A 55082-nucleotide genomic window follows, 5' to 3' on the forward strand; every position below is an offset into this window, starting at 1 on the left:
AAATTTGCTGATGACAGCAAGCTGAATGGTGAAGTTAGTGTGCCACAGGGACAGGACACCATCCAGAGGGCCTGGGGCAGGCTGGAGAAGTGGGCCCAGGTGGACCTTACGAGGTTCAACAAAGCCAAGTGCAGGGTCCCACACCTGGGTTGGGAGAATCCCTGTTATCCATACAAGTTAGGAGATGATGTGCTGAAAAGCAGCCCTGAGGAGAAGGACATGTGGGTTCTCATGGATGAAAAGCTGCACATGAGCCACCAATGTGCATCTGAAGCTCAGAAGGCCAATGGCATCCTGGGCTGCATCACAAGTGTGGCCAGCAGATCAAGAGGGGTCATTCTGCCCCTCTGCTCTGCTCTGGTGAGACCCCACTTGGGATACTGTGTCCAGCTTTGGAGCCCTCAACACATGTTGGAGCGTGTCCAGAGGAGGGCCACAAAAATGATCCAAGGGCTGGAGCCCCTCTCCTATGAAGACAGGCTGAGAGAGCTGGGCTTGTTCAGTTGGAGAAGAGAAGACTTTGGGGGGACCTTATAGTGGCCTTCCAGTACCTGAAAGGTGCCAATAAGAAGGCTGGGAAAGAACTGTTCATGTGGGCATGTAGCAGTAGGAGGAGGGGAAATGGTTTTAAACTTGAAATGGGGAGATATAGGTTGGATATTAGGAAAAAGTTCTTCAGTATGAAGGTGGTAGATCACTGGCAGAGGTTGCCCATAAAGGGGGTGGAGGCCCCATCTCTGGAGATATTCAAGGTCAGGCTTGATGAGCTGGGAGCAGCCTGTTCGGGTGAAGATGTTCCTGCTTACTGCAGGGGGATTGGACTAGAAGACCTTTAAAGGTCCGTTCCAACCTTACCCATTCTATGATTCTGTGTTTCCATGATTCTTACAAGATACCTCTGAGGTCTGAGGGAATGGTGGCACGGTGACACAATCTCTTCTTCCCACTCAGCAGATGTTCAGCAGGTGAGCAAAAGGCTGGGTCAGAGAGGTTGCTGGATGTGAGCAATATGCTGCGCCAGCAAACTTAGTTGGAAATGCAATCTTGTGTTGACCTATGTCCCCTACATGGCAGAGTCATATGTGCCAGTCCTGTTCCCACATATGTGCTGTTTTGGCTCTTTCTGTGCAGCACAGCTCTGTAACATCTGGGGACCCCAGATCCTTACGACAGTAAACCTCCTGGTGTTCTGGAGGTCTTTCTGTGCACTGTACACCACTGCAGTGCTGCCAAGGCACCCCAACTATCTTTGATACTATGTTGCTCAAGTGACACCCCATCCCTGCTTCATGGAAAGCCCTTAGACTCAAAATGAGAACATCACTGATGGTGTGTGGCTCATGGGGACCTCTACCCCCTGAGCAGAGATAGAGGACAAAAGGTTGCAGCAAAAGCTGGGTGTCAGGTGCTGAGGTATTCCTCTCTGCTACTGAAAGGTGTGGTTTCTCCATGTTCAGAGCAGGAGCTGGAGGCAGCAGCATTCAGACATTCTCAGTGCCTCAACCATTCTGATATGAAGATCATAGAATCATAGAATGGTCTGGGTTGGAAGGGACCCCAAGGATCATAGAGCTCCAACCCCCCTGCCATAGGTAGGGACACCAACCTCCAGCCTTGATCTACACAAGGTTGCCCAGGGCCCCATCCAAGCTGGCCTTGAACACCTCCAAGGATGGGGCATCCACCACCTCTCTGGGCAGCCTGTTCCAGCACCTCACCACTCTTTCTGTAAAAAACTTCCCCCTAATATCTATTCTAAACCTTCCTTCCTTTAGTTTTAATCCATTCCCTCTTGCCCTGCCATTGTCTACCCTTTTAAAAAGTGGATTCCCCTCCTGTTTGTATGCTCCCTTCAGGTACAGATGTCTGAACATCTCTTGAAACAGCAAGTCAGAGAACACCAACTGGAGACTGTTTGCTTGCCCTGTGAAAACATGGGCAATGACGCAGGCAGAGAGGCTCTGTGCCCTTGCACATGCCCTAGGAACTATATCACATGCACAAGTAATACTCAGTTGGTATCAGCACAGCTGTGAGTGCTCACACTCCAGAGAAAGCCAGCTCCTGTTCAGCTGAGGAAGCTGTTGATGGTCTGGCACGGAAATCACACACTCCTCAGGCACAGTGATGCATACTTCAGTAGGCTGTTGAGAATATTTATTTTTATGTAGTAATGCACCATTGTATATTGCTCCCTGGCAGAGCTGAAGACTAGCTTCTACTTAGTACAGGCTTAAAGATGCCCTGTGCTCCTAGCAGCTTTTGCTGTTCTGGTTTTTGCTACTTAGCTGTTGCTGTGACCTAAGCCCGTAGACCCTGAGCAGACAGCACATTCAGCAGACCAAAAGAAAGACCCTCTTTTTCCTTAAGGATACAATCTCTGTGTGTCCAAACAGGAACAGGACAAGGGTATCTAGTGGGTTTCCCACCCATTTACTCTATCAGGAACAGTACAGGCTTTGCTGGCTGCTTTTCAGCTTGCATACAGCAGGAAAACACCACCTGAAAATACCTGCTTTAGGACAGGCTGACTTTCTGGCATGTAGGGAAGACAGAGCCTGTGGCTTTGCTAAGAGACACCAAAACAGATCCATACACATGGCTTTAGGATCAAAAACCAGGAATCTGCTCTTTCTTCCACAGCTGGGTGTCTCACACCTTCACACAAGCAAAGGGTTCTGCAGCTGTTTCGCTCAAGTAGATTCATCCCTCTCTGTGTTCTGCATTTGAATCTGCAATGGAAAGGCAATAAAGTCATTCTCATGATGGTACTTGGCAATTCAAAGCTGCAAGCTGTCCAAAAACATTCATGTGGGCCATGGTTCCTGCTGCTACAGCATCCTGTCTCCAGCTGGGGACATAAATGGATGTCCAGCAGCAGCTTCAACAGGTGAAGCTGCATGTCCCCTGAGTCTTCTCCCAACCTCAAAACTTTTAGCTTGAGACATTCCTATAATGGAGGTGATTTCTCTCCCCTTTGTAACCACTATAGGATTTATTTCGTGGTCTTGCCCTGTGTCCCAGTATCACTGTACAGTTTCTGTTGGGTCTTTTGAGGAAATAATACAGCAGCTCAGCTACACCAGCTCCACATCAGAAGTATGACAAATTAAGGCTGCAATACTTTGCTGAGGAGTAGCTACAGTTTCCAACCCATTTTCAAGGATGCAATGCCATCAAGGAAGGTGGTGTTAGATTGATAAAGCTGTTCTTTTCTTCCATTTCCAGATACTTAAGTTCAAGTTGCTAAATACCTAATTAATGTATTTTTGTCCTTAGCCAGCTGTGATTCCAATTTATAAGCTAATTATGGCACAGCAGACATCACCCTGTTGTGCAGGCGTTGCTACTATAGCTACCTGTGGCATGCAGGGGTCTTGCACCAATGTAGTGGTGGCCTTCTCACCTCTGTGAGAGAGGAAAAAGCCCTACAGCAATCACAGTTTCGGGACTGGTCATGTCTGTGACAACCTGTGGTGAAGCATTCAGTGCTTCAGTGAGCCACCTCCCCTGCTTGGCTCTGGACCTGGTTGCCGCTGCCTTCATTGGGTAGCCTGGGGCATCTTCTTCCTAAGCTTTGCCAGAAGGAAAAATAGGAATACAAAACCTGGGCAATTTGAACAAGACCCCAGATAAACTGGAATAACTGGGGAAGAGAACTGCAGTTACCAGTTCACAAACCCCAGCCACCACATCATCCCATTCAGTACTCTGTTACCACCAGCACAGGCATACAGGTCTCCTAAAAGTGCACAGTTGTGAAGAATAGCTGTTTTCCAAAGGTTTTCTGGGGGAATTACCAAAGGAGCTACCCATTATAACAGTTATGGGTGAAACTGTCCTGTTTCAAAGGCAGTTTCAGCTGCATGGGAAGACCTGTGTGACCAGGAATCCCAAATATACACTGGGTCTTTAGGGTATTCTCTTCAAAAAAAGAATTCCTATTTTTAGCTTTACAATAAAAAGCCCATGCTATAATAATCCCATGTTTCCCAAAAGGGCTTACTAATGCTTGTAAATAAACCCACCCTTTCCACTTATCTTTTTTTTTCTTTTTTTTTTCTTCTTTTCTCTCCCTTAAAAACACAACATTGTGAAGGTTTGGGAGCAGGAGGGTGTTCTTATTGCACCGTATAACTTGGCTACTAATTTACACCAAAGCAGATGTGGCTGTGGAGGAATTTGGGGCCAGTTTCAGTAGAAGGGCATTGCCTCTAAGTTAGGGGAATTTACATCCCTAGGGATGAACTTTGCCCTGGGTACTATTTTCTTAGGATTTCATAATGAAAACCAGGCATCCACCCCATGCAAACCTTATCAGACACAGAGATGGATGACTGCAAACTCCTCACACTGTGAGCTGGAGGAGGGGAGGATTTCCCTGCAGTTCTGCTGGGCAGGGAAACTCCTGGCATTTGGGTACATATCCAGACGGGACAGCTTGTTTCCCTCCTCTCAGCTGCCCTAACCCTGATGCTTTGCTGGGTGCTCATTCAGTAACCACCAGAATTAAGGCAGAATTAAAATATGCTGATCCAGAATGAGCACCCACTGACCAGTGATAACCTGTGTGCATATAAGGACATATTGGACATCCACAAAGGCACCTCAAATATCAGCTCCCTGCGCACGTTACTGCCCTTGAGGCAGGTGACCACTATTCCTACACAAAGCACACCAAACGCCTCACTGGGAAGTGTCTGCACATGGGTGTGATTCTGCTCCTTGTTTTTTTGTTCAAATGGCAGTGCCTGCTGTGTTTCTTCTTTATCATATATACTGGTGTTTCACCTGAAAACATGGATTCACGGGAGGTCCCACACATCCTCTTCAGTGTTCATGTTAGCTGTCAGGTCCATCTGTCTGTGCTGCCCTTTGTGTTCAACTCTTTTCTTTGCTATGTTATTTGGGGAATAAGGAGGAATTATTTTTTTTCACTCATCTCTTCACCTCTCTTCTTTCATCACTGTTTCTTGCCAAACTTGTTGCAGTACTAATCAGGCAGTCACTAGATGAGAACTGTGTATGCACTTACAAGTTTGATAAATTTTCCCACTATCCTATCTGTGACAGGCATATAATTTTTTAATGTCCATATGAGCTGGTTTATACTGTTTCTCACTACAAGAAGGACACTGAGATGCTTCAGCATGTCCAGAGAAGGGCTACAAAGCTGGTGAAGATTTTAGAAGACAAATCTTATGAGGAGCAACTGAGGGAGCTAAGATTGTTTAGTCTGGAGAAAAGGAGACTGAGGGGAGACCTCATTGCTCTCTACAACTGCCTAAAAGGTGGTTGTAGTGAGGTGGGAGCCAGTCTGTTTCCCTGGTACCTAGTGACAAGACAAGGGGAAACGGTCTGAAGTTGTATCAGGGAAAGTTTAGGTTGGATATTAGGAAAAAGTTCTTTACTGGAAGGGTTGTTAGGTATTGGAACAGGCTGCCCAGGGAGGGGGTTGAGTCACCATCCCTGGAGGTGTTTAGAAGAGTAGATGTTGTACATGCTGACATAGTAGTGTTGGACCTAGTAGGGCTGCATAGATGGTTGGACTCGATGATCTTGAAGGTCTTTTCCAACCGAAGCCATTCTGTGATTCTATAAAGAATGAAGCCACCTTAAAAATACATATGCATAAAGTCTCACTTTGTTTCTACTTTTAACATGTTAAATTATACGTATTACTTCTTTCCTTCTGTTACTCAAGGCTTCTCAGGCATTGAACTACTTCCTAGTGGGAGGTCCAGATATGAAAAACTGCAAAAGAAACAGGTCTTTCTGTTTGAGTACTTTGCCCTCTGAAAAAATTTTGCCTCAGGCATGTTCCGTTCGAAAATGCAACTTGGCTGTGTTAATCACCAGGGCTGCAGTAACCTGTTTTGTTTGTAAGTCATTACAGGTGTATTTTATGGTGGAGTAGTCAAACTCCAAGCCAAACTGGAGACACCCAATTTCCTTGCATCAGCCCTAGGAAGTGACTGCACATATCACCCCTGCTCATAGAGCTCAGCTGGCAGGAAAAAAAGAGGAGAAAAGTGACATGGCTGGGGACATCTGAACCCATGCGTCACAGCCAGCTCGTTTTCACAGTCACTTGTTGCATCACCATCAAGAAATGTACTGGAGAACAAAAATGCTGATCCAAAATGTAAGGGAGACCACCCATTAAGAATTTTTTTCCCCTTGTGATCAATTCTGAGGCAGTTCCATATCAGGCTGAAGATTTGTTTTTGTCTATGTGCCCCTCTCTGCTTTCTGTGTCCCTGCGAGCAGGCTGTGGTGAGGTGACACTGGGCTGGGGACTGTGCATGCTCCCTTGGAGCTGGGAATAAGAGAGTGGGGCACAACATACAGGCGTCATTTGGTGTGAAATTATAAAAGGTACAACAGTGAGCAACCAGAACAAGCAATGAAAATCAGCCCTTGAAGCCAAGGTTGTCACTGCTGTTGGTTCAGATGTAAGTAGGATCACTGAAACTTAAAAGCTGGCACATCTGCCATGTTAGGACCAAAACCCTTTTTAGGCCTCTGTGGCAGCAAGTAGGTGTTCACATGCTGGGTATTTTCCAGTCTTACCACCCAGCCAAGCCGTGCTTCTTAAACATCAAAGCTTTTTACTAACCTCCACATTGTTCTTGTTAAGTAGGTCAGAGACCATTATATTCATTATCTCTTAATCTTTTTTTTGCCTCTCTCTTTTTTTTGATAGCAAGTAAAAGAACAAACAGACCTCTGCTTGCCATATTAATACAATTCCACTACGCAAATGCTTGTTGCTATCCCCTTTCCTCTACCCTTTTTCTCACTCATCCGTTGGGTTTCTCTTCTCCTGTGCACAAGAATATTATTCTCAAAGAGCAAAAGACGAGGCAACTTGATTTCCCCAGCTAAATCGGTCGCAGCTCCTGACAGACTTGTTTTTTCCTCGCTCAGAGTATCAGGTCCTACGGTGCATCCGATTTATGCAGGTGACACCAACACTGGGGTTCAGCAGTGAGGTGATTCCCTGGTGTGAACTGTGTGGGGAAGGTTCAGCGTTTCAGCAACGCTTCTGAAAGGAAATGGTTCACATGGCTTTAATTTTACATACATGCTGTAGATAAAACGTGCCCACTTCCCCTCTGCAAGTAACCAGGCGTCTCTTCCCAAGCCTGTACCAGACAGGGAAATGAGGGCCCAGAGGTGGTTTTGCTTCCCATTTTTGGCCACTCAGGTTTGTGTAGAACAGGTTCAGCAGCAGGTGCTCCGTGTACCTCTGCAAATGCAGCGATTGCAGAAACCGTGAGTGCTGAGCAATACTCCCTCTATTCCTACTTTTCTGAGCAAAGAAGGATTTAATGAGTCACTGAAATAAAGCTGTCAGGATGATATGCTTGCAAAAGACTGTTCTGCAATGATCTGTATGTTGGGTAATCGGGTTTTAGCAGGTTTTCATATAGGGGGTGTGGGCTGACAAGTGTTGTTTGCTCTCAAGATCTTTCAGAAAAAATTCTGTGTGCAGCTGCATTGGGTTTGCATGGCAAGGTTTTTGGGCGCAGATGGGGCACAGGGATGGCTTCTGTGAGAAGCTGCTAGGAACCTCCTGTGTCCAATAGAGAGCCAATGCCAGCCAGCTCCAAGATGGACACTCTGCTGGCCATGGCCAAGCCGGTCAGCAACAGTGGTAGCACCTCTGGAGTAGGACAGTTAGAAAGGAGTAAAAAAGACCTAGGAGCAGTTTTTGCAGTCAGAGAGAAGAGTGAGACTATGTGAGAGGAACAACTCTGCAGACATTAAGGTCAGTGCAGGAGGGGAAGATGGTGCTTCAAGCACCAGAGCAGATACCCGCCTGCACCCATGCAGGACCCCATGCTGGAGCAGGTGTTTGCAACCAGAGGAGGCCATGAGCCCCTGGGAGGCCTGAGCTGGAGCAGGCTCCTGGCTGGGCCTGTGGCTGCAGGGAGAGAGGAGCCCATGCTGGAGCAGGTTTGCTGGCAGGATGTGTGACCCTGTGGGGCCCCCACAGTGCAGCAATCTGCTTCTGAAGGTCTGCACCCCATGGAAGGGACCCAGGCTGGGGCAGTTGGTAAGGAACTGCAGACCATCAGAAGGATTCACACTGGAGAAGTTGGTGGAGGGACCCCACACTGGAGCAGGGGAAGAGTGTGAGGAGTCCTCCGCTGAGGAGGACGGAGCGGCAGCAACAACATGTGATGAAGTGACCTCAACTCCCATTTCCCACCCCCTGTGCTGCTGGGAGGAGGAAGAAGAGAAATGGGGAGTGCAGTTGAGCCTGGGAAGAAAGGAGGGGTGGAGGGAGGGTGTTTACGGTTTGGTTTTATATCTCATTACTGTACTCTGGTTTGTATGGTGATAAATTAGATAATTTTTCAAAATTGAGTCTGTTTTGCCCATGACAGTAATTGGTGGGTGATCTCTCCTTGCCCTTCTCTCAACCCACAAGCCTTCTGTCTCATTTTGTCTCCCCTGTCCAGCTGAGGAGGGAGTGATAAAGCCACTTTGGTGGCCACCAGGCTTCCAGCCAGGGTCAACCCCCTACAGCAGCAGCAGAGACCCTGTTCTGTAGACCATGCTTTCTGTCTTTTGGGGGTTTTCCTGGATTTTGAAATACACATGAACAAAAGAGCAGACGAGTAAGATCTGGGGTTGAAAAGCCTGCTGAGAAAACAGACAATCTCCTTCAGAACAAAGTAAACAGGTTTAAATCATGGACAAATAATGACCTTAAAGCAATGATCTCAAAGGTCATGCTCTGCAGACCTTCCTGCTCCGGGCACCTTCAACATACTGGCTGGGTTTCCAACAGGCAGGGTCAAAAGACAGTTTGTACTGAAAGCACCTCTGCACCAGGGACCTTCCCTGAGCCCCACTGTTGCCGATGGCTGTGTGCCATCTCCCTGGTTTTACAGAGCTTCTGTAGCTCCCACTGGTGTCTCCTGTCAAACCATGAAACTGCTGCAGACACCAGAGGACAATGTGCAGGTCCAATGGTCCAACTGTTCCTTTGGCAGTGGTGACCTCCTTTGCCACACGGGTCTCCTCCACTTCCTTCTCTGCTTCACTGGTAATTACTTAACAAGGCAAGCTCCCCTCCAAACAAACCCCTGGCTCTGTGCCATGGTAAAGACTCCTGGGCTGCTGACTCAGTTTTATTTTTTTCCCAGCAGCTACAGAAACAACGACAGAAATTCATTCAGAGTGACAATGCAGGCCTACAAATAGCTGAGTTTGGGGAACAGAGGACCAGTTTTCTGGAAGCTGTTTCTTCTGCATGGCAGGACTGTGCCCTACGCATGGCAGAGCACTGAGCACCCCCTCACCTGGGGCTTCCCAGGAGGCTACTGAGCTCAGTCTGTTTGCAGCTGGGCTTCTTCAACATCCCCTTTAGGACAGAACCTCTTGAGGTGATGCACACAAGAAAGCAATGGGAATCACAGAATTGCTAGGTTAGAAAAGACCTTGGAGATCATCGAGTCCAACTGTAAATGCCCAGTGGCTAGCAGCAGCCAGCCTCTCTTGTCCTATTCCCCAGTGCTGCAGGGGAACATTGAGCAAATGATTCCTGTTTCTGCTTTCCCCAGCCTTCCCAAATTCTTCTTGTCTCCCATCACATATGGGAGCTGGTGGTGTCTCTTGAATGGAGACTAAATGCTACTTGGTGCTAAACAGCTTGACTCTTTGCCTAGAGGCTGTAGCTATCACCACTGTGTGGTTCAACAGTGTTGTTGTGTGTTTAGTTGCTGCCCCTGCTTAAGCCCTGCAAATTATTCCCTAACCTCTAAACTCATGAGGAGAGACAAGGAGAAAGGTGTTTCCTTCAAACTGTTCAAATCCCACTGAAGATGCCAGCCATTAACCTAAGGGGGATGGCAAAAAAAATCAAAAAGGAAGAGTAAAAAAAGAAAAAAAAAAGAAAAAGGAGTTTGCAGGGACTTGTAAATGGATAAAAAGGGCACAGAAAAGGCCAATGCAATGAGTCAGTCAATATCTCATTGACCAACTTGTCTTCATATCAGCAGCACTTGGGCCACAGCCACAGCCAGCAGGATGGGAAACAAGAGAAGCAAAAATGCACGGCGTCTGGAAGAGAAACCAAATGCACCTGTAGGAACTGATCTGGGAGCATTCAGAGAGCAACACAGAAGCAGAGGGTGGAAGGAAAGCAACAGACACCAGAGGCATTAGGGTGATGCTGCTGCCAAAAGGCAGAGTGCTGTGGGATGGGTGGTACAAGGCATGCCCCAGGCAAGGAAGGCCATTGTCACTTTAGCACTGGGTAGGTCTCAGGGGCAGTGTCACACACAGGAGAGATGAGTGCTTGGAGAAAAAGCTAGCTGGAAGCAAAAAACACTGTACAGGAGAATTACATGCAGGTAACTGGGGACGGGCTGAAAGAAGTCCTCGTTTACCAGAAAGAGGGAAGATGATCACCAACTTTCAGTTAAATATGAGAACACAAATCCATTTTTCCCAGAGTCCATTAGAAGTCAGACAAGTAATCAGCATAATTTTGTGCCAGGCAACCCGTGATGGCAAGTGAAGAAATGCCTTCTGCAAAAGCATTGCAAAAAAATACTGCCTTGAGCTGCCCAGGTCACCAGCACCTCCTTCCCTGAGAGCTTCTGGGTGTGTTTAGACTGAATTCTGTCCAACGTGGTCTAGTGATACTGCATTTCTACTCAATGCCAACTTTTTACTATAGGTCCTTTCCAGCTGTGTATTCCTATGATTGCATCAGCCCTAGCTGGATGTAAGAAAGGAGGCCATTGTTATTGTCACAGTTTAGACCAGCTGGCAGCTTGTATCACTGGTCTGCTGGCTCATTCCCATCCCCAGTGGGATGGGGGAAGAGAATCAGAAGTGTCTGGGATGAGATAATGACAGTTTATAGGATAAAAACCCAAAAGGAATAATAATAATGATAATGATGATGATGATGATAATAATACAAAATAAATCATGAACAGCACCATTTCCCACCAGCTCAAGTTGATGCCATGCAAGGTCCACAGCTACCAGGCCTCTCAGTATCACCCCTACCCCACTCCCCGCCCAGTCATAGACAGAACATGACGTTGTTTGGTATGAAACACCCCTTTGGCCAGTTTGGGTCACCTGCCCTGGCTGGGTCACCTGCCCTGGCTGTGTCCCCTCCCAGCTTATTGGGTGTCCCCACCTTCTCGTTAGCAGGGCAGTAGGAGAAGCTGAGAAGTCCCAGATTGCTTGGCAACAACTAAAACATCCATATGTTATCAGCAGGGCTCTCATCCTAACTCCCAAACACAGCACTGCAACAGCTACCAGAAAGAGAATTAACTCTATTTCTGCCAAACCCAGGGCAGTAATGAAGCCTGGTCTCTTGTCACATGCTTTTTGCTTAGACAAAAATAAATGCAGGAGGAGCTTGGACAGCATGGGGGAGCATTTGAGGAAGTGTTGTCTGCACATGTTTTCCTTCCCCTTGTAGTACAGCCAGACTGTCTTCAGAGCCTGTGAGGGACAGTCCCAGGCATGCATGTGCACAGCCCCTGCATGGCAGAGCCTTCCCTGTGCAAGGGGAGGATGTCCTCACCCCTCACAATCCCTGGCTGGTTGCTCTTGGAGGGTGCAGCTGTGCTGGTCTTTTGAGAGGAAGTCTCAAAACCCGCACTCTGAAAATGACAGGGGACTGCTGAATATTGCCTTATAATAAATCAAAGCAAAAAGGAGGGCACAGATGTGTCTGGAACTAGGTGTAAACATGATCTCTGGAGACCAGCTTTGACCTACTGTGGTACTTTGCCAACAATGTTACCAGGGAAGACACCAGAAAATGCATTTTCCCCAATCTTTAATCCCACAGGGGACCATAGCCCCCAAACAGAAATATTTAGTTGAACAAACCCCTGCTTTCTCAGGGCATATGCTCTAATGAATGCTCTGCTGATCACTAGAGCGATCCCTCTAAGTGTAGAACTGGGTAAGGAGTCCCTTTCCCTGAAAGGATAGTGCAAGAAACAGTGGGCATCTTGCAGCAGACAGCAGAAAACACCCACAGCTTTGGGAGAAAAAGCACAGCCTCAGAGGGCCAAGAAGAGGCCCAGAAGAACAGAATGTCTCAAGCCCTTTTTATTTCATCAGTTTAGAGGCAGTCTTCACTCACGCTGACGTGAAGCCATGCTGCTGCTTAATCCTCATTGCCAGCATGTTAGCATGCTTAAAAGCAATCCCAGCAGAATCAGCTGAACTGCTCTGCAGGTCAGACCAGTGTAGATGACACATTGCAGGCTTTTAATAGAAGATGCTACCCTAGCTTTAATGCATCTATGTGATAGATTATGCAGTGCATTCCTTCAGTGAAGACAGTAGGTAAATCTGTTTCTGGCATGCATTGCACTGAAGGTCTCAGATGGAGCCACAACCAAACCAGGGCAGGAAACCAGAGATGGAAGATGTGACTCTACATGGGAAGGAGGGCAGAAGCTATCTCTAGTGGAGAGTGGGTGGGTGAGTAAATAAGACCACCTTGAAAGTGGGTGCAGGACTGCTTCTTTCAGTTGTGCTCCAGAAAACCTCTGCCTGTCCTGGATTTAGTGCCTAGTGCCCATCTGTGCCTATACATCCCATGACTATCTACACTTCTCTATATTTAGGTTGCCAGTTGCTGGTGAAACCCCTTTCTCTTTTCATTTGCATGTTACTATAAATGCAGGCACTGAGAACAGCAGCAGTGAATCACCACTGGACTTGAGCAAATCAGGCTCTGCATAAAGTGAAAAACAGCCAAACTAAAAATTACTTAGAGCACAGAGCTAAGGCATCAAAAAATATTTGTATATTTTCAGATTGGTGTGTTTCATATTCAAAAATCATATGTAAAGGCTACATTTTAAAAAATCCTGGTTTGCTTAACCCCTGACTGTAATTAAACATCATAAATGATGATGATGTTTCCCATTATGCTGGGCTCATTCATACTTCAGATAAGGAAATTGGTAAATACTTGCTGAGCTACCTAGACTAAGGACCTGGACTTCACCTCTTCAGCAGAAAAAGATGCACAGTTTTACCTTGAGATAGGGCTCTCCAAGATGTTCTGCCTTCTGGAGAGGAAAGGATAGAATTAGTACATGAATCAATCCAGATTTTACTTACTGTTGATAACTGTTTGGGAGATTGGTCCAGCTTCATTCTGATTGTTAATCATTTCCATGCACCTCTGCATTGCCATTTGAAACTTTATTTTTGTTAAGTCGTTGTTTCAGCTGTGAAGATCTTTCCAACATGTGCCATGAATGGTAAGGATCTACACCAGAAACTGAAAGGAGTTAATTCCTTACATTGTCAAAGGGATTCTTTAGTGTAATTTATAAAACACTTTCCTTTAGGAGAAGCCTGGCCCAATACACAACAAAAGGCTGCTGAATTGCAAACATTCTCAATAACAACAGGAAGGTCAGAATAGAAACCTTAATGCACGACCATACACAGGTACATCTTTGTGACAGTGTGCACATGTTAAACCAGTATTTTTATGCAAAAGAAATGTACAAATGCACACACAGAGTCAGGTTCCATTGTGGTTTTTCTTTTGCAAAGAAATGTGTATTGTAGCTAGGGAACTTCATGGGGTTTGGTGTCTGTGCACAATTCCATTTCAAGGGGCTGCTACCTGCAGTCGTTTCTGAGGGAAAGTTAGCTGACTAAAACTGGGGAAATAAAGTGTATTCTATGCTTCTTCCAGAAAGGTGCTCATTACTTTCTTTGCTTCTTCATTCCCTTCCTGTGTCTCAACCCACACCAAAACTCGTTCAGATGGAGGGTTTTACAAATCTCCTTGCTATGGTTTCTGGGCACCAGGAGCTGGACAGCTGCTCTGTGTGTTTGTGCTCCTTGCGTGTTTCTGCACTTGTGATCGCTGGCCTTGTGGTTTTGTGTACTTGTATGCTTGTGGTTTTGCCCACACTTCCCTGAGCTCACATTACCCTGGCAGAGCAGCAGCTCTGTAGTGACCATAATGGGGACTCTGCAGTAAGCTGTTAACCTGCCCCTTATTCTAACCAGAATTGAATCTGGCACCTGTAAATGCGAGTAAGAAACTGCTGAACACTGTTCTTGCAGCACCTTCAAACAAACAAACAAAAATTGAGGTGGCAATAGCTCTGTGGTACACAGCTTGGACATCAACCAACCACATCTGTGCCTCTTACATGTTTCGCTAGCTTATTTATCTGGCTTATATCTGATGAATAATGTGGAGTTCAGTCACAGAGTGCAAAAAAAACCTCACAGAGATCAGCTGGGGCATGGAAAACCAGTCCATGTTCAGGTCTTGAACACCATGGCTCTTCCTGCCCTTGGGAGGCAGGGAATCCCTACACAGCCTGGCTGCTTTCCACTCTAAGACCTGTAAGTGTCTCTTCTCACTGCTGGCTGCAGAGCCACTGTAGACATGGTGTAAACCCAGACTGGTTAGTCCCTGTGGTGAATGGAGCTGCAGAAAATTCATCTCTTCTGCAGTTTGGCTGGATGCATGTGGAGCCAGGAAAGCCCTGTCCACATGCTTTGTCTTTCCATTCCCAAAAGCAGAGCACAATGACCTCTCAGACCAGGTGGGTGGGTGATCATGGCTTTGTCAGGACACGTGGGCTATGGTGAGCAGGTAATCCAGGCAAACCTTGGGATGCATGAAGCACTTTCAGTCTCTTGATGTCACAACAAATCCCAGTCAAAGTCCTGTGGGTCACAGGCCATGTGCTGGTGGACAGCCCAGATGGTGTGAGTGCAGCAAACTTGAGATTCCAGTCCATATTCAGAGCAGGTAGTTACAGGCTTCTGAGAAGGGAGCAAAATGTCTCTGTGAAGCTGTGAAGCTGTGAAGCTCTCTCTCCATCCACTTGTCACAACAGCTTCCATTTCTTATTTCAAGGTAGAATCGGTGCAAAGCACTGAGAAACTGGAACAGCAAGGCCAGAGAGGCCTGATAGCAGTCATCACAGAAAGTTAAAATTCTGGTTAAAAAGAGCAGCTTTGTTTGGTCTGCCAGTTAAAGAAGAGGAAGTCATGCCTGACAGCAGCAGAGCCTCTGTGGAGTTAAATATGGAAAAGAGGAACAGCCTTCACGCCACCACAGACAAAAATGAACCGTACAAGGCCTTGCTAGTAACATCTCTGATAAGGGTGAAGTGTGAGCTGTAGTTCTCTGGCCATTGCAATTGTCCCATGGTACCTGACATCAGCTGTCATGTTCAGGCAAACCATGACCTGAATCCAGTTGATGTTGCCCCATCATTTCAGTAGAGATAAATGGCCTCAATCAGCAGATAGTCAGGGTCACAGGCAAAGAGCTTGTGCTTTCTCTGTAAATCAAAGCTTTGCCTGAGGTGTTGGACCAGTTCCCAGAAAATAGGTGAGAAAGCCAAACCTGAACACAGCTTCCTTAAAACCCCTTTTGTGTTTTAGCCCTTGCACGAGTACTTTTCTGGTGTACAAAGTGAATGCAGTGTGGATTTTACATGGCGTGTTCTAGTGGGCAGGTTTCCTTGGAAGAGGTAGATCACGGTTTCACAGGACAATTCAGTTTGGAGATCTTCATAACACAGCTATAGTGTTCCTTCTCTCTTCGTTGTGTGAGAATAAACCAATTTCATTGTGGTCCTAGCAGGCTCTTGTTCCCAGAAACACTGTAACCCAGCATCACAGAAACATTTTTTGTGTAGTCTGGACTGAAACAGAGCTGAGCTGCACACAGCCCTTGTTCACCATTTGATTCCCTGTTCTGCTGGATGCACTCATGCTACTGAGACCTGCTGACAACAGGTCAGGTCTCTTCTGTGGTGTCTTAGCAGAGCTAGGATTTTCACAGACCTGTCCTCCCTCTGACCTCACTGGATGAGTTTCACACCATAACTACAATAGTGACACAGCAAAGGGGTGGCAGGAACCAGGTCCATGCCAGGCCTGTGCTTCCTAAGCAGCAGTCACTTGCCATCAGGATGGTGAGGTCAGTTGTTGCTGTTTGCTCACTTTATCTGCAGTGGAAAATTTAGAAGCAGACAGATGAACTGTGTGGGCTTCCAGACCTGTCCATACTCTGATCCTCAGACTCTTGCAGGTGCTACTGGAAGCATGGGAAGTACAATGTGCATCTCAAAACCATCCAAAAGAAAAGCAGAGGCCTCTCCAAAGACAGCTCACTTGAGCCTGCAGAGCCCCATCCATCAAGTGGCACAGCTCTTTGCACTTGTTTGACTTGCAGATTCCACCAGGAGGGCGCTGCACAGAGCCAACCAGTTTGGGTGCCACTGCAATGCTGGGAGTGCTGGTCTGCTGTCTGCAGGAAAACTGGGCTTGCAGCCTACTTGGGTCACCTGCAGTAACTACCCCATTGCAGCTACCTGTGACTGTAGCCACATCCAGCAATGGGTTTCCCAGCTGAGCAGAGAGTACCACAGAGTGGAGACCTACTTTGCTCTGGGCTGGATGAGAAGCACTGATCTAGAGCTGAGAGGGCTTTTCCCAGTTCTCAGCCTGTTTGTTCCCCTCCAGTCCTGTAATCACTCAGCTATGAACCTCCTCCTTGCAGTACTGCCCTTTACTTTCCACCCCAGCACATCTGGATTTATTTCTAAATTTTTAACACCAGCTTAAATTCAGGAGGCTCACTTATTAGCATACTAATCCAGCTCCATCAACTCTGTTGTGCTTTGTGGGCTTCAACACCTGAAACCTTTAAGAAAAATAACTGCAGCCATAATGTCTAATGGTTTAACCACAGCTGGCGACAGAGCACCTCACAACCACTTCCTCAGTCCCCACAGGTCTGGGGAATGGGGGGGAGATCAGAAGAGTGAACGAAAGCTAACTGTCTAAAAAGACAGTTTAATAGGTAAAGTAAAAGCTGCACATCCAACCAAAACAAGACAAGGAATCCATTCCCTGCTTCCCATGGGCAGACAGGTGTTCAGCCATCCCCAGGAAAGCAGGGCCCAGTCACATGCAACCGTGACCTGGGGAGACAAACACCATCACTTCCAACATTCCTCCCACCCCCTTCTTTCTTCTCCAAGCTGTATGTGCTGAGCATGATGCCGTATGGTCTGGGATATGTCTGTCGGGTCAGATGTCCCGGCTGTGTCCCCTCTCAACTCCTTGTACACCCCGAGCCCACTCAAGGGGAGGGTGGGGTGAGGGGCAGCAAAGGCCTTGGCTATGTGAAGCAATGTTCAGCAGGAACGAAAACATCTTTCTGTCACCAACACTGCTTCCAGCACAAATCTAAAACACAGCCCCATATCAGCTACTGTGGGGAAAAGTAACTCTACCCCAGCCAAAGCCAGCACCGAGGGCAGGAATGTCCTCTGCTTGTTTGTGCTGTTTGGTCTTGCCAGTTAATAAGATGAATTGAACCAATTGATGCATTCCTGATACTTCCACAAACACTTGCTGTATTTGGCAGGTCACTGTTGCTATCCTTCATCCCAAGTTTCAAAATGATGAGCTTTCCTCATGACACTAAAAGAAGGAGCTTTTCACTAGAGCTGGAAAGAAAAACATTGCAAACCAACTCTGGGTGCTGAGCCACGTGTTTCTGCTTGCAAGTCTCTGTGAAAGAGTGCCCATGTCCCTGGGTATTGGTAGGGTGGGATGCAGCAGGGAGGATGACTCCCCATTGTGCTCACTGTATGGGAAGTCTTTGGAGAAACAAGAAAGTAGCAACAAAATAATGAAAAGAAGCAGCAAAGTGAGCAAAGTCATCAGGGAGACAAGGAAAGAAGCAAATCAGTGATCAGAAAACTGCAGCAACCACATGCTAGCGTTCAGTGTCCCCCAGTCCAGGATGCTTCTGTTGCAAATGTTTGCTTTCAGCCCCCCAAAAAGCAGTGTTTTGGCAGAGTAACTGAGAGTAAAAGTCCCAAGGCAATTCAAATCTTGTTTACCGGCATGTTTAAAAGAAAGACAGCTCATGGTAATGCCAGCTGGCTTAGGAGAGCAGTTTATGGATTCAAGATTGTGCATGTCATCAGATGTTTTGCTGAACTGAGACCAATCTTAACCTCTCTCCCTGGCCAGGGATGGCTTTTCCTGTAAATGAGATCTCTGGTACAGCAGTATCAGCAGTTCAGAGATGACCATCTTGTCCCTTTATGTGGTACACTCGTTCTGTGACTGAAGTGGGGACTTTCCTCTGCAGGGCCAGCAGCTGTAACAATCAGTGATGTGCAGATGTAGCATGCATTAGCTTCTGTAAGCCTGAAAGAGTGCTCAAAATAAATGAATACGGCTGCCTGTGTGCACCACAGGTACTCCCTATCGCTGCTCTGCTTTGCTCAGCTCAACATAATTTGGCATCAAGTACTGCAAAAGCTATGTAAGGTAACCTGCCTAGTTACACAAGTGGAGGAAAGGCAGGATCTGGAGTTCCCCTGGATTTGCATGTGTCAGATGAAAGCAGAAGGGATTCCTGATGAATCCCCATTGATTAAAAGGCTTCAGCTAGGGGAGAAAGATTAACCTTTTGTTGTCATTGCTCATCACGGATGATGGATGTTATCTCTGCTGTTTGCAGGGACAGGGTTTATCCAGGGGTTGCATAAAGTACTGCCATTTACATGCAAAATGTCCCACCACACAGGCAAATGGGGGGCTGTGTGAAAGCCCATGGGCATTTTTCACAGAACTGGTATCCACCTGGAACTGACACCAGAGTCAATGTAAAGTCCTTCCCCTTGACAGAGCTCGGTCTCAGACTGACCCCTGTGCTGCAGGAGCATGCCCCAGTAGCTTGGGGATGGAGAAAAGGGTGTGCTCAGTGAGAAAGTTGGGTGCAGAGAAGGCAGAGGAGCACTGCTGCTTTGTTGGAAGTAGGCATAGGTAGCAAGGCTGTGTGCCAGACAGGGGAAAGAGACATTTGGGTGAGCAAGCATGCCCAGGGGCTGCACTGGGTGGGTGCATGTGCTCCCACCCTGTGTATCCATGCTTGCTGAGCACTTTTTTGAGGGAGCGGCCATGGAAGGAGGTTTCTTGCTGGTTTTGTGCTTTTGTCTCTTTGATTTTAGAGTCAAGACAGGGTAATGAAGATTCATACCACATCACTGCCTGAGGGAGGGAAAGCAGCCATAGAATCATAGAATGTGTTAGGCTTGAAGGGACCCTTAACAGTCATCTAATCCAACCTCACAGAACATTAGGAGTTGGAAGGGACCTTGAAAGCCCATCTAGTCCAACCCCCGTGCAAGAGCAGGATCACCCAGACTAAATCACACAGGGAACACATGTCTTTGAATGTCTCCAGAGAAGGAGACTCCACAACCTCTCTGGGCAGTCACAGATTGATTCTCAAAAACTGGTTTTGAGGACTCCACTGGTGAAATAGCAGAACCTCCCTGCAGTAAGCAGAGATATCTGCACAAGATCAGGTTGCTCAGGGCAACCTCCATGCCGGACAAACCCCCTGTGCCAAAGAGGCGCTGGAGGGGCAGAGCAATCCACACCCGCTGTGCACTGCACACAGCCCCTGGGGTCAGGCTGGCATCATTTTCCCTCTGCCCAGCTTGCTCAGTAGGTACTGCTGTCCTGTACTGGCAGCCAGCAAATGCTTGGCAGGGATAACAGTGCTGAGCTCTGCAGCCCTACACTCGCTGTTTCACACAGAAGAACCTGGGACTGGTATCCTCAACAAGGCAAATAAAAATTTGCTGGCTATTCCATGCTCTGTGTCATGGAGGGAATCTTGCCTCACAAACAAGGAGATGTGTGTGCCCCAAGACACTGTGTCCCCACTTCCACTTCATTCGCCCGCAAAACCATCCTCTCCGTTGTCCTGACCCCAGCAGCATCGCTGAGGGTCAGGGTGGGGTGCCAGGGAGCTGCTGCCTTTCGGTGGTGACACAAGGGGACCCCAGGGAAGCCGGCATTGCTCCTGCCACCCCTTCTGACTTCCTCCTCCCCAGGTTAGCAATCACAGGCAGTGCAGCCTGCCACCCTCCTTGGACCCTGCTCCTTCCTGTCCCATCCCTCCGGGAGGAGGTGCACACAGAGGAGCAGAGGCAGGGAAGGGAGCCAGGGAGCTCCAAAAAGCACGGAATAAAAGCACATTAAATAGCTCAAGTAAATCCTGAAATCCTGAAAATTTATTTCCCGGTTTCTCCCCAGCCATTTTGTTCTTTCAGTGTCTCTCCCTCACTGGAGTAAATCAGCTGCTTTATGTTTGTATCTCTGAAGAAAAAGCTTATCTTTCCCTCCCAACCCAGTTTTCAAACACAATGTAACGAAAACAAATCTCTTGTGCACACATGTTTGTGAAAGGAGGTGTGTGTGAGACAAGAAAAGCAAATAAGCACAAAAGGGGAAAGAAGAGGAAGCAGGGAAATACATCAAGAGCTGTTTCCTTTTAGTCCTGACATAGCACCTTTCTTCTTTTTCTGTTCCTTATCGTTTGAAAAATCTCAACATAATAATGGTTTGGGACTTAGTCAAGAAAAGAGGCCATGGAAAACTTAATAAGCAGTTTTAGAAAGTTACGTCTTTCCTGTTAACATAATAATACACATTTAAACATTAACACCCATAAACTCTCAATATTTTGGGCATAAAAATCTGGGGGTTTATTGCATGTCATAAACAGGAAGGTAAAATTTGGCATATAAAAACACTGAGAAAAAAACACACAGGAAGGAAAACAGAAATATTGTAAGCAGAAAGGTTTGCTTGCCAATCCAGGGTATGGTTCAAAATGGACTTGTAAATATTTAGCACTGTCTAGGCTAGTTGTGATAAAACCTGTGTGCTTTAAAGGATGAGAAGACATGCACCAGCCGAAACATTTTCTGGTGAAACCAGAAACCTGGTGCAAGCCAACCTCTGACCAAATAACTATGGAAAATGACAGCCTCCCACGCTTTTTGTCAGCATTTGTTTCCTCTGAGTCATGCCCAGAGCGCATTGAAGTGTCTACCTGCTCATAAATAAAATTGCTCAGCAATAGAAATAAACAACCAGGAAGATTAATTCCGATTGCAGCAAGGCCACCAGCACTGGCACAGAAAATGGTCTGGTCCCTGAAGGGTGAGGCAGCAGGGTGCTTTAAAATCCCTGTGGAGACAGCGATGCTCTTTGACCCCGTAGAAAGAAATCCCTGCTCATTTATTTGCTCGTGCCTGCCAAACACTGTGCACAAGGGCAAGGTGGGGATGGGGTGTGCAGCAGGCTGGCACACACCGCAGGCTGGAGTGGGTGCACCCGGCCCAGCTCACCAGGGACTTGCCACTCACTGTCTTTGAACTCCAGAATATCCCCCCTTTCTCCTCCTCTGGCTTTCGCAGCTCCATCCACGGTCCCTCCTCAGCTTAACAGACAGGCTGCGTCACGTCAGAAGACCTTGTGGGGACATGGCACTGCCCCTTCACATGTGTGAAATGGCCATCTTGCTCTTCAGCGCTGGCAGGGGCTGCTTGATAACCTCCCTGCACAAGTCTGACCTCTTGGGATCTACGTGCAGGGGAACAGGGTTAACTGGCTGAAGCTGCCCCAGGCAGTGTTTACATACCACGCCAGAATGATTTAAGCAAGCCTCCTAGTGTGTTTGAAAGTCAAATAATTTCATTTCATAACATTTGTCATTTTATATACATAGAACTGATTACCAGCTATTAATGCCTATTTTTTACCCACTCTTTGGATGCTTTTCAACAAAGGCACGGACAACTTGGGGCCTCTCAAACAACCTAGCTGGCTGATGGACAGTGCTAGAAACAAATTTTCCTCAGCAACCTGGTAGATAAAACTTTGGGAGACTGATGCACACAGTGTAGGCACCCTAGAAAGCCAGTGCCTGGAAATGGTGAATGTCACCAATGATGTGCTTGGCATGCACTGAAAATCTGGGGTGCTGGGGCCCAAGGCTGTATTCCTTGGCATGGAGCATGAAGTCCGCAGGTTTCTGGCAGCATTAGGGATGGACCAGAGGCAGCATACCATGTTGCAGAGCCATGCTTATGTGTCTCTGTAAACAACCTCACACAACCTCTTGCTGCCACCATCAAGCCAGGCTGGTGGCTTCATTGTGCTCCTTGAGGGACACCTCCTTTCTCCCCCTCAACCAGTTGTACTCTGCCTCTCAGATGGCCTTGACCCAGCTGGAGAGGCTTATCCTTACTCTCTCCCCTTGAAAGGTTTCATCCTGTCAGGTCACTGCCCTCAGCACTTATGCCTTGATGCCTTATCAAGCTTTCCCTCCAGAGATCTGCTCATATATCTCAGGCATGCCACCTCGAGCCAGGCAGCCAACAGCAGTGCTGGAGCTGCTCTGGTGGGAAGGTGCTTGGTGCTTGCTTAGTCTGCATCAGCTGCTCAGATTTGCATTTCTTTTCCATAATTCTGAATACATAGTCACTGAAATCCTTGCTGGGAAACAAAACAAAACAACCCAAAACAAACAAACAAACAAAAACCCAAACAAAAAATAACAACAAGAAGCACAAAAAGCCCCAAAATCTGCATAACATTCATCATGTGAACTTCAGTGTTTCCCAATAGCTACTATGAAATATTTGCCTAAAGAAAGGACTAGTGAGGCCTTTAGGATTGATTTAGGGAGCATACTGACGTCTTCAGACAGGCCCCATACCTGGATCTGCCATACTTTTTTGTAATAACTGCCTGGAAGACACAAGCCCAGGATGCTGTGCTTGTGCAAGTGAGAGGTTTCCCTGCCAGCACAGGCACCAAAGCTCAAGCTTAAATTTTTGCCTGAGGCAGGAAGCCCTGCAGTGAGACCAAAGAAAGTGGGCAGGTGAGATTCCCAGGAGATTTTGGGACTAAGGACAGGCATGGAGATATCATGTTTTCATGCCATTCCCTCAGATTCTATTGCTGGTCACCAAAGAGAGGAGATTGACGCCTGCTCCTATGCTCCCCCTTGTCCGGAAGCCACAGACCATGATGAGGTCTCCCCTCAGTCTCCTTTTCTCCTGGCTGAACAAACTCGGGACTTCATCCACTCCTTGTAAGACTTCCTTCCCCTCCAGACCCTTCACCATCCTCATTACCCTCCTCTGGACACTCTGCAATAGTTCTGTGTCCCTCTTGTACTGTGGCACCCAAATCTGCACACAGAGGGGCAGGTGTCAATTTCCTCTCTTTGGTGTCCAGTGATAAAACCCAAGGGAATGACATGAAGCTGTGACAGGAGGTTTAGGTTGGATGTTAGGAAGAGATTCTTTACTGAGAGGGTGGTCAGGCACTGGAACAGGCTTCCCAGGGGAGGGATCACAGCACCCAGCTTGGCTGAGTTCAGGAAGCACCTGGACAATGTGCTCAGTCCCGTGCTCTGGCTTGGCTGGTCCTGTGTGGAGCCAGGAAGATCATCAAGTCTCCTCGATGGGTCCCTTCCAGCTCAGGAGATTCTGATTCTATGATTCTACTCAAAGTGAGGCCACACCAGTGCAGTGTAGAGCGGGACAATCCCCTCCCTGGCCCAGCTGGCCATGCCATGCTTGATGCACCCCAGGATAAGGTTGCCCCTCTTGGGTGCCTGGGCACACTGCTAGCTCATGTTTAACTTGCTGTCGACCAAGACCCCCAGATCCCTCTCAGCATGGCTGGCCTCCAGCATCTGATCCCCCAGTCTGGATGTGCAGCCAGGGCTGCCCCTTCCCAGGTGCAGAATCCGGCACTTGCCCTTGTTAAACTTCACGCTGATGGTGACTGCCCAGCTCTCCAATCTGCCCAGGTCTCTCTGTAAGGCTTCTCCACCCTTACAGAGTCAACAGCTCCTCCCAATTTGGTGTCATCTGCAAATTTACTCTAGTCCTGTGTCCAGGTTGTTTATGAAAATATTAAAAAGAACTGAGCCTAAAATGGGGCCCTGGGGAACCCCACCAGTGACTGGTTGGTAGCCAGATGACATTCACAATCATCCTCTGGGCCCAACCCTTCAGCCAGTTTCCCACCCAGAACATTATGACTTTGTTTAGTTCTCTACTGGACATTTTGTCCAGCAAGATACTGTGAGACAGGGTATTGAAAGCCTTATTGAAATTAAAAAAAAATAAATGTAAGCTGGAAACTTGCTCTGGTTACTGCTTTTCAAACAGTTGGTGTATTGGTAAGGATGGGAAAGGATGCATGGGAAAGGATGAGTTGGGTGTTGTCCCCCCAGCAGCAGTGCTGTTTTCAGTCACTGGTTGGTGCTGTGAAGGGGCTGCAGTATGGGCATGGGAGGCTGCTGAGAGCCAGCATGCACACACACACACCCCCCGCCCCCCCACTGCTGCAGTCAGCTATGCCCCCCACAAACAGCCAAAACCCTCTGTATCCTTTGCTTTTCTTCCTGACCATTCTGCTTCCCTGCCTCAGCATCACTGCGGTGACATGAGCTTCCCACGTGTGGAAAGCACGTCAGTTGGGCAAACTTGTTGATGCATAGTGCCCAAAACCCAAACCCAAGCACCATGAACATGGTTGCTGGCATCCAGGGTCAGGAAGGAAAGCACTGATGCATTGTACAGCTGAGCACTGTATGCCCTCAAAGCATAGCACAGATGTTTCCTGTTGCTTAGCCTTCTGCAGGACAGTAACCCAAGGAGATCATCTGAGCATTAGCGGTCTTCTTCAAGAGTTGAAATGAAGGCAACCTGGGATCTCAGCATTACTGTTGTGTGTTGCAGATTGGTGATGCTGTATGAGGTGTACCACCCATAACACTCCTGATTCACAGGTTCACAGACTCATACGGGTTGGAAGGAACCTCTGGAGATCCTCTAGTCCAACCCCACTGCTAGAGCAGGATCACCTAGAGCATGTGGCACAGTATTGTATCCAGATGGGTCTTGAATATCTCCAGAGGAGACTCCACAGCCTCTCTGGGCAGTGTGTTTCAGTGCTGGGTCACCTTCACAGTAAAGAAGTTTCTCTCCTATGGAAATGTAACTCCTTGTGTTCTAGCTTGTCCCCATCGCCACTTCTCCTGCCACTGAGCACCACTGAGAAAAGTCTGCTCCCTTCCTCTAGACACCCACCTTCCAGGTGCTAAAAGAGATTCTGCTGACTTCCACTCTCCCTCATCCATTCAAGACACCAAGTTCCACCTGGATATACGCACAAAATCATGTCTGTCTCAGGAGATATCAAAGGCTTAATTTTTCCTGCTCTTCTGGAGAAATCTTCAAATTCTCAGTATTTCTTTGGTAACCTAGTGCTTGGAGCTGAAAACAATATTTCTTGAGCTGGAGACACGCCAAGGACTGCAAGCTAGTTGTAACACCCTTCTTGCTTTTTCCAAGGCTGCATCATCCCACCCCTGTAGTACTGAGCCGTGGCATTGAGCCACACCAGAGGTGTTAAGCCACTGCAGAGGTTGTAACACCAGTAATCTGTTTTTATGAGAGGGGTGTCCAGAGGCACGTACGAAGTGCTGATGCTGAAAAAAAATAAGGGGAGGAGGGAAAGATAATGTTGAATTGCAGCAACTCCCATTTCCATTGAGTCAACTAGCCTGAGTCAGTAAATCCTTTTTCGAGGTGGGGCTTTCCTGCAGTGTGCCAAGAAATAATTGCACATCTTCTGGGTTACATCAGTTCAAGAAATGGGGACATCAGTGTCCACAAAGGGTGCTAGGAAAGTAATGGAAAGGAAAGGCGTGGCTACCAGGAACTGTAAGCAAACCCATTATCCATGATGGGAAGTTAGGCGATGTTATCTGGAGAGCAGAAATATGGGCTTCATGCCTCTTTTCAGGCTGTTTTAAAAACGTTTTGCCTGCTTAAAGCAATACTGAATTTGCTGTTTTCTGCACTCTGGCATGTGCTGTCACAGGTCCTTGTATGTGGACTTGGCATCACCTGTTTTTGCATTAATGGCACATTTTTTGTTCGCAGCCAAGTAAGATGTTGAGAGCTGCTGTTGTGGGAATGAGAAAGAGCAAACCTGTGTTTTTCCAGATTTCCTATTTCATAGCATATTGGAGGGACTGTTACAGAGAGGCAGCCCACTCAAAAAAAAAACAAACCCCCACCTATTTTTCACCTCACTGCCCATCTCCTGCAACACACTCCCAGGCACTTTGGAATGACGTCTGACTGTGATCACATGCAGAACAAATGTCTGCATGGAGGCAGGAGCATGGTGATCCCCAGACACTGATCCCAGAGGCCACAGCACAGTGTACCAACAAAAGGGTGGGAATGGGACTCACCAGCAGCCAGGAGAGCTCAGGCACAGGTCCACGTATCACAGCCCTGCCATGCAAAGGCCCTGGCATCACAGCAAGCACAGGTGAGGATCTTAGGAGCTCCTGAGAGCACCAGGGAGAAGCAGGTGGCCAGAGCACCAGCCCAGTTGTTGCCTCCCATGCCAGTGAACACTGAGGTACCAGGCAGGTTGGTGGGTGTCCTGCAGTGCCATGGGGGAGCCCCACTGTGCCAGACACTGCGGAGACAGAAGCAGCCTGTATCCCTCCCCTGACAGGCCCAGAACAGGGAAGGTCATTCCAGATATCACCCTTTTCAGGCTCCAGTAGTTCTTTTGTGCAGGGCTCTGTGTAAAACCTCCCAGCCAGCAGATCTGCTCTTCCACAGCAGCCTGCCCACGGAGGTTCAAGGTCTTGGTACCAGGTTTTCCCATACAGTCTGCACATCCCTCCCTGCCCTGGTCTCCATGAATAGTCCTGCGTGCTGAGGAGGAGCAGGTCCTGACCAGGGCTGGAGGGACATGTTTTGCTCTTCCTTGCTTTTTCACTTGATCTTTCAGATGTACCCTCAGTGTGAGACTTTCCACTACAACCCCCAGATGTGGGTGAACACAGAGCAGAAAACTAGCAGGAGGAGCAGATGTTTACAAAAGTGTAATGACAGGGCCCCACAACACCCTCTCAAAGCAAATCCATGTGAGTTTCAGTGTCCCTGTACATCTCACCACAGCACTGCTGCTGTGTCTGCAGTTGTTTGGAAAACTAAGATGGTGGCATCTGTCAGAGAGATGGACAAGAGGAAATCAGCAGACATTACTCAGCCCTCCAGGCCTCCCAGGGCTAGTGCAGAGGCTGGGTGTTGGCTCTTGTGCCACCAGGAGCCTGGTACTGCTAAGCACAATTGCTGGTGCAAAAATCACTGCATGATTCATGGAGGCAGCATAACTCCCCTGGATCCCACTGAAAAGAACCAGGTCAAGGAGGAAAAGGTGGTGGCATGAAGGAGAGGAGCACCAGCTTGGAAGGAGTCCAAGTTGCTTGTTTACACCAAGTTGCAGGCTGAAGCGTGTCTTTTAGCTACAAACACTAAGAACCAGGGATCTATTTTTCCTCCTGTTTAATTTGTACTGTTTAGTTCCAGTGCCAAGGAAGGAAAAAATGAAGGAAGATGGACCAGCACTTGAAAATTCATCTTATTGTTTCTGTATGCTTAAAAAGAAAACAGTACAAAAACCACACACTTATTTACTCAGTTGTCCCTTCTCTTATGTTCCAGGGAGCTCCTTGTGCAAACAGGTACCCAGTGTGAGAAGGGGAAGAACTGATTTGTTTCTGGATTGCTGGGATTTACCATCCTAGCTGCTGACAGGTAACATGAGCTGTGAATAACTCCTGGATGCTGCTATCCTAATTCTCATTTGCATTAGGGTACTTGAAGCTGTTTTGTCAACACGTACATTTTTTTTTCTGTGGATATTCATCACATACATGCCCGGTTCAATGCTTATAAATACTTGAGGGGTGGGTGTCAGGAGGATGAGGTCAGTCTGTTTTCAGTGGTGCCCAGTGACAGGACAAGAGGTGATGGGCATAAACATGAATATAGGAAGTTCCACCTAAACCTGAGGAGGAACTTCTTTACTGTGAGGGTGACAGAGCACTGGGACAGGCTGCCCAGGGGGGTTGTGGAGTCTCCTTCTATGGAGACATTCAAAACACCCCTCGATGTTGCCCTGCTCAGCCTGCTTGAGGTGATCCTGCTCTGTCAGGGGAGTTGGTCTAGATAATCTCCAGAGGTCCCTTCCAACCCCTACCCTTCTGAGGATCTGTGATTTTTCTCCATGTTTCTACAGGTTGAGATCTTGTCCCAGACCCTCATGTACTCTGGCATGGTGAGATGCCAGGCCACCAAAACAAATTTAAGAACCCAAAGAGCACAGCATTGATACAGTAAAATACTGTTCACAGGTTCTTCTGCCTGCCAGGCAGAAAAAAGCAGAAGCTGATCTGAAACCAGTTTTAATGTTGTACTGCGAATACTCCTAATTTCAAAGCCCACTAAGCTGCTTTGTAAGTAATGCCAGTATTGCCAGGAGAGCTCAGTATGGTCGATACTTCCTACTGTAAGTCCAAGCAAAATCAGGTAGAGCCTCTGTGAACGCTGCTCCCTGTCTCTGCAGAGTAGTTTTTCAGAGGGAAGGCTGGGTGGGCAGCACAGTAGCCTGCGTGCATGCTTTTAGCTGACAGAAATGTGAGATAAACTGTTATTAACTTGGCCTGTAATGAAAGGACATTACACAATGTTGTTCTTATCACCAGCAGAGTGTGTTCTCTGACATTCACAGCAGCTTGGCTTGCGCTCAGCAATTTCACACAAATGTTGGCAATTAACATCTTTCATTCTTGTGCTTCACGTCAAAAGGAGCACGAGGGCTTGATCAGTGGCTGGTGACTTGTACCGAGTCCAGGTTCCTGCTACCCAGGCTCCTGGCATGGCTGCTCTTACTAAGAATAACTATTAGTTTGGTAAGGAAAATGCCATTAGATTAAAAGCCAAGTGCTGTGAAGTGTGCCACCTGTGATAAGGCCGTGAGGCAACAGATGTTCCCTGCCTCCAAAACACATCAGACAAAAACGATAGGGTGGAGATGCAATAGTGGAAGAGAAGATCAGCAGAATGAAGCGTGGTTCGGTTTGTCCAAAAGTGGGAGAAATAAAGCAACGGGCACTGGGTGCTAGGGAGGCAGGAAAGAACTATTTCTCCAGGGTAACACAAGGTTATGCTTCTGCTCACATGGTAAGGTCTATCCAGCCAGTTTCTCAAGGGTCACAGGGCATCCTAGAAGAAAACCAGGGATTATTGCGCAGGGAAAAAGAGTCTCACACAAACCCCATAAGAGTTCCTAGAGGTCCAGAGTAGCCTGACAACACAGGCTTGCATCATACATAACCACTGAGTGTTCTCCTCCTAGGTCTGGTCCCTATGCCCTTGTCCAGAGCTACCACAGCTTCAGACTTGGCCGCATTTTCACAATGGCTCTCACCTGGTATTTGAGATTTTGCAAAAACAGCCAGTGGATGGGTCAAGTTGGAGGCTGAGAAGTGGAAGAAGATTTATGCAAAGATGCTTTTGGAGCAAATGTGGTTTTGGAGCAAGGCTCCCATTAGCCCAGAAGAGGGGGCATGTTTTGCCAGGTACAGGAAATGCTCAGAATATGGGGTTGGTTTGATATGGCAATAATTTTACTCTGTGCTGGTTTGATGTTACAACAGATAAGGTGAAATTCCACCTTGTTCAGGCTGATAATGGTCTCTTACAATTTCAATCAATAATTCATTATTGAGAGCTTTAAAAATATTAGCTGGTTTAGTCTTCCTTCACCTCAGAAGACATTTCTTCAGCTTTATGGGGTTTGGATTGATGACCTTTGTTTGCTTCAGGTACATAAGGAATTTTTGACTTTGCATTTTGCCCTCAACTGAAACGCCCTGCTGCAGAGGGCCACGGGCAAAGAGCAAATGTGCTCATGCAGTATTTATCACACCTGCATTGCTTCTGGCGTGCTCTGATATTTTTGCCTGCTAGCCGTAACCGGAGGCTTCTGTCCCTCTGTGTGCAGACCGTCAGCCCTGCCTGTTCTGAGAGAGAAATGCCCAGAGAAATGCTACACCATCTGAGCTGCTGGGACCACTTCATTTCCAAGGCCAGTGTTAGGTAAATAATAAATGCAGGTGCCCATTTCTGCACGGGTTGGGGATCCTCCCAGCAGTCATGGAAGCATCTTGATGGAAGCCCACCTTGCTTTTCTCTGCTCCTGGCAGCCTCTGCACGGGTGGGCAGTGGGAGCAGCTGAAAGTGCTTTTCCAGAAGGCAGAAGCTGTCAGATGGCAGGGTGTGGGAAGGATAAAAGGCTATCCCAGCTTACTGTAAATGGAGGAGAGGAAATACACACCCAGAGCTAACACTCCCTTGCCTGTAGCAAGGCTGCAGAGCACAGTTGTTAAAGGTCACACATCAGGTGTTGGTCTTTCACCATGACCAGAGGAGCTGGCAAGCCCTAAGGTGCAGAAAGGTAGGTGCTGACCAGGATGCTTATATGGATATGATGGCAGGGTTGATTATTGCTTCAGTAATGACAGCACAGCCCACAGCCACTGAGGAGGAATCCTGAAGCATGTAGCAACAGCGGCACATCCATCACCAGTGCTTATGCAGGACTGTGTTCAATGATGCTTTTATGTGGTTAGCTTCCCACTGCTGCCAACACCCATCCCCATGGAAAGGAGGATGTGGTCAGTGCTGTGATATGCAGCAAGGTTAATATCTCAAAGCCAGCACCATGCCATGGGCAGAAGCTCCTGGAATAAACAGAGGTGGAGTAGGGTAAGTTGCACAACCAAAACCCATGGCTTCATCCCTGAGAGTCCCACCTCCTTTCCATATGCTGTTAAAACTAGTAAAGCAGTACTACCATCAACCTGTCTCTCTGAGGGACATAGTCCCAAAGGTCAATCCGTGCCCATGACAGCTTCTCCTGTTTCTGCCATGACACACGCTTGCCTCCTGCACCCATTTGCTGGTTTTGGCTGGGACTGAGTTAATTTTCTGCATAGTAGCTGCTACGGAGCCATGTTTTGGAATTGTGCTGAAAAGCTGTGTTGATAATATAGAGATGTTTTTGTTATATGGAGAGTGCTGAACAGTGGTTACACAGAACCAAGGCCTTTTCTTCTTCTCACACACCCATACCAGCAAGTGGGCTGGGGGTGCACTAGGAGTTGGGAGGGGACACAACCAGGACAGCTACCCCGATTTACCAATGTGATGTCATGCTCAGTATATAAAGCTGTGGAAAGAAGGAAAGGGGGGGATATCTGGAGTGGTAGTGTTTGTCTTCTCAAGTCACCATTAACACGTGAAGGAGCCCTGCTTTTATGGAGATGGCTGAACACCTGCCTGCCCATGGGAAGTGGGGAATGAACTCTTGGTTTGCTTTGCTTGTGGCTTTTGTTTTACCTATTAAACTGTTTTTACCTCAACCCAGGAGTTTTCATTTACTATTACTCTTCTGATTCTCTCCCCTATCCTGCTGGCGGGGTGTGAGTGAGTGGCTGTGTGGGGCTCAGTGGCTGGCTGTGGTTTAACCACCACAACCCATCACAATATGTTGAAGGATCCCCTGCTCAGAAAGCCAAGGGATTAATTTCCCCACTAAGCCTGGCCAGCATGCCCAGATTTCTACTTATTGATAGCAATTCATCAGTCAGTGCAGAAAAATCAGCCTGGGACCATGATGAGGGTTCAAAAGTCCATAACTAATGGGATGACTCATTATGGAAAGAACAAGATTACTTGGTAAAAATGAGACCCATACTTTCCATTGATTGCCAACTTTAAAAAACACAGTTCTCTGAACTGCAGAAACACCTGAACAGCAGACAGGGCAGATAAGACTTAAACCATGAAAGTTTATCTGAACAACATTAACCTTTGCCAGCTGTACATGAACCATATTAACCTTTGGCAGTTTTGCAGCAAGGAGATGCACACACACCAGTGGTAAGTGCCAATGTTATCATGACTTACAGGACAAAAAATGAAACTGACTTTTAATGAAAGTATCTTGTTCAAATAAAAATGGCTTTCAACACAAGATAAAAAATTTCTAACATAATGAGTCCAATACCCAGTTTGAGTCCTAAATTCACTAAAGTGTGCTGGACCTGGACCCTCAGAGAAGCAGCAGGAAAACATAAGCACCCACAGGTGATGTTTTGGAGGGTTCCATAGTAAAAACAGCAGAGAAGGAGGGAATGAAGGAGCACCACAGAGACCACAGCACAAAGACTGTGGTGGTTTAGCCCTGGCTGGAGGCCAGACACCCACCAAAGTTGGTCTATCACTCCCCTTAGTAGTTGGACAGGGGAGAAAATATATATTGAGAGGCTTAAGAATCACTGTAAGGACAGGGAGAGATCATCCTGTCATCAACAACATGGGCAAAACAGACTCAACACAGAGTAAAGGAAAGAAAACTAATTTATTACACTACACTAAAAAAACAGTGAAAACACTTTCCCCTCACCACTCCCTCCTTAGCAGACTTCAATCAGGGTTTTTGCTCCCTGCTTCCCTCCCCTTGTGGCATGGGGGCTGGGAGGGCAGGGACTGGGGAAATGGGGTTCTCAGTCACTTCCTCATGAGCCGTTTTCCTTTTCCAGATCTTAAAACACTTCTACCTCCGCTCCCTGCTCCCTTTGTAGCAGACTTCACTCCCTTCTTCCCCCCAGTCATGGCACGGGGGGGCAGGGACTGGGAAAATGGGGGCTTCAGTCAGTTCCTTACAAGTTGGTTTCCTTCTCATCCAGGGGGGCAGCATTCATTCCACACCCTCCCCCTGCTTCACTGTGGGGTCCCACCCACGGGAGACAGTCCTCCACAAACTTCTCCAACGTGAGTCCTTTCCCACAGAGCTTTATCTCTTCATCAGCTGCCTTGCTGTGGATCACTGCTATGGCAGGCAGTAATAAATCACAATGTCTCTCCAGTCCTCCACGGGGCGACAAGCCTCCCCCCAGCAAACCTGTTCCAGTGCAAATCTCTCGCTCATCTCTGTGCCTCTGTCTCTCTTATTCGGCTGGAAGTGCTGGCAGGGGCTTGCTCCAGTATGTGTCACAGCATCTTCTCTATGTCTCCCCCTGCTCCATCCAGCGTGGGGCCTCTCCAGGGGCTGCAGGTGGGGTCTCGGCTTTTTCCATGGGCTGTGGGGGTTCACCCGCTCCACCATGGGTTTCTCTATGGGCTGCAGGGACATCTTTCCCTCTGGCACCTGGGGCGCCTCCTTCCCCGCCCTCCCCGGCCTTGGTGTCTGCACAGCTCGTTACATCTTCTCACTCCCTTCTCCAGTGGCAAAATGCTGCTACTTCCATTTTTTTTCTCCTATATGTGATTCCCAGAGGTTCTGTGACCATCTCCGATTGGCTCAGCCCTGCTCATCCACAACTTTGGCCTTGAACTGGCCGATGTTTACAGTCTGGGGCTGGCAGAGCACTCCAGCAGCTCCTTACAGCAGCCATTTTCTGCAGCCCCCAAACTCTCCCAGCACCCAGCTACACAAAACTGCGACAAAGACAAAAATCCCTGCCACCACAGAAGTAAGGCCTGCAGTGATACGAGTGTCTGCCATGCTGCAGAAGGCTCTGGTGACACGTCACTCCCTGAAACCTGTCAAAGGTTAGAGGAGTCAGTGCTGGGAATAGAAATTACTCGAGGGCAACTGTTGTCATTTCTCAACCACATGATCTTAAAGGTGAAGATAAGGTTTAATTAAATGGCAAAGAACATGAATCTGAATAGTTGTGCAACCAAACCACGGTAATAAGGAAAGCTGCAGCCTGTGCAAATATGATATGACATTTCTATCATCTCTCCTGTCCCAAGCACAAATTGAGTACAACACCCAATCTGAGTCTTAAGGTTACCAAGCCAACACATCGGGAGCAAAGCTATCTCCAGGCCCTTCCAGATTTGCTGGCTACTCCATGACGTTCAGCTATGCTGAACATCACAGCTTCTGGTTGCTCCACCTTTACCACTGAACCTTCCACCCCTTTTTTCCCTTATGTACCAACATCCCTCCACTTTTGCCTTTTAGATCCCTTTTGCAACCCCCTTTAGCTTACTCTCCTGTGTTAATCCCAAGCAGTATCAGTCCCAGCTATGATGTTTCCTTGCAACTACAGGATAAACCATCTTGAAACTCTAACATAAAAAATAAAGGAAAACAGAACACTCCTGAGACACAAACTCAACAGGAACACCACACAATCATCCAGAATATCAGTGGGCTGGATCTTAGCATCACTGGTGCTGTGTACGGAGGGATCTAAACCAAATATTATGAAAATGAGAACTGGAGTAAATAAAAGGAAAAATCAGACCTCCCTTTACAGTGTCATGAGCAAGTGCTCGCTCCCCCATCCTTTGACCTACCTTTCACCATGCAAACTGAAGAAAAGAGGAGGTTGAATGCTCTTGCCTTTCCCTGGTCAAGACCCAAGTAAGACCTCCAGAGCAGATACTTTAGCTGAAATGAAGTATTCAGGGAGTTACTATGCTCACTGAACTACAATGTGCATACATGTGGGCATATGCATCCATGTAAGTACGTATGTACGTATGCATATATGCCTCTTCATGCTAGTGCAGGTCTAAGACCTGAAGCTTACTTTTCAAGGTGTTTAATCTGACCCATCAAGTGCCAAAACAGCTGTCCCTGGTGTGAATGGCATTGCACCATTGCCACTCCACAGCAAACTAGGCAGCCCATTAGACAAGCAAAATGCAGTTCAGCAATGCAGCCCAAGCTGGCTTCACTGTCAGACTCTTCATTTCCCAGTGAAAGCTAACCTAGCACAAATGTGGCATATTCTAAAGGAACATAATGAGAATGTGTAGATTCTGCTGAGATGAAACAGTCATTCTTAAATCAAAGGGCAGTCATTTAAACCACTCTCAGGGCAGCCTGCAAATACATCTCTGACCATTTAAAGGCAAAATTTGAGGCACTGAGAGCAAACACTTTCCTGAAATGAATCAAATTAAAACTGTAATCATAAAATTAGCATGAATTTTGAGAGACACATGTTCCCACAGACAGAACTGCAAATTGAGATGTCAGCTGCAAAAGTTGTCTACAGCTCTGTATATTCCACACTTCCAGATATCAGGCATGGCATTTTCAGTTTTCCCTTTAACTTCTCATTGCAGAAAATCTTTTATTTCAAGTCACTGAGGATTAAAAAAAAGGTGTGACAAAAATTAAACCACCACTAAACTTCCAAACTATCACTGTTAAACGGGCAAAATGAGCTGAAACTGTGGTTTACACTGAATTCAGAGTGCTCACTTTTCTTAACCACACTCACATACATTACAGCTAGCTTGAATGGATCAGTTCCAAGCCTGAAAGTGTGGGATCCAGCTTTTGGCAGGAGGGTATCAGTGTGCACCTCAGTAAGGCTGATGAGCTGCTGTAGCGAAAAATACACATTTGTTTCAGCTGCACACTTTACAGGAGCTTCCCTAAAAGTGAGGGGCTGCATTTGAGCAACACCTGCAGAGTGTACAGGTGAAAATGCCTCTGTTTTGCCTCAAGACACCTTTTTGCTCTGGGTTTGCTCTGTGCTGAGCATTTGAAAGGCCTGATCCACGAATAGGGGTCCTGGCTAAGTCTGAGATAATATAACAACCCATAAGACAAACTAATGCTTTCAGGTGTTATTCCATGACTTCTGCATTTCGTATGCATTCCAGGATGTCACAACCAAACACACCGTGCATTTACGTATCTTCGTAGTCTCTTTCCCGTTGCTACAGAAGAAAGACCAAAGCACGGTGCCTGTCCCAGTTGTGGGACATTGCACGTGTCCACAGAGTGTTCTGCCTGGAACAAAGTTCCTCAAACAGGACTGCCTCACTAAGCAAAGATGCTGCTTCGATTTGCATTTGGATGAGCACCTTCCCCAAGGAGCACCATCATGCCTCTGAGCACCATACTTGAGTGCTGATGCTTGGATCTGGAAGCGTTCAATTGGTTTGGAATCATCATAGTTACATTAGAGTAGTGGTTTTCAATTTGTGTCTCAGTTCCAAAGCTTCCAGGTTTTCTGACAGTGGCAGAAACCTAAGTGTAGCAAGAGAAGGACTTTTGCATGAGGTCTCCTCCACTGATTTGTTTCCTGCTGAGCTAATAGGTGGAAACCCACCAGCTCTGTGTAGAGTGGCACAGAAACCACAATCTGAATTTTACTGGCAAAGGCAATGGTTAAAGTGCACTGAGAGTGCAACTCTCCAGGTGCGCCAGGTTTACGGAGAGGCAGGTCAAAATCAAAACCACACACTCATACCACTGTATCCCTCTCACTGAACTGGAATGAGAAAAGGTCACAGCTGCTCTCTCAGGTCATGCTTTTGGTAGCTTTATTGGCTTTGTGTGGCAGGGTTTTGATAGCAGAGGGATGGCTTCTGTGAGAAGCTGCTAGAGGCTCTCCCTAAGTCTGATAGAACTCCCTGAGTCTGATGGTCCCTCAGTTTGATAGAGCCACTGCAGCCAGTTCCAAGGCAGACCCACCGCTGGCCAAGGCCGAGCCAATCAGTGACAGTGGTAGTGCCTCTTGGATAACGTATTAAAGAGGGGAAAAAAACCCTCAGAACCGTTTTTGCAGCCAGAGAGAAGAGTGAGACTGTGTGAGAGGAACAACTCTGCAGACACCAAGGGCAGTGCGGGAGCTGGGGGAGGTGCTCCAGGCGCCGGAGCAGAGATTCCCCTGCAGCCTGTGGAGAAGACCCTGGTGAGGCAGGCTGTCCCCCTGCTGCCCATGGAGCTCCATGGGGGAGCAGAGATCCACCTGCAGCCCATGGAGGACCCCACACTGGAGTGGGTGGCTGCAACTAGAGGAGGCCATGAGCCCCTGGGAGGCCTGAGCTGGAACAGGCTCCTGGCTGGGCCTGTGGTTGAGGGGAGAGAGGAGGCCACGCTGGAGCAGGTTTGCTGGCAGGATGTGTGATCCCATGGGGGAAACCTCAGTGCAGCAGTCTGGTCCTGAAAGTCTGCACCCCATAGAAGGGACCCAGGCTGGGGCAGTTGGTGAGGAACTGCAGGCTATGGGAGGGACTCAAATTGGAGAAGTTCGTGGAGGACTGTCTCTCATGGGAGGGTCCCCGCGCTGGAGCAGGGAAGAAGGTGAGGAGTCCTCCCCTGAGGAGGAAGAAGCAGCAGAGACAACGTGTGATGAAGTGACCCCAACTGCCATTACCTGTCACCCTGTGCTGCTGGGAGGAGGAGGAGGAAGAGAAAAGTGTAAGTAAAGTTAAGCCTGGGAAAAAGGAAGGGGTGGGGGTGGAGGAGATGTTTTAAGATTTGGTGTTGTTTCTCATTACTGTAGTCTGTTCTGCTCGGTGGTGAGATTTTTTTTCAAAGTTGAGTTAGTTTTGCCTGTGACAGTAATTTGTGGATGATCTCTCCTTGCCCTTATGTCAACCCAGGAAACTTTTGTTGTATTTTTTCTCCTCTGCCCAGGAGAGGAGGGCAGGGATAGAGCAGTTTTGGGGGAAGCTGGCCTCCAGCCAGGGTCAACCCACTGCAGTCCTTTTTTGTGCCCAGTGTGGGGCATGAGGAATTCTGGATAAGGATTGATATTGGAAACATAGATTTCTTTACCTTTCCTTTCTGGACTTCCAGAACAAGGGAGACATGGGTGCACTGGAGAGAGTCCAGCGAGATGATGAATGACCTGGATCATCTCATTTACAAGGAAGTGCTGAGAGAGCTTAGGCTGCTCATCCTGGAAAAGGGTAGGCTTAGGGGTGGTCTTATCAATGTGTATAAATACCTGCCCACCAGGCCAGGGGAGTCAAACCACACCAGAATGGGACAGTGCAGGGAGTAACTTGTACACTAAATCCATTCCTTGAGAACATACCAGACCCTTTGGAATAAGCACAGCAGACAAGGATGTAGCCCAGTACCACACTGTAGGGCTGGTAGAGATGCCGTGAAACAAGGCAAAAAGAAATCTTGGAAGTGGTGATGATTAGGCAAATATACATAGGTCAAGTGGGAAATGACACTGGTACATCAGTGAATGGGACCTGTGAGCTCAACAGCCACTGTGACCCCCACCTACCTGAACCAGCAGGGTGGCACGGCAGGATTTCCATGACATGGGTAGCCCAAGGACAAAATAAACAAAGGTCCCACTCTCCTCTGGTGTCAGGTGGTGCTTTATGGGGAATGATCTCTGAACTGCTCTCATGCCCACATGGCAGAGGAAATAGATCTGAAATGATCAAGAGGAATAGAAAGAGGAAGAGGAGAGGGAACTTAAAAGAGGTGGAAATCAGTGCTCAATGATATATTCAAATCATAGAATCATCAAGGTTGGAAAAGACCTTCCAGATCATCAAGTCCAACCACTACCATAACCACTAAACCATCTCCCAAAGTGCCTTTGTCTACCCATTTTTGAACACCTCAGGAGCAGCAACTCTACCACCTTTCTGGGCAGCCTGGTGCAATGCTTCATCACTTTTTCAGTGAAGAAATCTTTCCTAATATCCAATCTGAACTTCCCCTGGTGCATGAAACTATTTCCTCTTGTCCTGTCACCAGGGAGAATAGGCCAACACGTGCCTCATGAAAACCTTCTTCCTGGTGGTTGTAGAACACAGTCAGGTCTCCCCTCAGCTTCCTCTTCTCCAGGCTGAACAGTTCCAGGTTCCTCATCCCCTCATCATAAGACCTGCTCTCCAGACCCCTAATCAGCCTAGTTGGCCCTCTCTGCACCGTCTCCAGCACCTCAATGTCCTTCCTATACTGCAGTGCCCAAAATTGCTCACAGTACTCAAGGTGCAGCCTCACCGTGGCTCAGTACAGGGGTAAGATCACCTCCCTGGCCCTGCTGGTCACACTGCCCTGACACAGGCTAGGATGCCATTGGCTTTCTTGGCCACCTGGGCACACTGCTGGCTCCTGTTCAGCGTCCCCATGTCCCTCTCTATTGGGCAGCTCTCCAGCCACTCTGCCTGTAGTGCTGCTTGAGGTTCTTGTGGCAGAAATGCAGGACCCGGCACTTGGCCTTGGTGAAACTCATACCACTGGCTTGGGCCCATCTATCCAGCCTGTCTAGGTCCCTCTGCAGAACCTCCTTACCCTCAGGCAGATCGACACTTCCACCCAGCTTAGTGTCACCTGCAAACTTACTGAGGGTGCACTCTATCCCCTCACCCAGATCATCAATAAAGATGTTATACAGGAGTGGCCCCAGCACTGAGCCCTGGAGAACACCACTCATGACTGGCCACCAACTGGATGTAGCTCCATGTAACACAACTCTTTGGACCTGGCCATCCAACCAGTTTCTTATCCAGCAAAGCGTATGCAGATCCAAGCCATGAGCAGGCAGCTTCTCTAGGAGAATGCTGTGGGAAACTGTGTCAAAGGCCTTGATGAAGTCAAGGTAGACAACGTCCATGGCCCTTCCCTTGCCCAAGAAGCAGGTCACCCTGTCATAGAAGGAGATCAGGTTAGTCAAACAGAACCTGTCCCTCATGAACCCATGCTGACTGGGCCAGGCCACCTGGTTGTCCTGCATGTACCACATAATGGCACTCAGGATGATCCTCTCCATCAGCTTTCTCAGGAATGAAGTCAAATTAGCAGGTTACCTTCCTACCTCCTGCTGTGCATGGTGCCCCCAGCCCCATAGGGCAGCACCAAAGATGGTGGCCCATGCGGAGCAGAGTGACTTCCAGCCTTCCAGGCTACCCAGTTCCAGGGCCTAGAGCAATCTGAGCACCCTTAGAAAGCCTCTTCCAGGGATAAAAAACCCAACAAAAACATTAAAATCATTATTTACTGGAAAGCACAATGCCACCAAGGCAGGAAGTCTGGAAGTCAGGAGTAAAAGGGAGCAAATGTTTCTGCATCCTGTATTTGAGGGTTGCAGCCTGCTTCTCCCTCCACCTCAGGAAGCACAATGGGAAGTGCTTCCCATACTGGTGCTTTCTCCCATTAGCTTTGCCCACCCTGTGAGATCGACCCCCAGCACATCACTTCTAACTCTCATACTGGTCACCCTCAGCCCCCAGACAGCAGATCTGGAGCTACAAGTTTCTCCACCTTCTGAAGTCAAAATTCTGATTATATCTAACTGAATTTTTCCAGCTATGCATTTTTGTAACTCCTTGGGGCCAGAAAGTTATCCTAAGCTGTGCCTTCACCTGGACCTTTTCAGGGAAGTGAGAGAAATAGGGAATTTCAAGACTTCAGAAAAATAGCATCTTTAACAACTCCTCACCAAAATATATATGATTTTGTTTCTCTTTTTAAGTGAAACCATTTGTTAAATTACTCACCACAGTGCGTCTTAGGAGTGCTCATGACTTCACAGGAAGAAACCCCATGAAGAAAACCCACAGGGAGGCTAATGTATTTAATCTCTTACAAAACTTCCTACTTCCTCTCCAGACTGCGAGGAGGAGGTGAGCAATGTGTACACGACAAAAGCAGCTGGGCAGAGGATGCGGAATGCTGTTCACGTGCTTCCCCCTGAACAGCACCACTGCCAGGCCTCATGTGATGCAAGAAAAGGCCACAAAGCTCACTCTGTTCAGTGTGCCTCAGAAATCCCCGCTGTCTGGAAATGGCATCACCTTCCTCCTTTTTGAAAAGCAAGAGAAGGCAGAACAGACCTTTGCTGTATCCAGCGTGTGCCAGCTGAATATCCAGCGCGGCTGCTGCCCTTTCGCTCAATCGAATCCGTCATGGCAAAGGCTGTGCAGTGTCACATCGTTTGCTGTGGGGAGAGGACACTTGTTTCCTCTGCCAGGCCCCAGGGAAGAGACCTCCAAGAGCCTGAAAAAGAAAACAGCACTTTGATGAGGATGACTAACGAGTAGACCTGCTGCCCTCGCTGGGAAGTTGGCAGTTCGCTGAGATTCCCAGAGAGTGGGCAGCTGTTTTTGGGGGCATGCTGCACCGTCAAGTGGGGCCCCAGGCTGCACAGCACTGTGGATGGCTATGAAGGCTGCAGAGGTCTCTTTTTCATGTCCCCAGATGATCAGAGCTAGCAGTAGTGTAGCTGTGGGCACAGAATAAGGGGGTACAGGTTGCTCAGAACACTTAGCCCTGGGATCTTGCCCCCTGCATGAGTACAAGGCAGATGCCTCTGTCCACAGCCCAGTTTTAGCAAACTTTTTAGGGAACAGCTCATCTCACAGCACCTCCTACAGACTGCCCCTCACCTCCTGGAGGTGATGCCCAGCCCCAACAGGGAAAAGCAGGACCCCCTAACACATCTCCAGCACCAACAGCTTTTTGGAGTAATGGAAACCTAACTAAACATATCTGCCCTAAGCATTCCAAGGGAGCAGTGGGTCTGGCAGCACTCTTTGCACAGGCAGCAGCAGCTGCTCAGGGTGCAACTATGCCAAATCTGGCACTGACTTCTGTGTCTTCATACTCTCTCCTCCTGTGTGAGCCCAGCAGCAAACCCACAGCGTGAGCCACAACAGAGGCTCCACCTGTCCAGTACCAGAAGGGAAAATGGGCCATGCTGACTGCTTGCTTTCAGTTGCATCACTGATATACAGGGTAGTCACTCACCTCCATTTCCCCACGCAGCAATAATTCAGTCAGGGTTGAGTAAGGACCTGTGGCTATCCTTCCAAATTACTTCATTTTCAGCCCTGGAGAAGAAGAGGCACACATGCCTTTATGGGTGAGAAAATGGCCTTTCCAGCTCCATTCACCCTCATGACTATTCTCTGAATTAGCCATAAAGTCCATTCTCCCAGCTTCTGCCTGCAGATGCTCCCCAGCTATTGCAGTAGAATATTTGCAGCTTGTTGCTCATGTGATGCTGTACCATCTATACTGGCTTGCTTGGAAGTGGGACAGATAGTTTCACCACGTGTAACTCAAGGAGTTATTTGCCCAGCAGAGACCTGAGGGGTGAACTTATTAATGTTTATAAATATGTAAAGGGCAAGAGTCAGGAGGATGGAGCCAGGCTCTTCTCAGTGTTAGCCAGGGACAGGACAAGGGGCATTGGGTGCAAGCTGGAGTATAGGAAGTTCCATGTGAATAAAAGGAAAAACTTTTTCACAGTGAGGGTGACAGAGCCCTGGGACAGGCTGCCCAGAGAGGTTGTGGAATCTCCTTCTCTGGAGACATTCAAACCCCACCTGGATGCATTCCTGTGTGATTTAGTCTAGGTGATCCTGCTCTGGAAAGGGGGTTGGACTAGATGATCTTTTGAGGTCCTTTCCTTTTGAGGATCTGTGTGATCTCAGCATCCTGTCCATCGGCAGTGGTGGGAGCTGCACTCGTGGACAGCATTCTGCTTTGGCCCAAAATTGGGCAGGATTAATAACTTAAAACAGCAGAAGGCATTATTAGAATTACCTCTAGCTCAGTCTAACTGGCACCATTGGCAGGTTTGCACAACCTGTGCCAGTGATATCTCATTTTCCAGATTACACAAGGCTTGCATTATAGTTAAGCACCAAGGCAGCACAATGGCTGTTTGCCTTGGTGTTTAACTATAGTGGCATCCTCTGCCTGGTCAGCAGAGCCCATGTTCTCAGCACCACACTGGCCACAGCATCGCGTGTCTCACAGATCAGTTTTCACACACCCAGACCCCGTTCTCAGCAAAACTGCAGACCCAGTGACCAGGCTGTGCTCTGAGCTGGACAGGAAAAGGTCTGGTAATGAGAAAAACAATGGTATGCACTGTTACTAGAGTGGGCTCTCAGAAAACCTTCCTGTATTAAATAACTCTTCTGCTATCAAAGAAACAATGCAAGAAATAGAGAACAATGCTATCTGCAAAGATCATCAAAGTCCAAAACCAAACTCAAAATCCTTCCCTGAAGATTACCAGTAAATTCCCAGAAAAAAGATAATACTAGAGACAGCCTTAGAAGAAAAACACCATGCTATGTGGCACTGGGTAGAAGTGCTCAGTTTCAGTGTGTCTCCACTCAGGTCACAGCTCTGAGGTCGTTAGGAGCCAGTTGCACCACACGGGTTGCAGTGATGCAGAGTGGAGGCTGCGGGTCTTTTACATCACAGCATTTACGTCAGTGAAGCCTGAATGTCCTGAACCCATTTCCTGCTCCTGTACGGTGCAGCCACCTCCGTGGGCACACGGCAAATACCACAGAGTAGTTTTCTCACCAGCCCTTGTCCCACCCAGGTGCACAGTGCTGCAGTAGGTACACAGGCAGTTGTTCATCTTCCCCTGTGGCAGCATCTAGGGGCTTTGTCTGACTTCATCAGTATGTGGCACTTTCTGTGTGGCACTTTCTGTGCATTGGGGCTTTTTCTTTAGTCATCCTGATAGCAAAGCTGAGAGAGCACGGGATAGATGAGAGGACAGTGAGGTGGGCTGAGAACTGTTTGACAGGCTGAGCCCAGAGGGTGGTGATCAGTGGAACAGACTCTGACTGGATGCCTGTGACTAGCGGTGCTCCCCAGGGCTCAGTGCTGGGTCCAGTCCTGTTTAATATCTTCATTGACGACCTTGATGAGGGAATAGCATCCACCCTCAGCAAGTACCCAATGATACAAAGCTGGGAGGAGTGGCTGACACACAGGAACACTGCGCTGCCATCCAGAGAGACCTGGACAGGCTGGAAAGCTGGGCAGGGAGAAACCAGGTGAGGCTCAACAAAAGCAAGTGTAGAGTCTTGCACCTGGGGAGGAATAACAGTCTGTATCAGTACAGGCTGGGGGATGACCTGCTGGAGAAGAGCTCAGTGGAGAAGGACCTGAGGGTCCTGGTGGATGACAGGTTGGCCTGTAACAGAGCCAGTAGTGTCTGGTGGCTGAGAGAGCCAATGGGATCCTGAGGTGCATCAGGAGGAGTGTGGCCAGCAGGTCAAAGGAGGTGATCCTCCCCCTCTACTCTGCCCTGGTCAGGCCCCACCTGGAGTATTGTGTCCAGTTCTGGGCTCCCTGGTATAAAAGGAACAGGGATCTCCTGGAGAGAGTCCAGAGAAGGGCTACAAGGATGATTAAAGGACTGGAGCATCTCCCCTATGAGGAAAGGCTGAATGAACTGGGGCTGTTCAGCCTTGAGAAAAGAAGACTAAGAGGGGATCTGATCAATGTTTATAAATATCCAAAGTGTGGGACACGGGGAATGTCCAGCCTCTTTTCAATGATCTGTGGAGACAGGACAAGGGGCAATGGCTGCAAGTTGGAGCACAGGAAGTTCCGCACCAACATGCGGAAGAACTTTTACACAGTGAGGGTGACAGAGCCCCGAGGGGGTGTGGAGTTTCCTTCTCTGGAGACATTCAAGACCCGTCTGGATGCTGACCTGTGCCACCTGTCCTAGGGAACCTGCTTTGGCAAGGGGGTTGGACCCGATGATCTCTGGAGGTCCCTTCCAACACCTATGATTCTGTGATTCTGTTTTGGTGGGACAGCAGCCACAAATCTATGTGCTCCTTCCTGAGCAGGCAACATGGTCTGAAAGAGCAAGTCCAAGCTACACACATAATGACATAAATCTGTAGGAGACATTTGCAAACACAGAGGAATGAGAAATAATACTCTCCATAAAGGCACTGGTTAGGAAACAGCAATTACAGCTAAAAATAAGAGACTAGTTCCAAACAACACTGCCAGCAAATATCAGTATAGCCATTCAAATGAGTAACAGGGAGGGCGTATCCACTGCCTTATGCATTCTTACGTTTCTGAGATCAGAATAAAGAGAGTGGACAATACTAGATTTCAAACTGCCTGTATTTTATACTTTTCCCCTCTCTTTTTCACTGAAACAAGTAAAGACAGTGAGGAATCCAGTCCTGTGGCTGCTTGAGAAATAATAAAGCTTCTCAGAAATAGGATGTACCACCTCTTGGAAAAATGCAAGGCAAAGATCTCAGTTTGCTTGTATTTCTGCTATATCTGGTACCCTGCTGAAAGCCTACTGTGTTTGAACAGAAGGTCTTTCCAGGAAGCAGGAATGCAAACACCTCTGGACAGCAGAAAGGCAAGCATGCAATTTTATTTATTTTTTTTAATTTACTAAACCAGAAATGTTATATCCTCAATAGAAAATACAGGGGAGGAGTTTTAGTAACAGCACATTTCTGTTTGGGTTTATTTTTTTCCTATTTACATGCACATACTTATATACAAGCATCCCTTATGTTTATTTAAAATTACATAAAATACATCCTCCTAGAGAAAAAAAAAATAGTTATTATTAAAGCCAATGTATTGAGATTGAAAGTGAATATACTGCATATAAATACAATATGCACATGGTTAATGTTGTTTAGCTGGCTTAAAGCTAAACCTAATCCAATATGCAAGCAAATTCCTGCAGCTTAATACATTTTATGAGTAAGCTGCATGCTTTAATGGCCATTCATAAAACCTAAATCACTTAGCCCATCATCCAGAACAGAGCATGTGAACTGAAACCTCAACTTAGCCATTAAAGACATCGCTGTCCTGAGGGTTTGAGCCCGCTGCAGCTTGTACAGGTGCTGCAGTTCCCCTCCTCCTGCCACCCACCACACCCCTCACTGAGCCCTTCCACCCCTAAAGCAACTAAACCAACCAAAAGGACAAACACACCCACCCCACCCCCAGCCCTCCTAAACCCAGCCCGAGCTACTCGCCCTGCTTTGGGACAGGATTTGGGTTGCTGAAACAGCTTCGCCCAGAGTTTGGCAACCGCCGCAGTCAGCGCCAACGGCGGATCGCTCACAACCAGACTGACCTCCGTGGCCTTGAAGCTGGCAGGTGCTCAGCTTTCTGCTGCTGAGGGTCTGTTTCAAGGCATGCCTGCAGCTTGCACAGGCTTGTCAAGCTGCCTTGTCAAGTCTTGTCCCGTGCCTCGGCCCAGGACTGGAGGACCTGCAGGCACATTTGCCTAAACTGAGAGTTGCGCTTCTCAGGGGCACAGGATAGCTGCTGGGTGCAGAGCAACTCTTTGTGCCAGTTTTCTGAATGCCAGGATAGCAAAGGCACCAGGCCAGAACCACACAGACACAGCTGAATCCTCTGTGTTCTTACTGCTCCAAAGCACCTCCAGAACACCCAGCACCACATTTTAGCATCCCCTGGCTCCACTGGCCAGGTTTCAAACACTGGGCTCTGGTGCAAAGACTGGACATATGTTGAACTGAGACAAAAGCCGTGTTACACCCATCACATATGCTGCCCGTCCCCCCTGCTCACTGTCTCACCAGGCGTGGGACCACCACAGGATGGTGGTCACTGTGATGGTGGCTGTCAGGCCACCACAGCTGCCTCTGCATTTGTGCTTCAGCAAGCAGCAAGCTTGCTAGGAGGGTGCACGCCAGCTGCAGATGTATAGTTGGCTTCTGTGTGAGCTGGTACCTCCTTGGCATGGAGGAGAAGAGCAAAGTTGGAAGAGGCAAGGTCATCCCTGCACCAGGCACGCAGAGGAGGACATATAACTTGTTCCCATAGACATGCTGTTGGGCAGGGAGCAGCAGCCTTTGTCTACACTTGGCTGAGAGGGAGGAATTGGGAAGCAAGAGAGGAGAGAGCAAACCTAAAGGTGAGATGATGGCAGTGGGAGGATTGGGCAGGCAAAGATGGAAGCCTGGCAGAGAGATTTGGGGGGAGCATGGGGGCAAAGAGGAAAGCTTGATGTGGGGGACAGTTTGTTGGTTCTCTCACCCAGAATAGATGACTCACCCAAAATGCAATGAATGCACCCTGAATCTGTGCCCAGATGAATACATCGGGAATATACAAAATCCAATTATTTTCTTCTTTCACCCAGTTATTTCAGGAATGAGTAATGGAGCCAGTAGTCACAGCCAGCGATTACAATCAGCGATCCATTCGTATTGTTTCATTTCAGACTGAGAGTGAGATAATTTGCTTTTGGTTCAGAGTAATAGAATGCTTTTTGCCCCTATTCATACTGCAGTAACATGATTTCAGATTCATAATCCGGATACTTGCAGAGATGCTTGAATGCTGCTCCCTGGCCAAATGCCCCTGTTTGCTCATTAATACACAATTCAGACAGGAAGATCTGGCAGTGCTGACTGTCTGTGTTGCACCCCTGCAACAAACATGTTCCTTACATTAAGCTGGGGCATAGGTAGGAGAGAGAGCCTTGTTAGTGCAGCCTAGTGATGCCCAGAGTACTTTCAGTTGCTGTTCTCATCAACAACAGAAACTCAAAGTCTTCAAAAGTCCAGTTAAACCTTTAAAGAGTACACAGGGCCACAAACTGAAATCCAGACTTGGTGTTCTTCTGGGGTTGGTTTGATTGTTGTTTGTTTTAAATCCTGTCCAAAAATGAGAGGTTGCATAGTCATTGATTCCTGCTGGTAGGAAGTATCAGGAAACAGCTTCTCTTGTAATCAACTTTACCTACAGGTAATGAATTACCATATCAAATTCAAGAGCCCAAATACTCATCTTACAGGGCACAAAGATTAATGGAATGTAACTGAGGGACCACTTATGCACCTAGACTGTACCAAGGAAAACTGCAGGGACTTATTATGAGAGCAAATGAAATTACCTGATTTATATGACTAAGACCTGTCACCAAGGGGACTCAAATACAGTTGCTACCGAAGGGTTTTCCTCAGCGATCCGAACTGTGTTGCATTGTTCTAGCATGCATGGTCACTTTTTACAGCACGCTGATGCACACAGGACAGCTGGGATGTCGTGCTGTCATCCATGGGGACCTGGTGTGGCTGGAGAAATGGGTCAACAGGAGCTTAATGAAGCTCAACAGGGAGAAATTCAGTCCTGCACCTGGGGAGAAACAAGGGCAGGCATCACTATAAGCCAGGGTTGACTGGCTGGAAAGCACCTTGGCAGAAGAAGAACCTGGAGGTGCCGGTGATCACAAAGTTGAACTTGAGCCAGCAGTGTGCACTTGCTGCAAAGGTGGATAACAGCATCCTGGGATGCACAGGGAGGAGTGATGCCAGGAGGCCAATCCTTCGTGATCCTTCCCTGCTCTTCAGCACTGGTGAGGCCATTCCTCAAGCAAGGCCATGGAAGTGCCACAATGATGAAGGAAATGGGGAGTCTGAGGTATGAGGAGGTGCTGAGAGAGCTGGGACTGCTCAACCTGGAAAAGATAAAGCTCAAGGAGATTTTATCCATGTTTATAAATACCAAGTGAAGCACTGTGGTAAAAGGAGAGGGAGCAAGGCTTTTCTCAGAGGCAGTGGGCATAAACTGAAACAGGAGGCTGCCTGTGAACAGCAAGAAACACTTTTGCTATGAGAGGCTGAACAGGTTGCCCAGAGAGTTTATGGAGTCTCCATCCTTGGAGATGCTCAGAACCCAACTGGATCCAGTCTTGAGCACTCTGATGTAGCTGACACTGCTCTGAGCAGAGGGACTCGACTAGGTCTCCAGATGTCCCTTCCAACCTCAGCTACCCTGCAAGTCCAATATTCATGTCTAATTGAGATAACTGCACTGCAGCTCCCTGACAGGTGCATGTACATCTATTCTTAGGTGGACAAGGGAGTAAGAAGAATCCATGCTACACGGATGCTCGCTGTGAGGTTTTTGGTGCTGTCTGCAGGAGCAGTGATTCTCTGTCTTCCACTGAAGAATCCAATACTTGGTTTCAGTGAGAGGACCCCAAAGGCAGCATGAACCTTCCCTGGAGAGGAGTAGAAATTTCTTTGTCACGCAAAGTTTTCTTAGACTGGTGTCTTAGAATCACCAAATGCTTTAGGTTCAAAGTCTATCTAGTTCCAACCCCTGTGCCATGGGACATCCTCCACTAGACCAGGTTGTCCAAATCCTCGTCCAGCTTTCAGTTTAAAGCCTTGTATTATCACCACACACTCTTGTAACCAGTCCCTCTACCATCTTTCCTGTAGGGCCCTTCAGCTACTGGATGGCTGCTCTATGGTCTCCCTGGAACCTTCTCTTCTCCAGACTGAACAACCATGACTTTCTCAGTCTTATCTCAGCCTCTCTTCTGATTCATTGCCTATGGATGTGTGGACATCTGTGGAGTACTGCTAAAGGACACACAGAAAATAGCTAAGCATAATGAGCCTGTCACAAAAAGCTTTCAACAGACCATCCACAAAAAACAGTTTATAGACCTAACAATTGGGCGGAGAGAAGAAAAAGAACGGCTGTGATCTAGTCAGTCTGATCAAACCCAAGTGGGTTGTGATGCACTGTTCTCCCCCCAGAACAATAGGTTTCAGCTAAGTATGGAGAAAAGTCCAGGAACCTGAAACATAGCTAAGGAGATGGGTAGCGAGGACTGTCTTTCACAGGAATACCACCATGAGACTCTCAACAACCCATTTTCTCTGAATAATTTCTAAGCAAGGCCTTATCTTTTTTCTTTTCTTTTCTGTTGGCACTTTGGCAGGAAGCAAGGGAGTGCCAAGCATCATCTGTGTCAGACTTAACAGCACCTGCACAGTGTGGTACATGGAGATACCGTGCGCCCTTTCCTGCCCTCAGATTTTCCTTTGCTTAGATGAAAGAGACTGTGGTGGGCTGACTCTGGCTGGGGGCCAGTTGCCCACCAGAACCCTTGTAACACTCCCCTCCTCATCTGGACAGGAAAAAGAAACAGAAGGAAAAAGTTCATGGGTCGAGATGAGGGCAGGAAGAGATCACTCATCAGTTACCGGAGCAGAACAGGCTCAACTTAGAAAAAAATTCATCTAATTTATTACCAAGCAGAACAGAGCAATGAGAAATAAACACAAATCTTAAAACCCTTCCCTCTAGCCCTCCCTTCTTGGGGTCAACTTCACTCCCCAATTCTCTCCCTCCTCCCCCAATTAGCACAGGGGGGATGGGGAATGGGGTTTAGGGTCAATTCATCACGAGCTGTCTATGCTGTTCCTTCCTCCTCAGGGGAGGACACCTCACACCCTTCTCCTGCTTCATTGTGGGGTCCCTCCCACAGGAAACAGTCCTCCAGCAACTCCTCCGACTTGAGTCCTTTCCCATGGACTGTAGTTCTTTGCCAACTGCCCCAGCGTGGGTCCCTTTTTCCATGGGGCGCAGACCTTCAGGACCAGACTGCTCCAGCATGGCCCCCCCAAGGGTCACAATTCCCCTCCCCTGCCCAGCAAACCTCCTCTGGCAGGCTGCCAGGAGCCTGCTACAGCACAGGCTTCCCAGGGGATCACAGCCTCCTTCAGGCATGCACCCGCTCCGGCGTGGGGTGTTCCCCCAGCCCAGCTGCTGGTGGGTATCTGTTCCACAGTGGGTTCCCATTGGAAGTGGCTGGTACTGGCTCGGTTGGACACAGGGTAAGCTCCTAGCAGCTTCTTACAGAAGCCACCCCTTGTAGCCCTCCCCGCCTTTACTACCAGAACCTTGTCAGCAAACCCAGAACACATTAATCCACCAACTGCAGAGTGTGAACTGGAGCAAATGGCTGTCACAGAGGCAGAGACACGAGGCAGGTTGCAGTGCAAACCACGCAAAGGCACGCAGCAGGGAAGTTCTGCTGCAGGGCAATAAAACTGCAGAGCCCCAGCCCCTTCAGACACTTGGCACCTCCAGCAGCCTGAAAAAACGGAGGAAAAATATGCCCAGCCTATTTATGATGACAACATCAACATCTTGGAGAATGAAAAGCTCAAAGAAATTCACAGGCAGTACTGGGGGAAAATAGCGGAGCGATACTGGGAATAATAATTTGACTAACTCCACAACATATTTTGAGAGGGAAAAGCTGCTGGGTTTTGGAAGTGGAGGAAAGGGGATAGTAAAAAAGGCCTTCTTTATTCTGTAGAGATGCTTTAATTTAGCATGTGATCTGTGTTTAGACACAGCAGGAAGTGCTACTCATGCAGCACAAAATGGCATGATTCTTCTGTAATTCTGTAATGATTCTGTGGTCAGCGAACTGGCCTCTGTGGTCTTGCAAAAGAGCTGTTACTGCCTGTGCCTGCCTACTCTGGGATACCTGTAGCACTTTCACTTTGAATGGCTCTAAGGGTACATGGCCCCTGGGCATAAATCTGCCAAAAGGGCTCATGCTGTGAAACCAGCCTGGAGACAGATTCCCCCCCCCCCCCCCCCCCCGCACCCTCCCCCCATCCTTCACGCACAAGCACAGTTATTTCCTGTGCTACAGACTTGGGTTTATTACTTTGTATGTTGATAAAGAATGGGCCCAGTGTTCAACAGCAACAGATTGCCCGAGGCAGAATTGCACCAGCTTCTCTGTTAATCATGTAATCATGGAACAGAAGGCTGGAAATGCCAAATTTCACTTCTGGTGCTCATTTCAGCTATGGCTTTAAGCATAATGAAATCATGTCTTTAGCCATCACCTGCTGCATACAAAAGCAATCTGTTTGACAGGCAAAGCATGAAAATACTGTGCAGTTGTATTCTGGCTGCACAAAGGCTGTCTTTATGAAAGTTCCTCTGGTTGTCAAATATGACTCTTCACTCCTAGCAGAGTTAGCATATTGTTGAAGCATTATGGTGAGATCATTGTTTGTGTCAGTCTGCAGTACAGACAATATACACTTTATATTCACATGCAGTCATCACTGACCACGTGCTAGGCAGCTCCGTCATTGCTGGAGGGTGCCTGAAACACACCAACATTTTAAGTTTGTGCTGTCACAGTATCTGAAAGTAAGAGGTTTCCTAGTCCATACCAGGGTTAGAGAGGTTGTACTGACAGGGCACTACTCCCTTCTCACGCCCTGATACACTGTCTGCTTTAGACAAATTGACTCCTCGGGTTGCAAGGCAGTGACAGGGACCCCACTTTCATGGTAGAGAAATCTATATTGTCACCTCAAATAAAGCCTTTGGCTGAAGACACTCCCAAACTTGGGGAAGGTCCAGATCCATCTGCTCCAGCTGAGGTTCCCTACCTGCTGGGCCAGGAGGCCAACAGTGACAAACTATCTTTATTCTACAAGTCACCTGCAGGAATTTGCAGGTAACCAAATGCTCCAAGACATGGGGACATAAGAAGGTCTCTGAGTGGTCTGTAACCAGGAGACAGCAGCAGGTTGTGCACCAGCCCTTGCTGGCTTCTTTTCCCTCCTTTGCCAGCCACACAACATAACCCTAGAACAGATCTGGCTGAAAGCTCTGTGTAATTCAAGGGAAACAGGCATATTCTCGAGAGGTATCCTTGAGGGACATCTCAGGGGGTCTCAGCCTCTTTCTAAGCAAGAACCCTTAAAAACATTCCTAACGTCTCACCTCTGTGTTAGTCTTCCAGCATGCTGCAAAAGAAGGGGCTTTATTTGAGATGACAGTGTTTTCTCTTCAGAGTGCCACTGGTGTATTTCCCTGCCATGAAGGGTCCCTGCTGCTGCTTTGGGACCTGGGGAGTCTGTTTGCCTAAAGAGAACAAGCCAATGAAACTGGAAAAAGGAGCCATGTGATGAAAGTATGTGCCTTGCCTTGCTCAAATTTTGGGAGGTTGCCAGCTAAAGGAAGCAGTGTCTGAATTTTCCTGCAGTGAGGAATTACAGAATCGCTTAGGTTGGAAGAGACCTTTAAGATCATCGAGTCCATCCACAGCCTAACCCTGCCTAGTCCAGCTCTAGACCATGTCCACAAGCACCACATCTTACATGCCTTTTGAATACCTCCAGGGATGGTGACTACACCACCTCCCTGGGCAGCCTGTTCCAATACCTGACAACCCTTTCAGTAAAGAAATTCTTCCTCATACCTGACCTAAATCTCCCCTGGTGCAATTTCAAGCCATTTCTTCTCGTCCTATTCCTTGTTGCCCGAGAGATCAACCCCCACCTCTCTACCCCCTCCTTGCAGGTAGCTGTAGAGAGCGATAAGGTCTCCCCTCAGCATCTTTTTTGCATGACTAAAAGGCCCCAGTTCCCTCAGTTGCTCCTCATAGGACTTGTGCTCCAGACCCTTCACCAGCTTTGTTGCCCTTCTCTGGACAAACTCCAGCATCTCAACGTCCTTCCTGTAGTGAGGGGCACAAAACTGGACACCGTAGTGGAGGTGCGGCCTCACCAGAGCTGAGTCTAATGAACAATCACTGCCCTGCTCCTGCTGGCCACATTATTCCTGATACAGGCCCGGATGTGTTACAGAGATGACCCATCAGGCTAGGAAAAAACATGCCCAAGTGCCCAAGAGTCCCCAGAGTTTTGTGATTTCTTTTTCTAGCCTTCCTCTGCTTGCCTGAAACTGGGTATTAGCCCCAGTGGCTCATGATTTATGGTGCTTTCAGCTGCTAACATTTTTTTACATTAGAAAAGCATTATTTTACCTCTCTGGCCCACCTACAGAAGAAAACAGGCTAGCAAAATTCAAGGATTCTTGCAAGTTTGTTTGTTTGTTTTAATACATAGATAAAATTATATAAAAATCTGTGCACCTACCAGTTCATATACATATAATTGTAAGTATGCACAAGTAGAAATATAGTGACAGAATCCCCCTAAAGCTTTACAGTTTCACTATGTATTTTCTCATTTCCGCCAGATTGGGGAGGGTCACTTTTGAATGTTACTGCATTTCAATGTTTATTGTATGGCTCTTCCATTATCTCAGCACCTCCCCCAGTATTTTCATATCAGAGAAAAGAAAGAGCCATTTCCACCAAAAATAAGTTATCATTGACTATGTAAAAACACACTTTTCAAAGCAACAGTCAAGCCTTAAAAAGAGGAGAAGCTACTCATCATACAGTGAGGGCAGTGGGGGGAAAACTAGCAGAGCTTTATATTCATTTGAGCTCACTGGAACCCTGTGAGCACATCTAAGTTTAACCCAGGCCCAGAGGATGCAAAGCTGAAGTCAAGAACAATAACTCACTTCATGTCAAAGCCCAGTGAAGAGATTTCTTTCGACAGCTCCTGTTTCATGCTCCCGGTGAGCTTACTGCTTCCTGCACAGGCACACAAGCCCAACCTCTCCCATTCACCCACAAATTGGCTGCATATAAAATGGCCATTAATTCCAGCTGGCACATGGGTTTGGCTGAAGCCCTTCCTTCCTGTCAGCAACAGGGAACGAGCTGGGGGGGGGGATGTGTGGAGGGATGAGAGAGAAACGAGTAGCAGTTCACAAACTTCCATTGTGAGCTGTCTGGTTTGCACCTTTTAAATTGTTCATTTACAGTCACACCAGCGTTGCTTGGAGCTAATTAACATCAAGAGGAGGATGTATATCCTCCCCTGAAGCATGAGCCACACAAGAAGCAGACCACTCTTGATCTGGTGAGAATTTCAGAAATGAAGCATTCAAAAAAAAGGACTATCAGAAATACCTTTTTTTTGCAATCTCTTAGTCTACAGGCACATGCCAGTTAGTTAAGTGTGAAGGCAAGCATCATAAACATCTTCCACTGCAAAGGCTCGTTAGACACCCTTCCTTCCATACACAGACTGCAGAGCTTCAGCATAGTTGGGGACAAGAGGCGATGGGTGCAAGCTGGAGCACAGGAACTTCCATGTAAACACAAGGGAAAACCTCTTCACCGTGGGTGTGACAGAGCCCTGGGACAGGCTGCCCAGAGAGGCTGTGGAGTCTCCTTCCCTGGAGACATGCGAAACCCATCGGGACACATTCCTGTGTGACACACTCTAGCTCTAGATGATCTTTCGAGGTCCCTTCCAAGCCCTAAGATGCTGTGATTTGCAAGACATTAAGCTAAAACTGCCTTTGAAAAGGGGAATGCGCTGGACATAACCTTGCAGAGCTCTAGCTGAGCACTGACAAAACCTCAGGATCCACCCGACCGACCTGTTTCTTTGTAGTTGAACGAGTGGATTTGAAGAGAGAAGTGGCCACTGACCTGCGGGCAGGACACGTGATTGAAGAGAGCGCCAGCTATCAGTGGAAACTGCTACCAAAAAAACCGCCAGCAAAATAAACCCCAAAAATTTTCAGCAAAGATTTGCAATAGCCAACAGCATCTTTGTACAGGCAACGGGTAACAAGGGTTAAATTAACCAGGTGGTTAATTTAGGTACCAGAATCATCACTTAGTCTCAGCAGACAGCTGGCAATAGAAATTTGCTTGTGCAATGCAAAAAAATTAACAACCTTTCAAGTAATCTAACTTCAAATTCTTAGGGTGTAACAGGACACACAAAGCCAGTGGCGTTTGCTGTATCGTGCAATGTTGTGGGGTGGCCCGGTCACTGGTTTGAGTTACAATGTGGTTCCACAACACTGAAGTAGGAGTCATACGTGTCTTCTCTAAGACAACATGAATGTGGAGATGACTTACATGCCCAGATACACTGTACTTACTGGTCTGGAGCAGTTCTGTCAGGTTATCTGAAGAGTGAAGAAAACACCTTGATTTAGACTTGTGCATTAGTTCTGCATATCTAGTTAGCAGACCCATGCAGTATAATCTGGCA

At 47.8% G+C, this 55082-nt stretch overlaps 1 long non-coding RNA gene across 1 annotated transcript; it reads right to left on the reverse strand.

Moving 5' to 3' along the window:
* Positions 1-2645: 2645 nt before the first annotated feature.
* LOC311204026 lies at positions 2646-40108 on the reverse strand. Its single transcript, XR_014617996.1, has 4 exons — positions 40083-40108; positions 13047-13079; positions 4792-4897; positions 2646-2732 (listed from the first exon to the last, which is right to left on the reverse strand). It is a non-coding gene; the product is annotated as an uncharacterized lncRNA (long non-coding RNA).
* Positions 40109-55082: the final 14974 nt, after the last annotated feature.

The sequence above is a fragment of the Gallinula chloropus genome, assembly GCF_964237585.1.
Source record: "Gallinula chloropus genome assembly, chromosome: Z".
NCBI classification, from domain to species: Eukaryota; Metazoa; Chordata; class Aves; order Gruiformes; family Rallidae; genus Gallinula; species Gallinula chloropus.